Consider the following 72,089-nt stretch of genomic DNA (forward strand, 5'->3'; position numbering starts at 1 on the left):
GTTGTTACCTAAGAAATTATTTCTGATTTCATTTTTTCCAGGTCCTCTTTCATTGGCATTTCAGTGAGTGAAGGTCATTGAGTATCACATTGTTCCACATAGTTGCCCTTTGAGGTTGCCTTAGGTCTTCTGGAAGTCTTGTTTTGAGACTTGTTTACATGTCTTCTCATTTCAACAGATGCAGCCTTCTGTGCCTTTGTTGAGGCAAACTTTAGGTCAATCAGTGGCCTTCAATTCTCAGCAAGCCACTGAGCAGCCTTTTTTTGTTGCTCACCACTACTCCTATCCCTGGGTTTTTGAGAGGTGCCCTTCTGGATCTCTGTGCTGTCCTGTTGTCCAGGTGGGGTCCTGGCTGGGGCCTGTCCACCCTTGGGATGGTGTCTTGGCTTGCCTCTGACCAGGGCCTCCCTCCATATTTAGCTGTTGTCTGGGAGAATCTTTGTAAATAGGGAGGGAAGAAGTGGCTGAAGGCTTGGAAGGGGAATAGGAAAAGAAGAACTAAGATATATCATGTACAGGTACAAAATCCCTAGTTGAATGTGATGAGTATGTATGACAAATATGTTCTAATAAAAATAAAGCAAAAAAAGAATATTGAGTAATTCAAGATTATTGGTACTTCTTCAATGGACATCTTTTCACTTCTCATAAGAAAAAGAAATCCAAATTCTAATAAACGCATGACCATAGGGAGGATTATCATTCACTCCAAGGTTTCAGAAGTGGAGATTGCATAGATTCTGGGATTAACATTGCATTCAGTCTCATACAAGGGCCTTTTCCCAGATTTGTTCTCCTCAGTTACCATGTGGTTGCAGCAGATGCAGCCATTGTATCTGGGCATGGTGCATTGACAGTTAACTTCTCTGTGGAATAAAGAATATGACTGTGTCAGCCCAGCATGGTGGTGCCCACCTATAATTCCAACACTTGGGAGGCTGAGGCTGGAGGATTGCTATGATTTCAAGGCCAGCCAGGGCTACATAGTGAGTTTGAGGCCAGCCTGGACTACATGCTGACTTAAAAAACCAGTATCTATATCTATATCTATATCATCTATATCTATATCTATCTATCTATCTATCTATCTATCTATATCTATCTACACACACACACACACACACACACACACACACACACACACACGTGTGTGTGTGTTGTAACTTAAATAGTGGCCACCAGAATGCCACTTTTATGTCCTTAAACTTTTCTCTTTTTAATATAAACCTATTTTATGAGAAAGTGGATTTTACCTAAGTCAAAAAAAGATTTCTGCATAAAATAATCATTTTCCTGATGATGTGGTCAGGTCTTCAGTTTACTTTCACATAGTCTTATAAGAAGACAGAAGTAGAGAAAAATGAGAATATTGTAACCAGTTTTTGATTGTCCATATTGTACGTATTTGTCTCAAAACACTTATTCTATAGAACCTTAATAATTTTACTCATGCCTTTTCCCTTTATTACACCAAACTGTTTCTTTTTAATATTTTTGTTCCTATCTGTCTGTAGTACATGATGTTTACTTTCCTTTTGTGGAGTAGGTGCAGGTACAGAAAACATCTCAATTCTTTTTTCACCCCCTTCCCCTTCTCTCCCTCCCCCTCCCTCCATCTCTTGATCCTCTTCACCTTTGAGAAAGAACTATCTCCCTACATCCTATTGTTTATCTTTTAATTTGCACTTTATTCATACTTTGGGTTTTTCATATAAGAAGAGCCAATGTGTTATTTAAGCTTGTGTGTCTGATTTATTTAACTCAATATTATGGTCTCAATATGCATCAGTTTTCCTACAAAATGACTTAAGTTTATCTTTCTCTATGGCAGATTAATACTCCAATGTGTATAAATGTGCATTTTATTTATTCTTTCATGCGTTGACAGACACATAGGCTGCTTCCACAACTGTGTGATTATTAATTGTGCCACTATAAACATGAGTCTACATGGATTGACCCAGACATTCCCCTGCTAGATATCTTTCTTTTTTTTTCTTTTATTGGTACATTTTAGGTATACAATTCATTTACATTTATCATTGGGTGTTTGTACCTGTACATGACGTATCTTGGTTCTTATCTTTTTCCCCCCATTACCTGTGCACCTTTCACCCCCTTCACCCTTCCCTATTTACATAGATTTCATTTCCATTATTTTTTTTTCTTTTCTCATAGTTTTTCCTTTCCCTCTTTTCATTTCCCTTTCCCCTCCCTTCATTCCTTCATCTTTGGACCATTTTTCCTATTTCAAATTATCAATTATTCATCTCAATCATTTTAAACCTTGTTTACACTGTCAGTTTCTCACACTAGTGAAACTATTCAGTATTTACACATGTATGTCCTATTTATTTCACTTACGAGTATGGCCTCGATATGTATCCATTTAGCTATAAATAACTCTAGTTTTTCATTCTTTATGGCTGAATAGTACTCCATTTTGTTAAAAGAACGCATTTTCTTTATCCATTTTCCAGTTGATGGGCACTTGGGCTGCTTCCAAGCTTTAGCTATTACAAACTGTGCCATTATGAACATGGGTGCACATATATCACTGTGGTATGATATCTTTCTAAAAGGGATAAAGATATCCAATTGTTTCTTTTTGAGCCTGATAAATTCCAAGGTAACTGTCCATAGAACTCATTCTCTCTTGCCCAGTTTAGGACGAGCCTCAATTTCTCATTTCCTTTATTCAGTAAGCTATGTTGTCACCTCTCTTCTTTTATAACAAACCCTCAAAGGAGATAGCATTATTTCTTCCCTCCTAACATCTTTCTAAGGCCAATCCAATAAGGCTTTGGTCTGATTTTTCATCTAGCATGCTCACTGCTGCCCTCACCTACCACATCCCACATGGCTGAAGGGTCCACCGCGTGAGGAGATTAAGAAAGACAAATAGATATAAGGTGGAGCCAGGTGTGGCTTTTACTCCTGATGGGAGAAAAATACCCCAGGCAAATGCAGGTGTGGTTTATTTACAGTGAGAGAGATTAGGGAATTGTAAGGGGAGGTGAAAGCTGTTGGTCTGTAACTGGAGCCAAAGGTGTAGCTAAAGTCTGGATGACATTAAGCTTGATCATTTTCTGATGGATGGGAGGGAGGAAAAACAAGGTCTCTTGTTGGACAGGCCTTGCTCCACCATGCCTTCTTGTCACCTGTCCTCCTCCCATGAGACCCTGCCTCATCCAAGGGACAAAGCAAGTTAGGCCTGGCCATAGTGATCTACAGCAAGGCTCCCTGCACTCACAAATCACCAGCCAAGTGTCAAGTCCTGAATTTTATTTGACATCTTTTGCTGGTCATTGTCTGGAGCCATTCTACATGATTTTTTTGGAAAATAATTTCACAGTTAAATTATGATGAGAGCTGTCTGAGGCCTCAATAGTTCTGTAATGATGTGATGCTCAAAAGCAAGATTACATCCTCTGAAGATATCCTGGATCTTTGACAACCTAGTAGAAAGGTTTCACCTGGGGAGAGACAAATTTCTTATCAGTTTAACTCATCCCACCTACTATTGTAAGAAAATTTTGGTCATCTCACCAGCCTTATCAACCTAAAATCTTCCACAGCATAAGATTCTTTTGATCATAGCATTAACACCCCTACTCCCAGTCATCTGATACTTCCTCTGATTTTAAAATCCTTATCAATTTAGGATTATCACTTCCCTCTGAGTCATCTGATACTCCAGATGAACACAATAAATAGTGGCAAGCTCAGGATGAATCTATCTTTACTGCCCAGAACACCACTGATCAGGCCCAAACCTCAACTTTTTCTCTAAGTCTTGTTTCCTGTCTTTATACTTTAATTCACTTTGAGTTCAGAGGATACCAGGACTCACTGCAGGGTGCTGGTAACATGTCCTTTCATATTCTCTACAGATAATTGCTAAAGAAAACATTAGAAATCTACCCAACAAAGCAAAGTTTAGATCTCATTTCTTCCATTCAGGCTTTTCTGAAACTTTCAAGTATTTCATTTCCACAATCATTAGACTAGGGAAGTGGTGGCAAACCTATACCATATGTGTTGTTTGCTTTTATTGTAAGACAAAAGATGTTAACGTAGGAGATTTTTTTTAAACTAAAACCTCAGTATTCAGGTTCAATTGCAGTGTTGGCACTTTGCAAAAAAGAAGAAGGTTTTGGGTTGTAGCTTGGGCACTCATATCTAAAGGGTTGCCCATCTCTGGTTTAGGCAGTGCTCACATCTTCAAATCACTCACATATCTCTTAGGACTTCAAGTCTTCATTACTCAGAAAGAGGAAGTACTCTTCTGCTTATAAGCAGGAACTCATAGGGAATTTTTCTTCTGCTAATTCACTATGAGATGTTTTGTCATACCTGGAAAACTTTGTTTTCTTCACATTTACTGCTGTCTTTGGTTATACATTGAAAAATTGATTTTAATTTTAATTCCATTGATTTCTTTCTATGTTCCATCTAAATTTATGTACTTAAAAAGATAAAAGAATCTTAATCTTATTTAAAAAGCTTCTGGACTGCAAGAGAAACCACCAACAGAGCTAAGAGAATACTTACAATGTGGGAAAAAATTCTGATAAGCTGTTCCTCAGAAAAAGGACTACCACCTAGAATATATAAAGAATTTTAAAAATTAGCCTCCCAAATTTAAAGGCCCAATTAAAAATGTGCAACTGAAATGAGCAAACATTTTCAGACAAAGAAATAAGAGCAGGAAAAAATGTTCAACATAATTGGTCATGCAAGAGATCCAGTGAGATTCCACCTAGCTCCAGAAAGAATGGCTGCTATCAAGAAAACAACCAATAACAAATGCTGGTGAGGTTGTGGGGAGAAAGGAACCATTCTCTGTTGTTGGTAGGAATGCAGAGTGGGGCAACCACTGTGGAAATCAATATGGAGATACCTCAAAAAGCTAGAATTGGAGGTCTCATTTCACCCAGCTATTCCCCTTCTGAGTATCTTCCCAAAAGAATTAAAAGAATCATACCACAGTGATACATGTGCACCCATGTTCATAGCAGCACAGTTTGTAATAGCTAAAACTTGGAAACAGCCCAAATGCCCATAAACTGGAGACTGAATAAAGAAAATTTGCTTTTTAATAAAATGGAATGCTAATATTCCATAAAGACTGAGATATTAGAAACATTTATAGCTAAATGGATGCATATTTGGGTGCTATTATTAGGTGAAATGCATTGGACACATGTGTAAATACAGAATAGTTTCTCTTGTGTGAGAAACTGAAAGTGTAAATAAGGCCACTAATAGCATATTTGCACTTCTGATATAGCTGGAGACTCAATCCAAAGCTCCAAATTAAAAAAATACTACTTTTTCATCAAGAACCTATCACATTATCCATTCCACCATACCACCACCCTGTGTGAAGAGGAAAAAGAGCTGCCTCCAGGGCAAAGGAGATGAACCCGCTGGGCTGCCTTACCACTACTCCAAGGGCCACCATAACACTGCCCCAAGTGGTGAGGAGATGATATGTGTGCAGGGGCCAGCAGCACACATGTCCCCCCCATTGAAATGAGAAGACAAATAAACAAGCCTCAAAATTAGACTCCAGATCACCTAAAGCAGCCCCAAAGGGAAAAGAAATTGAACAAATGGATACTCAACTGTCTGGACTCCCTGAACTGGCAACAAAAGAGGATTTGGAAAATATAAAATCAGAAATAATTTCTCAGTTATCAGCAGAGATTATATGCATAGTGCAAGACATGATTAATAAATCTAGAAAGGACACAGATAAAAAAATAGAGGAGCTGAGGAACATGAGGGAATCTGAACATAGGAAACAAATGTGATCCATAAAACAGATACAAACAATTTTCTAGGAGATGAAAAACTCCATTGAAAGTTTACACACCAGAATGAGCCAATGTGAAGACAGAATTTTCAGATTTAATAGCTAAGATTGCAATTAGTGACCAGGAAAAGAAAAATTTCTTTAAAGTGGTAAGGGACCATGAGAAATCAATCTAGGAGCTGCTAGGCAATGCAAAGAAGAATAACATAAGACTGATCAGAGTCAAAGAAGAAACAGGAGAGAGTGCAGATGACATTAAAAAATTGTTCACAGAAGTAATGGCAGAAAACTTCCCAAACAGGGGGAAAGAATTTGACATGCAGATAAGTGAGGCATATAGGACTCCAAAGAGCCTTGATCAAAAAAAAAAAAAAATCTACACATAGGCATATAATTGTTAACACTCCAGAAACCCAACAGAAGAACAAAATTCTACAAGCAGTTAGAAAAAAGAAACAACTCACATACAAAGGAAAGCCCATCAGAATCATGGCAGACTTCTCAAGACAAACCCTCAAGGCAAGAAGAGCTTTGAGTGACATATTTCAAGCCATAAAGGAAAAGAGCGTCTAACTTGGATTTATGTACCCTGCAAAACTATGTTTCAAAATTGACTGAGAAATAAAATACTTTCATGACAACACCAGAGAAAATTCATGAATATCAAACCAGTATGCCAAAAATTTTAGATAATATCCTAGGAAAAGACAATGAGGATGACAACAACAGGAAGCCCAGCAGAATGAATCCATCGGGCATGACAAAAAATTAAAAGCAAAGTGGGAGAATCCAACAAAAAGAAACATTCTTAACAATGATAAGTCAATATGTATCAGTTATAACCATCAATGTTAAGGGTCTCCATTCACCAATCAAAAGAAGTGGACTGGCAGAATGGGTCAAGAAGCAAGATCCAACAATATGCTGCATACAAGAAACACACTTAATTAAAAAAGAAACTCATAGACAAAGTGAAAGGGTGGATCACAAAACTCCATGTGACAGGAACCTGAAAAAAAGCAAAAATAGCTATCCTCTTTGCAGATCAAGTGGATTTCAAACCAACACTGATTAAGAGAGACAAAGAAAGACACTACATCCTTGTAAAGGCAACAATCCAAGAGTAAGAGGTGACTATCATAAACATATATGCACCAAACAGTAGTGCAACCAACTATATAAAACAAATACTAATGGACATGAAACATCAAATAATCACTAATAAAATAGTAGTTGGGGGCCTCAATAACACACTCTCACAAATAGATAGATCAACTAGACAAAAAATAAGCAAGGAAATACTAGAACTCAATCAAATTCTTAAACAAATGAGCTTAACAGATGTTTACAGAGTGTTCCACCTCACAATATCAGAATATACATTCTTTTCAGCTGCACATGGGTTGTTCTCCAAAATAAACCACATTCTCTCATAGAACATCTTTAAGTAAGTGCAAAGGAATTGAAGTAACCCCCTCTATATTAACAGACCATAGTGAAAAACCAACAGCCAACGTTATACTAAATGGCAAAAAAAAAATGAAACCCTGCACACTAAAATAAAGAAGGAGACAAGGATGTCCACTATCACCACACCTGTTCTATGCAGTATTGGTAAGAGCTATGGCAATTAGACAAGGGAAAGAAATAAAAGGAATAAAGAGAGGAAATGAAGAAGTCAAATTGTCATTATTTGCAGATGACATGATACTCTATATAGAAGAGCCCAAGAACTCCACCAAAAGTCTTCTAGCCTTAATAACCAAATTCAGTAGAGTAGCTTGTTACAAGGATAACACACAAAAATGAATAGCTCTCCTCTACATGAACAACTGAGTCGCTGAGACAGAAATAGGGAAAACAATTCCTTCCACAATAGCATCCAAAAAACTGAAGTACCTAGGAATCAACCTAATGAAAGAAATCAAAGACCTCTTCTCTGAAAACTATAGCACTCTGAAAATAGAGATTGAAGATGATATCAAAAAATAGAAAGACATCCCTTGCTCCTCAGTAGGAAGGATCAATATAGTGGAAATGGCCATACTTCCAAAACTGCTATATAGATTCAATGCAACCCCAATTGAAATCTCAGAAGCATACTTCATGGACCTTAAGAAAACAATGGAAAAATTCCTTTGGAAGAAGAAGAGACCTAGAATAGCAAAAACAATTCTAGGCAACAGAGACATAGCAGCAGGTATCACAATCCTCAACTTGAAACTATACTACAAAGCTACTGTGATAAAAACAGCAGAGTACTGGCAAAGAAACAGACCTGAGGACCAGTGGAACAGATTAGAAGATTCAAAAACAACTCCAGACACACTTGGCCATCTCATCTTAGATAAAGTAGCCAAACACCCTCACTGGAGGAAAGATAGCCTCTTTAATAAATGGTGATGGAAAAATTGGGTTTCAACTTGTCAAAGATGAAAACTAGAACTATATCTCTCACTATGCACTAAACTAAAATTCAAATGGATTAAAGAACTAAATATTAAAACAGAAAGGCTGAACCAGCTGGAACAGAGGTTAGGTAGAACTCTTGAATATGTTGATGTAGGAAAAGATTTTATGAACAAAACGTCAGTTTCCTGTGAACTAGCACAAACAATGTACAAGTGAGATCTCTTCTTATTGAAAAGCTTCTGCACAGCAAGAGAAACCACAAGCAGTGTGAAGAGAGAACACACAATGTGGGAAAAATTTTTCACCTGCTCTTCCTCAGACAAAGGCCTACTATGTAGAATCTATAAAGAACTTAAAAAAATCAGACCTCCGAAATTTAAAGACCCAATCCAAAAATGGGCAACTGAAATAAACAGACATTTCTCAGACAAAGAAGTAGAAATAGCAAATAAACAGATGAAAAAATGTTCAACATCACCGGTCTTTGGAGAGATGGAAATGAAAACAGTGCTGTAATTCCATCTCACCCCAGAAAGAATAGCTGCTCTCAGGAAATCAACCAATAACAAATGCTGGAGGGGCTGTGGGGAATGACAAACCCTGCTCCACTGCTGGTGGGAGTGTAGAGTGGTGCAACCACTGTGGAAATTAGTATGGAGATACCTTCAAGAACTAGGACTGGAAGTCCCATATGAGCCAGTATTCCCCTGCTTGATATCGTCCCCAAAGTATTAAAAGAATCATAATGCAGTGATATATGTCCCCCTATCTTCATAGCACAATTTGTAATAGCTAAAACTTGGAAGTAGTGCAATTGCCCATCAACTGGTGCCTGGGTAAAAAGAAACTGTGGTTTTTTAATAAATGGAGTACTACTCAGCCATAAAGAAGAAGAGACTAAGGACATTTATATCTAAATGGATGCATATTCAGGCAATATTCTTAAGTGAAATAAATAGGACACATATGTGTAAATACCGAATAGTTTCTGTAGTGTGAGAAACTAAAAGTGTGAATAAAGACTAAAAGGTATAATAGATAATGTGAACTAAGAAGAAAAGGGGCAAATGGAAAGTGGGAGCAGTAGGGGAAAGGAAAGAAAAGAATGGAATAAATATGAGAAAATGGAAAAATGGAAGCAATGTCTTTGTAAATAGAGAGGGATGGAGGGGTTCAAGGGAGGGCAGGGGAAGAGGGAAAATTAAGAACCAAGAGAGGTTATGTAAAGTTGCAAATTCCCAATGATGCATGTCATTATATTGTATACCTAAAATGTACCAGTAAGAAAAAAAAATATCGGTGATATTGTAAGTGAATTCAAAACAAAATTACTATTGTAGAAACATAGTTCAATCTCACAGTCTCCTAATATTAAGACAAAAATGTACACTGAAAATATTGTGACAATTAGAAAAGTGTTCCAAAAGGGTAATTTGGCAATGATGGCCTTTTTATTTACTTATTACTGCACATTTGCAGTACATAATGATCATATGCATCATGGGGAATATGTACATGTTCATAACACATCTTAATTCTCTTTTTTATTTCTTCCCTTATTCTCCCTCTACCCTTCTTCTGCTTGTCATCTACAAAACCTATATTTCCATGTTTTCCTCAATTAGTTTTCTTTAAATCCCTTTTCTATTCTTTTCCTCACCCTTCCCTCCTCATCCCTTGTTCTCCTTTTAAAAATCCAGTCAGCAATATCAATGAAAATAGATTCACTATACTGACCCAAATATAGAGAATAAAAGTTAATGTTCAAGTTACATTAATGCACATATGCATTTCTAGCTGTTTTCAAAGTGCTTCACACTGATCTCTTGAGCCCAGCTTGCCAGCCCCTACTCTGCCCAGGGTTGGGAGATAATGTCAGCCCTATGGAAAAATAATGCATGCTTTCAGTGAATTAATGAAGAAGGCACTCTGTGCTACAACAGTTCAAACAGAGTGACATCCCATATTCAGAACAAAAGTGTGTTTTTATGTGGTGATATGAAGATCCCAGGTTAAGAGAGAAAAGGGGCCGCAAAGTGGAAGATTCCTTAAAGGGAACTGATGTAGCACAAAGCATTGACTGAGAGGACTGGTTATACTTTGAATGTATCAACAAGACAGAGAAAGTATGGCAGTAATCCACCAGGCAGGGCACTCTGATGCTCCTATGCAATAAAAGGAAGAGGAGGAAGAAGAGAGGGAGGTGATGTGCTCCACTACCACCAAAGTGGCAGGGACCACCACCTACTACAGGGAGAGCTAGCTCTTCACAGAGAGGGATTCCTTTGGAACTACCAAGAGGCTCTAGGGATGGCATAGGGGATCCTATACCACATCAGAGAGGCTCCCATGGAGCTAGGGCCAGGTCAATGGAGAAGAGAAGAGAAGGAAAAAGGGCAAAACCAACCTGATTCCAAGCATTGTCAGCTGAACAAAACACAGAACTTGGCTTCCCAACCCATTGCTCAGCACCTAATTTAGCAAGGTGATGAATATCCTGGTAACTATGGTTACAATAATAAAACCAGAAATTTTATCAGGATACCTATGGGTAACAGTGGATGTAAACAATTGAGGTTTTGAAAATGCTAGTGACAGAATATGATTGGCTCCAGATACACATTCTTCTAAAATACTTGCTTAAATGTTTCATCTTTAAGTAGTAATCTCCTGCCATTTGTCCTGGTTTGAAGAAATCACTACTGTGAATCTAACAATGTACTTTTGATTATTCTTCTTATCACAGATGCTGTTGGCCATTAATGGGCTTGCAGAGTTCCCTTATTCTGGAGCTTAGAATGCTTTCATCATGATAGCCTTCATTTGAGTTTCAGAACAAAGTATTAAGTCATGATTTTTGAGGAACCCATGGTTGAGACTTTTTTTTTTTTTTTAAGATTTCAGATATATTACACAGGAGTATGAAGCATGAAGAAAAATACAAGCTAGTGCTTCTTTTTAGGAGTTTTAAGAAACTAAAGCAAAGAAGTTTAAGTTTCCCTGTATTGAAAATAACCTGTAACACTATTGTGCATTTCTGGAAGTGGCTTGACTCTGATTTTAAATTGTTATAACTTCAGACCTTTTTGAAATCTGTCTTACAAAATTTCTTTAGCTTAAATGTGAAAGCCATAAAAATTTATTCTTTGGATTACATTTCCACCTTCTTGTTCATGTAAGATTTTGATAAAACCAAAAAAATTTTGAAAACATTGCCTATTTAAAAAGGAAATATCAATACACTTGTGAATGCAGTTTACTGAATGTCTGTTTATAATACAGTTGTTCTTCATTTAACAACCTGTTTTTGTTTATTCTTAAGGTCTTTTATTGGTACATTTTATGTATACAATACATTTACATTTATCATTAGGTGTTTGCACCTGTACATGAGGTATCTTGATTCTTATTTTTCCCCATTACCTGTGCACCCTTCCCCCCTCCATCCTTCCCTATTTACACAGACATCATTTCCATTTTTTAATCTTTTTGCATAATTTTTCCTTTCCTTTCTTTCCTTTCCCCTTCCCCTCCCTCCACCCCTACCTTTTTAGGCCTTTTCTTCCTATTTCAAATTATCAATTATTAATTTTAATCATTTTAACCCTTATTTACACTTTCAGTTTCTCACGCTAGAGAAACTATTTGGTACTTACACATCTGTGTCCTATTTATTTCACTTAACAGTATTGACTCAATGTGCATCCATTTAGTTACAAATGACTCTAGTTTCTCATTCTTCATGGCTGAGTAGTACTCCATTTTATAAAAGAACCCCACATCTTCTTTATCCAGTTTCCAGTTGGTGGGCACTTGGGCTGCTTCCAAGCTTTAGCTATTACAAACTGTACTGCTATAAACATGAGTGGACATATGTCACTGTGGTATGATTCTTTTAATTCTTTTCAGAAGATACCCAGCAGGGGAATAGCCAGGTCAAATGGGAGTGGTAATCCTAGTTCTTTGAGGTATCTCTGTACTGATTTCCACAGTGGTTGCACCAGCCTGCACTCCCACCAGCAATGGAGAAGGGTTCCTTTCTCTTCACATCCCCACCAGCATTTGTTATTGGTTGATTTATTGATAGCAGCTATTCTTCCAGGGGTGAGGTGGAATCTCAGTGTAACAACCCATGTTTTAAGAACTCTTCAGACTTGCAGCCTGTCATTGAGACTTGCAACTTGCCTTTTTTGTTCAGTTCTGGACATCTTGTTTGTAGAATCTCAATATCTTTTTTAAAGTATACATTATTTGTACAGAACTATGATTTTTGCTGATTGTAATGTAAAGTACTGTATTGTAGTTTTTTTAATGCATTACAGCACTGCATGTAAGAGTTATGCAACTAAAAGCAAAGTCATTGAGTTGGAGTTTCCTTTGACCATTTCTTTGTTCTGAATATTGTCATGTACATACTTAGACATTCCTCATTTAGCAACCAATTTCATGAACAGAACGTGGCAATTAAAAGCAGAATGTCTGTATCACAAACTATATTTATAATTATATATTGTATACATACACATAAGCTGTATTTCCACACCTGAAATTCAATTAAGCTCCCTGATGTGATTTAATAGATACATAAAGCTAGAATGGTAGATTGAGCCTGGTTAGAAAAGTTCAATCTGTTATATGTATGTGAAAAGGTATATGAAATGCAGGTGAGCAGAATCCATTGAGAGAACTCGATGGGGTAGACCTGAACTCAGGTGTCAGGAAAGCAACCACCCTGAGTTCCTCTTCTCTCCAGAGTTGGGCTTTAAGAACATGCACTCAGGGGATCAGAATAGCAGCAATATTTCTGTTCTAATAAGGAGCTTTGGATATTGACCCCCTTGGGAAATAGAGACTGTGGGAGTCAGCCAGAGAAACCTCACTCAAAAGCCCCATCTAGTCAGGAAGCAATAGTTGCTGGTCCTCTCAAAGATGATCTTTTGATCCAGATTCCACTAGCTCAGCTGGTGCAACTGGCCTTCCTGAGACCAGATCTTCTGCTGTCCATATCCCAGTGAGATGCTCAGCATTATTCTTGCTGAAACTGACCAGGTAACCAGATTTCCTCAGTCAATAATTTGACCATGAGCACAGGTGATTTGCTTCAATTTCACCCAGGGGAAGCAGTGAGAACAGCATGTGCAAAAGATGATGAGAAATAGGTCTCCCATGAGCCTGTCATGTTCACATATTTCTAGTTTTCTCTTTTAGTTTTACAATACTCACCCAGCTCTCTTTATGTTGGAAACCTGCTATCATTGCTTCACAATGACAGCAACCAGTTACCCCCTGAACAGAAATCTGCCCTTTCTTAAATAAAATGCCTCTCATGAAATAGTGCAACATTTACGTGAATCTTTTGGTGGTGATAGGAGAATTTTGTTCAATGGATTAGTTTTCTGGAGATACTGTAATAACATATTATATAATGTGTTAACTAATAACAGAAATTAATTTCCTCACAATCCTAGGGGCCAGAAATTGACAGGTCACATTGTATGCTGGGTTGGTTCCTCCTGAGGTCTCTGTCTTTGATTGACAGATGGCTATTCTCACTTAGCATTTTCTCCTGGTTTTCACTTTGTGTCTGTGGCCTAACTTCCTCTTTCTTAGAAGAACCCCTGTCATGTTGAGCTAGGGCTCACTCTAAGGACCACAATTTAAATTAATTATCTTTCCAAAGAACGAACTTTAATGCAGTCACTTTATGCAGTATTAGGTGTCAGATTTCAACCTATTAATTTTGAAACAGACAGAATTCATCCAATAAAAATAATTTTGTCTCTTATTTAATGTTCAATTTCTTAATACATGACTATATAGAAAAGTTTATTCTACCCATGTAGGGGACTGTGAGGACTCTGGGGAAGGCTCTGGAGTCACAGAAAGCCTCATTCTGCAGTTTCCCAATACCCAAGTTATGATTTCTAAAATTACCAAATATTTTAAAAAGAAGAAGAAGCAACAGTGTAATTAACAGCAACAACAACACATGACCACACACATGACCACATGCCAACTCTTTCCAAAGCTAAGAAATGTAACATCTTCCTATATCCAATTCAGGTCTTTTTAAATGGACTGATAAAATATGAACCATACAGAATTCATCTATTTGGTATTTTATTCTATTCATTTCCTTCTTTACCAAAAGTTCTGCCATCTTGGATTCACTGGGGCTCCCCATGCATTGCTCTGAATTGTATATGTAGGAATAAATAAGCAGTAACTATAACATCCATCAGTCAGGGAAAGCTGAAATAATGTTGTGAAAATACAGTAGAACACTCTGCTATTTAAAACTCATGAAGGAGAACTAAAAATATCAATATTAACAAAAATGAAATCATCTTTATATGACAATTATAAATAATGTATACTGTAGGATTCTTGTTATTAAAAAAGTTAAAGGGTGACATATCTGCAGATTTTGTTATGTGAAAAATATAATGAAACAAAATATACAGCTTGGGAGAATATTTACGTCGCACCAGTTAATAATTTCTCTGAGGAAGGAAAAAATCAATTTGTGCAAGTTTGTAATGCTAGGTGCCTTACTTAGCCTCTATCAAGTCATAAATAAAAATACATAAGCACAGTACAGCAAGCATCATCAAAGATGTGAGTTGTTTACATTAGGGGAGCCAATCTCATGTTGTTCTCTGTACTTTGTGTTCTGCATCCAACATCCCTAATGTGAAAATGCATAACTGTGCAGGTTTAAAAGTACTTAAAATGGTCTCATGGCATAGTCTTTTTCATATAACATTTTTAGTGTATATATTAATAGATTTTTGTGGTTCAAGCATCTCATTTATTTAATTAAGTTTCATTATTATATATAATATATTGTCACATTTCCTGGTCAAATGAATATTAATATAATTGATGTATGTTTCTTTTTCTATTTTTCTCTGTAACAGATTCCCAGAGGTAGCTGCAGTACGGAAATTATATGCATTTATAAATTTACAGGCATTTTCTCCTTTGTTCCTATAATTAAGCTGCTGTACCCTATCATTTCCTTCTGAGACCTGAAAAGCACATGTGCTATTGCTCATGGGAGATACATATATATATATATAGATAGATAGATAGATAGATAGATAGATAGATAGGTAGATATAGATATATCACGCTTCAGTGATTTATATAAACTGCATACGTGATTTACAATTCACCATACTAATAAATGTCTGGAAACTAATGGCCACGACTTTGAGCACCTTTTGTAATTGTAGAGGCCAGAGGTACCTAGTATTAATCTCATTGTGTCACAATACATTTAGTATTAAAATATGTATACATGTTTTTTTCCTATATATATATATATATTAAGAGAGTTCCACATAACCATCATTCTGCTGGCTGCTTTTTCTTTATTCATTTCTCATCATGGAAATATTTCTATGTGTTTTCATCCAAAATTTCTTTGCGCAAAGAAGCTGTATATTTGCACAAATAGAATTGTACATATTTAAGATGTGCAATGTGATGCTTGAAGAAGTTTAAATTGTGAAGTTACTATCACACACAGCTGATTAAAACATCCACTAGGCAGGTCTCATTAGGTAAATGAGGACAAACTTACTCCTAATCCATTTGAAGGTTGTTCTCCAATGCGAAAGTAGGGCTTGAGCTTGGAATAATTTCAGAGTATGCAAGTCTAATATGCCACCAAATGATCATTGCTATCATAGCTGCTTTTCTCTCTTTCTCAAGAAATGAAGAACTCTGCTTTCCAGGAACACTTCTGCTAGGAAGCCTGATTTTCTAATTTAGGTTATCTTGTAGTTTTCCATTTTCCAGGCACTAATAAATTGTTTTTGTGTCCCATCATTTTCTGAGGAGACTTCAATTTCACACTTTCTTTTGCTAAACTATTTGGTATATATTTATTTATCTATGCTACTTATCTAATTAATGGAAGAAGTTCTTTTAGTATGAGCGTGAACCATTCATATTGTTGCCCAGATTCCCTTAGAATCAGGTGCTAAAACAGATTGCATGGCTCCCAAGGATGATTCTTATGAGCTGAAGTTGATCTGCACTGTTCTCTGATCTCTGCTCCCAATCACTTTGATATTTGCCTTCTATCTGTAACAATTATTTTCATAGGTAGAAGTGACTATACATAAAAATCAAGGGAAAAGTTTAAGCTATGCTGAGGTAGAATCTTTTTAAAATATCAAGGAAAAAAATGAGACACTCATGGTCATTTATTAATGTTAATTCTAGTCTATCAAATTTTCCAAGATATACAAATCAACTGCCAGATCATCAGAGCTTGGACTCAGTCTTTTCCAAAGAACATTTTGTGTTTATGATGTATTTCCATAATTCCAAGGGCTGGTACAATGGATAACATTAATAATGGTTCCACCGCTCCTAGGGCAGAGGTGAGCCAATCCCAGGGCCCAGAAGGAGACTCCCCACCACCATTCCACGGCTCACTCCTAGGGCAGAGGAGGCGAGCTGCGTGGGCACCAGCAGCACTCCCCCCCCGCCATGGAAATGAGAAAACACGTAAACAAGCCTCAAAAACAGACTTCCAGATCACTTACAGCAACCTCAAAGGGAAACGAGAAGAACCAATCTGATACTCAACCACCTGGACTCCCTGAACTGGCAACAAAAGAGGATCTGGAGAAAATGAAATCAGAAATAATTTCTCACATAACAGCAAAGATTGTGCCCGTAGTGCAAGACATGATTAATAAATCTAGAGAAGACACAGATAAAAAAATAGAGGATCTGAGGAATATGATGGAACACCAACGTAGGAAACAAATGGAATCCATAAAACAGATGCAAATGGATTTCCAGGAGATTAAAAACTCCATTGAAAGTCTACACAGCAGAATGAGCCAATGTGAGGACAGAATTTCAGATACAGAAGATAAGATTGTAATTAGTGACCAGGAAAAGAAAAATTTCTTTAAAATTGTAAGGGACCACAAGAAAGCAGTCCAGCAGCTGCTAGATGATGAAAAGAAGAATAACATAAGACTGATTGGAGTGAATGAAGAAACAGGAGAGAGTGCAGATGACATAAAAAAACTGTTCAGAGAGGAGATGGCAGAAAACTTCCCAAGGAGGGGAAAAGAACTTGACATACAGACAAGTGAGGGATATAGGACTCCAACTAACCTTGATCAACATTCATAATGGGACAAGACCTTCCACTAATTCTGCAGCATGCCAATGTTGAAAAGCAGTCTTCTAGAAATAAATTAGATAAGTTCACTCTCAGTTTTCTTTTTGATTGAGGGCATGGGATATTTCTGAGGAATATCCATACTTTATTCTCTGTTACAGTACCACCCATTACAACAAAGTATGAAAATGTGTTGTTCAATCAAGGCAACAGAAGTTAGAGGAGGTTTGAGACAAGAGGAATGAAAAGACAATGTAAGAAGAGATTTGAGTATTTATATGGCTCTACATAAATGAGAAGAAAAGCATTATTCTCAGGTATTTTTCTACTAAAAATCTTCCTGAGAGATATAATGGCATCATGTGCATTGATACATACATACCATATTTATACCATGGCAATACACAATAACTAAATATGGAAATGACTTGTGTGCTCATTAGCAGATGAATGGATAAGGAAAATGTATTGTATATACACACCAGAGTATTACTTGGCCATAAAGATAATATTGATTTAATTTTAGAAAAATGGATAGCCCTTGAGAACATGCTACTAAATGAAGTAAGTCATTCACATGATTTCTTTCATATGAGAAACCAAAAACATAAGAACTTTAAAGCACAACATGAAAGAGAGGTTGTATGAAAACATAGAAGTCAAATTTGTGGAGTTGATAAATAGATCTAGGGAAGAGGAGAGAAAAATGGCAGAGGAAAGGAAAGTAAAAATGATCAGACTTTAATATGTATATGTAACGGTTCCCCAAGATGAATTTAATTATTATGTATCATCACCATATACCAACAATGAATAATTGAATATATAACTAAGTAAATAACAACTGACCAAAAAGAAAAGAAAACCTATTCTGCTCATCACTAGACTTGTCAAAAGTAAATCCACAATGGTAGCAATTTTCTTCTCTCTCTCCATGTTTCCAGGTGTTGCACCTGTTTCTTGTAAATAACCACTGGTTTCATTTTATTATCACTGCATCTTTTCCCCCACATCAATAGAGAACATGGAAGCTATAAACCAAACAGCTGTCTCAGAATTTCTTCTCCTTGGACTGACAGATTACTCAGAGCTGCAACCCCTCATCTTCAGCCTGTTCCCGTCCATGTACCTGGTCACAGTGCTTGGGATCCTGCTTATCATCCTGGCCATCACCTCCGACTCCACCTCCACACCCTCATGTACTTCTTCCTCTCCAACCTGTCTTTTACTGACATCTGTGTAAGCACAACTATAATTCCAAAGATGCTCATGAACATCAAAACACAGAGTCAGGCCATCACTTACAAAGGGTGCCTCATCCAGGTCAGTTTTGTCTTAGCTTTGGCCTTTCTGGAAAATTTTCTCCTTGCAATGATGGCCTATGACTGCTATGTGGCCATTTGCCACCCATTGAGGTACACAATCATCACGAGTCCCCACCTCTGTATCTTCCTTGTTGTGTTCTCTCTGTTAGCATGCTAGATGCACTGTTCTACAGTCTGATGGTGCTCCAGTTGTTCTTCACCAGAATCCTGGAAATCCCACACTTTTTCTGTGAACTTGCTCAGATCATCAAGCTCGCCTGTTCTGATACATTCCTTGATACCATCCTGATCTATGTCTCAGCTTTCATATTTGCTGGTGTTCCACTTTGTGGAATCATTTTCTCTTATTTTGCATTGTGTCTTCTGTGTTGAGGATCCCATCCCCTGGAGGAAAGTATAAAGCCTTTTCCACATGTGACTCTCATGTGTCTATTATCTCCTTGTTCTATGGGACAGGTTTTGGGGTTTACATTAGCACTGTGATAACTGACTCATCTAAAAATATCACAGTGGCTTCAGTGATGTATTCTGTAGTCCCTCAAATGTTGAATCCCTTTATTTACAGTTTGAGAAATAGGGACATGAAGGGAGCCTTGAGGAAACTCATCCATGGAACAACTTCTCTTTCATGTGGTTTCATTCACTTTTGACTTGGGTGTCTAGAGTAAGTTTTACAGTTTAGATATAAAGTGTCCCACAAAAGTCTCACATGTTTGGATGGTGAAGGGATCATACTCTTCATTGGATTTATCCATTGATCTCTTTAGTAGCTAACTGTGCTGTTAGAAGGTGGGATCTGCTTGTAAGAGAGTTACTGGGGTATGACAAGGAAGGGTGCATTCTTGTACCTGTTTACTCCCTTCTGCTCTGGTTTGTGACCACCATGACATGAAGACCTTTCTCCTACCCCACCCTTTCTGTGCTGTTTCTGCCTCTGAGCCAAAAGATGGACAAAACCCACTGAAGCCATGAGTCAAAAAAAATAAGTAAACTTTTCCTTCTTCAATTCCAGGAGTTGGTATTTTGTCCTAGCAATAAGAAAGTAACTCATACATTAGGTAACATTGATAGAATTTCTGATGTGTCACAATGTCTCTTCCATCATCAAGATCTAAAATTATCAGATGCTTAAGGAGAAAAGTACAGTTTATCTTGGTTTGTAACTTTTTTGTTTTGGTCTGTGATATTTGACAAATGGCTTCCATTCTCTAAAACCAATTTCTTTGTTCTGGTATAGAATCAGATGCTAGGCTTGCAATTTTAATGAATCTGGGAGTTCTATCCCACTAAAATCCATCCTCATTCTTTTCTAAAATTTATGTTTTAGACAAGATTTTGCTGAGCCACCCAATCTGTCCTTGACCTTCTTAACCTCCTGCATCAACTTCCAAGTAGGAGGGATTTCAGGCTTTGCTATCACACTTGTATGCTCATTTTAAAATTATAGTACTTGGCTTTATTTTTTTGGTTGTTGCTTGTTTTGGGGTTTTTTTTTGCACTGAGTTTAGTTACTTATAAATTCTATGCAATCTTAGTGCCATTTGTATGGCTCAGCTTCAGCAAAAGGAAAGCAGTGGAAGATGAACAGGTAAGAAAAGTTAAGTGATGCCACTGTTATACCAGGATGATATCCTACCTCACTGCATGATAGGGGCCATGTCATTTATACTCTAGTGCAGCCACACAGTGCACAGAGAGCTAAACTTTGAACCTGTGCATTTTTATAACCCTGAGATAGTTTACTAAGTTCATGTATTTGTTAAAATTTAAATTTGAGAAATCTGTGCTTTGTTTCTGGCTCAATAACTCTGTCATACTTCACAAATTCAATCATCATTTTGGGTTTTTCAAGAATTCATTTATCTTCAGTGTTATCTCTTTATATTGCATGGTGAAAGAAAAGTCCTTTCTAATGTTGATTAAAATTGTCATAGCTAATATTTGCTATATTAGTAAAATTGTTTCAATATTCTCTTTTCTCCCCCTGGAAACATAATACAGTATCTCATTAGAGCGGAATGATTGGCACTTGGGCTGTAAGTTTCCTCCTTTGGTAATTCCAAAGAGTTTTTTAAGTGATCGAATGAATTTACTTTCTCTAAATGGATCTGCTGTCCATATTACCACAAAGCATACTTATTTGCTATAACAATCTAAAGGGGGGAAATATTTTAATTGCTTCATATATGTGACAGGAAGTTGAGAGAATTTTTTACACATATTAGACCACTAATATTTCCCCTATTGTGAAAAATTATTCTGATGTATTTTCTGAAACTTTTTTAGTACATATGTGTTGTATGTGTTTAGTTTTCTGTGAAGCATTTGTACATGTATAGAACACATCTAATTTCTTTTCAAATTCCCTTACCATAACCCTCTCTGCTCCCTTCCTCCATCTCTTGATCTCTTTCCCCTTTGAGAAATATCTATCTCCTTATTTCCTATCATCTATCATTTATTTTGCTCTTTATTTATACTCTGATTTTATCATATAAGAGAAACCATGCAATATGTAATTTGAGTGTTTGATTTGCTTCACTTAATATATAATCTCAAAGTGCATCTATTTCCCTATAAATAACTCAGGTTTATTTTTGCTTATTTTAGCATTCCTTAGTGTGTAAATACCACGTGTCTTCTTTTTCAAAATTAATACATTTTTACAGTACATAGTGATCACATTCATCATAGGGAATTTGTACATGTACATACCATCTTAATTCTTCCTGTTTGTTTGTTTTCTTGTTCTCTTTGCTTCCAACCCTTCTTCCCTTCTCCATTTGCAGAGCTCTGTTTTCATTTTTGCTTCTAACCTTTTTTAAAATCCCCTTTCCTTCTCTTCCTTCTTTCACCTCCCCTATCTCTTGTTCTCTTTACTATTGAAAAAGTTCTTCCTACTTCCTAATGTCTATCCTTTAATTTGTTCCATATTTATGCTTTGAGTTTCTCACACAAGGGAAATAATGTTGTCTGATTTTACTTGAAATTATCACTTCAAGGTTCATTCACTTCCCTAAAAATGCCTCAAGTTTATCCTTCTTTATGGCAGATAAGTACTCCATTCTAGCTAAATACCATCTTTTTATATATTCATCTGTGGATGGGCATATGGACCTTGTGAAGTGATAATTTAAAGAATGGGAAAACATTTGCCAGCTATTACTCTGATAGAAAACTAATATCTAGAATATATAAAGAACTCAAAAAATCAGACACTCCCAAATACAAAGAACCAATCACAAAATGAGTATCTGAAATAAATAAATGCTCCTCTGATGAAGAAGTACAAATATCCAATAAATACATGAAAAAATGTTCAACATTGCTGGCCATTTGAGAAATGCAAATTTAAAAAGGATGAAAAATGGAGAAAGAAGAACAAAGTTCTGTTATCTGCAGAAAAGTGGATGGAACTGGAGAACATTGGATTAAGCATAACATGTGAGATGAAAAAATATAAGTAATATATGGTTTTTCTCATATATGGAAGTTAAAAACTGTACCTGAATGTAGAAAAGTGGATTACTGGAGATTGGGGAGGAGAGGATAGATAAAAGGAGTCTAAATTTGCTCAATGCATGCTGTGTGCATGTGGGAAAATATCATACCAGTCCCATTAATATGTGCCACTGATATACATCAGTTATAAATAAAATAAATCAACCCTCTGATCTTCACATATCATTACGGGTACAATCTTACATTTGTGGTCCTTTTACAACGAGATTATACAAAAGAAAGTGCACAATTGGCTTCTTCTGATTTCCTTGTCTGGGGTCAATCTAGCAAGCACTTACTCCAGAACAGCCATGAAGTGCTCCTGAAGAGTTGTCAAGCTCCTCTACCACATTTAGTCCAGGGATTAACTCTCCATCCTCCTCTTACCTACATATCCTCAACATTGACTCATTTCCTTACTTTCAAAACTCTATCTCCCCTTACCTTTCAATACTTATATTTCACTCTAAATTGATGCCTACTATGTGCCAGTATCATTTACTATGTCTGCACCATCTTCTCACCCTGCAAGCATGATGGTGACTTCCAGGCTTTATCCTCGGTCCTCCTCTTCTCTGCCTTTCCTCATTCCTTTATGACAGCACTTGGAAACCTATCTTTAGTGGCCACTCACATTCTAAGAACTCATTAAGATTTTTTCCAAAGAGAAACTCCCCCTTGAATTCCCAATGTTGATTTCCAACTGCACACATAACCTCTGGAATAACATACCACTGTGTGTACCTAACACATTTTTATTCTTTCATCCATTAGTGGGTATCTAGATTGATTTAAAATCTTAACTCTTATCAATAATACCACAATAAACATGGTGTCTGATAGACATCTCAAATACAATTTTTCTGTTTTAAAAGTTCTATCAATCCCCAAATGCTCTAATGCACACAATCATTTCTGTCACAGTTATTGGTACTGTAACTCCATTATTTGAGGTGCTGAGCAGTTTCTCTCATTGTTCATCATCTCTAAATTCTGTCTTTCTCTTATACTGGTGCCATTCAGAGAAGGTGATTATCTATACCAACACTTATATTGAGAATTTAGTTAAGTACCATCATCTCCACCTTTACCACAACAATACATTCCTTCACCCACTCAGTTTTCTTGAAATAGCACCATAACTAGACTGTCCTGTAGCTGTCATCAGTGGTCTTTTGTACCTTTCCTGTCCCACCATCTCTGATCTCTCCATTAATATTATCCATGCTGCCCGTTCCATCACAAGTCTACTGGGCTCCTTATGTTCTGATAACTCATTTTGGTCAATCTATGCATTGTGGTTTGAATGTTTGTCCTTTCCAAACCTTCTGTTGAAATGTTATTGTCATTTTAACAGTATTAAGAGATGGGGCCTTTAAAGGTGATTCAACAATAAGGTCTCTGCCATCAGGATTGGATAGATAGTGACAGCAAAAGACCTTTCACGAGGGAATTTGCTCCTTTCTGCTCTTATTTTGTATTCATTTTTTTCTATTTCTGGGGGCTTGGACTCTAACTTTCCTCCTTTTAAAAATTAATCTTTTATTAGGACATTTTAGGTAGACAATATACAGGAATTCATCATTGGAAATTATTACCTTTACATAACTATAAGATAGATTATTCAAAGGTGCACATTTTTTATATTTTTTGCATGTGAGAAAGGGCATTGCTCCCTTCTGGAGAGAATAAGCACTCAGGATGGAATGCCATTTTGGAAGAGGTGACTAGACAACTTATTAGACAGTAAACCAGCTATTGCCTTGACAGTGGACTTCCCATTTTCCAGTACTGTGAACTGATGAATTTATTTCTTTGTAAATGAGCAATTCTGTTATAAATATACAGAATAGTTAAAGACACTGTTTCAGAATTATTTTTATTCCTGGGTGTTACAATTTTGATTTACAGATGTTATTTGAATTGGAATGAGATTTCCTGTTTTCTTTTCATCTATAAGCTCTCTATTTCTCACCTAGAAAATTCCGAGGTATGTTCACCAATCACTACTTTGTTCTCAGTCCTGAGTTCATTTTCCTGAATTCTATGCTTATAATTTTCATAACATCACAATTGCCACCAAGAAGCCATCAGGAAGCTTGTGTCGTTTGCTTCTCGGTGGCTTTTCTGAAATCTTCAGCTGTTCTATGTCCACATTAATAGGACCAAGAAATATGTACAATTTCTGTTCAGTTACATTTTTCAAGTATTGGAATATATAATTTTGTTTTTTTACTTCAAGCACCTAATCTTTTCTAAGAAATAAACCTTATTACTTGGAGAGAGTAACTTTTTCATTATCAACCTAAATCCATAAAGAGTCTTGACTTTCTCTCAATTTTCTTTTATATTTGAGTTCATTTTTTGACATTTGGAAGATACTATATTGTTTTATAAGACCACATTGGCTTTTCTTATTTTCTCTCTTATGTTATGTGCTTGAAATTAATAATGGTAAGGTAGTGTATGCAGGCATATCAATGTCTTTTTTTCGGGCTCCCAGAGCAGAGGAGGAGGCTTCCAGGTAACTGTAGCATCACTCCCAGCACAGAGGAGGTGAGCTGCGTGGGTACCAGCAGCACCACCCACTTTGTCAAAATGAGAAGACATACAGACAAGCCTCAAAACCAGACTTCCAAATCACCTACTCTAATCCCAAAGGGAACAGAGATGGAAAAATCTGATACTCAACCACCTGGACTCCCTGAACTGGCAACAAAAGAGGATTTGGAAAAAATGAAATCAGAAATTATTTCTAAGATAAGAGCAGAGATTGTAGCCACAGTGCAAGCCATAATTAATAAATCTAGAGAGGACACAGATAAAAAAATAGAGGAGCTGAGGAACATGATAGAATCCCAACCCAGGAAACAAATGGAATCCATAAAACAGATGAAAACAGATTTCCAGGAGATTAAAAACTCCATTGAAAGTTTATGTAGCAGAATGCCCAAATGTGAGCACAGAATTTCAGATTTAGAAGATAAGATTTCAATTAGTGACTGGGAAAAGAAAAATTTCTTTAAAATTGTAATGGACCATTAGACATCAATCCAGGAGCTGCTAGTCGATGCAAAGAAGAATAACATAAGACTGATTGGAGTCAATGAAGAAGCAGGAGAGAGTGCAGATGACATGAAAAAAAAGAACTGTTCACAGAAGTGATGGCAGAAAACTTTCCAAGCAGAGGAACAGAACTTGACATACAGATAAGTGAGGCATATAGGATTCCATCTAGCCTTGATCAAAAAAAAAAATCTACAATAGGGATATAATAGTTAAGTTTCCAGAAACCCAACAGAAGAACAAAATTCTACAAGCAGTTAGAGAAAAGAAACTATTCACTACAAAGGAAAGCCCACCAGAATCATGGCAGAATTCTTAACACAAACCCTCAAGGCAAGAAGAGCTCAGAGTCATGTATTCCAAGCACAAAAGGAAAAGCCTCAAGCCCGGACTGATATACCCTGCAAAATTATCTTTCACAATTGACAGAGAAATGAAATACTTTCCTGACAAAGAGCACATTAGAAACTTCATGAATACGAAAACAGCACTCCAAATATTTTAGACAATATCCTAGGAAAAGACAATGAGGAGGACAACCACAGGAAGCCGAGCAGAACGAATCCAATAGGCATGACAAAAAATTAAACACAAAGGAGAATGCAACAAAATAAAATGTTGATCCCCAGTACCAAAAAAAAGAAAAAAGAAAACGTTATGACAATGATGAATCAATACATATCATTAATCACCATCAATGTTAATGGTTTCTGTTCACCAATCAAATGAAATAGATTGGCAGAATGGGTCAAGAAACAAGATCCAACAATATGCTGCATAAAAGAAACACATTAATTCAAAAAGAAACTCATAGACTGAAAGTGAAAAGGTGGAAAACAGTACTCCATTAAACAGGAAACTGAAAAACAACAGGAGTAGCTATCCACTTTGTAGATCAAGTGGATTTCAAACCAACACTGATTAAGAAAGATAAAGAAGGACACTACATCCTTGTAAATGGTACAATCCAAGAGGAAGAGATGACAATCATAAATATCTATGCACCAAACACTAGTGCACCCAACTATATAAAACAAATAACAGACATGAAAAATCATATAAGCACTAATGTAATCATAGTGGGGGTCCTCAACACCCCACTGTCACAAATACATAGGAGTCAACCTAACAAAAGAAATCAAAGACCCCCTCCCTGAAAACTACAGCACTCTGAAAAGAGAGATTGAAGATGATATTAGAAAACAGAAAGACATTGTTGCTCCTGGGTAAAAAGGATCAACATAGTGAAAACAGCCATACTTCCAAAACTGCTATATAATTTCAATGCAATCCCAATTGAAATTTCAGCAACCTACTTCATGGACCTTGCAAAAACAATCCAAAAATTCCTTTGTAACAAGAGGAGACCTAGAATAGCAAAAGCAATTCTAAGCAACAGAGACATAGCAGCAGGTATCACATCCCTCACCTTGAAAGCTACTGTGATCAAAACACTGTGGTTTTGGCAAAGAAACAGACCTGAAGACAAGTGGAACAGATTAGAAGATGCAGAAACAAATTCAGACAAACTCGGCCATCTCATCTTCGACAAAGGAGCCAAACACCCTCACTGGAGTAAAGATAGCCTTGTTAATAAATGGTGCTGGAAAAATTCGATTTAAATCTGCCAAAAATTAAAATTAGACCTATATCTCTCACCATTCACTAAAGTCAAAATGGTCTAAGATCTACATATTCAAACAGAAATGCTGAACGAGCTGGAAGAGAGTTTAGGTACTTAATGAGAGATTAAAGAGAGGTTAGGTAGTTAAAGAGAGGTTAGGTAATGAAGACACTGGTGTTGTAAAAGATTTTATGAACAAAACCTCAATTTCCCATGAACTAGCAGAAACAATCAACAAGTGAGATCTCTTCTTACTAAAAAGGTTTGTCACAGCAAAAGAACCACCAATAAAATGAAAAGACAACCCAAAATGTGAGAAAAAAATTTTCACCTGCTGTTCCTCAGACAAATGTCTATTATCGAGAATCTATAAAGAACTTAAAAAAATCAGATCCCCCCCCAATTTAAAGACCCGATCCAAAAATGGGCATCTGAAATGAACAGACATTTCTCACACAAAGAAGTAAAAATACCAAATAAGCATAGGAAAAAATGTTCAACTTCACTGGTCGTTGGAGAGATGCAAATGAAAACAATGCTGAGATTCCACTTCACCCTGCTGCTATCATGAAATCAAACAATCAAAAATGCTGGTGGGCCTGTGGGGAAAGAGGAACACTGCTCCACTGCTCACAGGAGTGTAGACTGGTGCAACAACTGTGGAAATCTGCATGGTATTACCTCAAAGAACTGGAAGTCCCATTTGACCCACCTATTCCCCTGCTGGGAATCTTCCCCAAAGAATTAAAAGAAGCATATTACAAAAATGCATGTGCACCCATGTTCATAACAGCACAGTTTTTAATAGCTAAAACTTGGAAAGAGCCTAAATGCCCATCAGTTTTAGATGGGATAAATAAAATGTGGGTTTTTTTAAAAAAGCAGAGTACTACTCAGACATAAAAAATGAGAAATTAGGCATAGTTATAGCTAAATAGATGCACATTGAGGTGATATTCTTAAGTGAAATAAATGGGACACACGTGTAATTACTGAGTATTTTCTCCAATGTGAGTAACTGAAAGTGCAAATAAGGAGTAAAAGATATAGTAGATAATGTGAAATGGTAAGAAAAGGGACAAAGGGGAAGTGGAAGTGGGAGGGGTAGGGGAAAGAAAGAAGGGAACAGAATATATATGAGAAAATGAAAAAACGGAAAAAAAGTCTTTGTAAACAGGGAGGGATAGTGGGGTTGAAGGGAGGGCAGGGGAATGGAGAAAGAATAAGAAACTAGAGAGATTATGTAAAGGTGCAAATTTCCAAAGATGAATGTCATTATATTGTATACTTAAAAAGTACCAATGATATTAACTTAAAAAATAAGTTGCAATGTCTTTTTTTCTCATATCGTATCATATATTATACTGAAAACACTGCTGATTCAAAACAAGTTCCTGATAAATTGGGCTACAGAGATTGAAAATCACATGATAATATCAGATTCTTTAAAGATAAACTTTTTGTAATTAAATACTTTAGTCATGGATACTCTCTTCACCTACTGATGTTTGACATCTCACTATGTCTACTGAGAGTATGAATAAACCTGAGTATTACTGCTTTGCTAGTTACATTGCAATTTCTTACAACTTTTTAAAAATCTCCAAGCAATAATTGCAGCTTGTGGTCCCCTTTCGTGAAGAAAAACCTATCTTGGACCATTGATAATATAATTTGGGAAGGTAGTTTTGAAACTCTGAATATTATCTCACTATAAAGCACAGTAGGAATTGATACAGATTATATATTAGAATCCATTGAATTAAGTATACAGCATGAAAAATAAGACTCAGGAAGCATTCTGTCACACTTAGAATCAAACTGCTATGCTCTCTGGAGTTTTATAATATCTCACTTGTATTTATGATTATATTTTGTTTATCAAAACATAAAATTTGTGCTTCTACACTTAAAACTAGAATCGGGCTTCAGAGATACCATTTCGTGTATCTGAAAGAGAGAAAACTAGAATTCAGTTACAGAAGGATGGTAGACACATTTGTGAAACATATGTCAAATGCATGTAAGTAGAAATAAGTGGTAAGAAGAGAGTGAACAGCATATCTTTTCAGAGAATTGGACCCTAATATCCTGAAGTCTGGCCTTATAGAGTCTTGGTCTACAAGGATTTATAATGCCCTGGGTTCTCAAAGACAGGAACAATGTACACCTACCATGGAACATTGGATGACGAACCCCTAGGGATACAGGAACCACAAATACTCTGTCTGGGGGCACATTTTCAGCAGTGCCTCTCAGTCAGGAAGTAACAGCAGAGGATCCTCTAAGCTCAGCTCTCTGATGCAGAGTGTGGTGCCTCACTCAGTGCCTCTGCCTTCCTGAGGGCAGATCTTCTACCTACACCCTTCACCCGGGCGGAAATGACAATGAGGCCAGCCAGGAACCCAGTATCTTGTTCAATGTTCTGGAAATGAGACAGGTGTTTACTCCAGTTTCATCTAAGTAAACATGCAGAAAATACATCCAGTAGGTGATCAATAACCAGTCACTCGTATGGCTCTTGCCTGTCCTCATTGCTACATATCTTTTTCTATATTTTTCAAATTACCCAGTCTACTGCTCCCTCTACTAGTCCTCTCTGTCTAGATAATGGCTGTAACCATTTTCCTCTTGAGCATACATCCTTCTTTTCTTGAATTAGATGACTATAATTCTAAGGGATTTTCTTGAACCTTTCTGGTAGTGGAGGAAATATTTGAGGGGTGCTGCTCAGTGTTAACTTATCTTTCTATCAACTACCCATTAATCTTCAGACTGAAGATCTTTGTTTTCATCTGTTTGCTGGTAGTGAGGATGCTGGGGAAGGAAGCGTAGACCCAGACAGTGAGAGTAGACAATGTGCCTCATCTGTCTGTTTTCTTGGGAAAACCACAAAAAATTTTAAGTTGTAACAACAGCGCAAACAATGTAATGATGATTTCAAAGTACCATTATTCACCCTATGAAGAAATAACAAATATTCATGTTCTACCATATCCCATTTGTGTATTTTCTACAGTAAATGAAAAACATACTTTTCTCCACTCCTTCCTTTCTCAGAAATATGTAATGTCCTTGTATAAGCTCTCAATGGTTTCATATTTTACATGTATTCATCACTCTATGAAGTATTTAAAAAATGCTATCAAATCAATCATATAGAAAATGGAGAAAGAAATTGTGATACAATGATATAGTAAAACACTTTGCTGGCTAAAGTTATGGCAGGACTGAAACAAATCACATCCTCTGGTGTCTTGTAGGCGCTTGAGATGCTTTCTTAAATTATATGTAAAAATGTTTAAGTGTTTTTCAGTTTTGTTTTGGTTGAGTTCTACTGTATTTGAATATTATTGTAGTTTTTTTCTCCTTGCATTGTTCTTCTTTGGTTTTAATTTTTGTATGTGTGTGTTTGATAATAAAGTTATTTTTTAAAAATTTATTTTAAAAATTAAGAATGCTGATACCAAAATTACATCCATAGCAAGTTTCTCTAAATATAAAACATTTTTTCCATTTAGTTTATTGGTACAATTTAGGTATATAATACAGTTAAATTCATCATTGGGATCTTGTACCTTTATGTGATGTATCTTGGTTCTTAATTTTTCCCCATTCCCCTGCCCTCCCTTCACCCCTTTCACTCTTCCCTATTTAAAAAGACTTTGTTTCCATGTTTTTCCTTTTCTCATAGTTTTCTTTTCCCTTCTTTCCTTTCCCCTACCCCCCACTTCCCCTACTCCTTTAGACATTTTCTTCCTATTTCACAATATCAATTATACATTTTGACTCTTATTTACACTTTTAGTTTTTCATACCAGGGAAACTATTCAGTATTTTCACATTTGTGTCCTATTTATTTCACTTAAGAGTATAGCCTCAATGTGCATCCACTTAGCTACAAATATCTCCAGTTTCTCATTCTTTATGGCTGAGTAGTGCTCCATTTTATTAAAAAAACCACATCTTCATTATCCAGTCTCCAGTTGATGGGCTAAAAAAAAATTTAAATGAAATTTCTTCCTGAAAAATAATATAAGCTACAGTAAAACTGCATGGAAAGTGGATATCAAATAAGTTTACTGATTCCTCAAGAGAATGAAAAGAAGCAAGCTTGTACAAATACATGGTTTCACATACATTTAAAATGTATTGCAAAAGTAATGCCCAAAGTGAGGTTGGTGAAGCATATGAACTTGGTAATGTTCACTGATGGTACTCAGCCCTTGTTCTTTTTTCCAATAGCATTTATTATGCTTGAATAATGCAGAAAATGAACTTTCAGGAGGGAATTTGTGCCTTGCTGCTTTTTTTTTTTGCATGTGAGCCTCTATGTATAGGGTTTATAATATTTTTTAAAATTTCAAAAAGTGACTTTGTATTGTACATTTTATTCTCTCATAAGATTCCTTTGAATGAATCCTATACCTAATTTAATTACTTATTTAAACCATTTTGAGTATGTCCATCCCAGTGAATGTTGATGTCATTGAAATTTCTTTCCATTCATCTCATGAAACATGATCAATGTTCCCATGAGTACAAGAAATTCACCACAACTAAAATTTGCACTTACAAATTTGTCTTTCTTTTCTCATTTTGCCTCATGCATTTTTTCTGTCCTAGACTGGAAATGATAGAGTATATTAATCATGGCAAAACTAAATTCCCACAAGGCAATGTCACCGTGAGGATTCTATACACAGAGTATTGTATAGGCTGCTTGAGGCCTGTTCAGTCTCATCATTGCAAGAGCCAAATAAAAATCTACGATAATCCTAGTTATAAAAACAAGGACACTGTGTCTAAAACACAGTTGAAGATTTTGTGTTTGTACAAAGCAAGTACTGAAACCTGGATTTCGTTGAGTGATTATATTTCAGTGTCTCCTAGACAATGGAGATAGAGCAGAGACATTCCTGTTAGTTCACCTTATGTCAGTGTTATCTTGTGTTTATCTGTTCTCTGAGGACCAGCACATTCTTTCTATTTTCATATGAATTTTATGAGCCTATGCATTTTATTTTTCCCTTTACCTTTATTATTTTTCTTTTACTCATATCCCACCTACAAATTAAGATAATAAATTCTCTAAGAATGAGACATGTCTTGTGATTTTATTTTTTGCATTTCTGTTTATTTGGAGGTAAAACATATTTCTTAAAGAATAAAATCTCATTTATTTGTTTTATGATAATCACTTGGCACCATGTGTGAGTGAATTTCTGCTAAAGAAAAAGTCATTCAGACTGAGTACAGGAAAGAAAGGAGAGGAGAGAAAATGGGGAAAGAGAAGCAGAGGGAAAGACTTCACTTTTATCTGGGCCTCACAATGTAGAACAGAGATTTTTCCACCCCATAATTCTCCAAGGTTATCCCATGTGAGAGATTTTTTTAAGTCATAGGTTATTGATCCTCATCCCTTGAATACATTGTCAGTTGGATTGGACTGGGGTCCAAGTCTCAGCACTTCTAGCAACTTCCCAAATGATACTGCTACAGCCCAAGTATCTTAGATCTCATTGTCTTGTTTTCCATCCGATTCCTCACTTGCATAGAACCCATAAACTAAACAGCTGCTTTAGAATTCCTTCCCCTGAGACTGACAAGTGATCCAGAGCTTCAGGCCCTCATCTTCAACCTCTTCCTCTCCATGTATCTGGTCACTGTCCATGGAAACCTGCTCATCATCCTATCCATCAGCTCTGACTCCCACCTTCACTCACCCATGTACTACTTCCTCTCCAATCTGTCACTTACTGACATTTGTTTAAGCACAAGTATACTCCCAAAGATTCTGGTGAACATTCAATCCCAGAGTCAGTGCATCACTTACACAGTCTGTCTCTCCCAGGTCTTCTTGGTCATGGCATTTCTTGTCTTGGAAATGTGTCTCCTTGTAGTAATGGCCTATGACAGCTACATGGCCATTTGTCACCCGCTAATGGATACAGTCATCATGAACCCCTGCCTCTGTGTCTGTCTGTCCCTAGTCTCTTTATCCATTAGCATTTTGGATTTCCTGTTTCACACACTGTTGCTGCTGCAGCTGTCCTTCTGCACAGAACTGAAGGTCCCCCACTTTTTCTGTGAACTTCCTCAGGTCATTTAGCCTGCTTGTGCTGATACCTTGATTAATAACATTTTGGATTATTTGTCATTTGTTATTTTGTGTGGTGGTTCCTTCTTTGGAATTATTTTTTCTTATACTCAGATTGCCCCTTCTCTTTTGAGAATGTCATCATCTGGCAGAAAATACAAAGCTTTTTCCACTTCTGGGTATCATCTGTTATAGTTTTCTTATTTTATGGGGCAGGTTTGGGGGAGGTACCTTGGCTCTGCTGTTACTGACTCGTCCAGGGTATCTGCAGTGGCTTCATTGATGTACTCTGTTGTACCTCAAGTGATGAATCCATTTATCTACTGCCTGAGGAACAAGGATATGAAGAAAGCTGTGAGAAAAATAATGGGGAGGATGGCATTTTTGGGTGATCAACATCAATTTAAACCAGTTTTCTAGAATGCATCCAAATGACTAGGAATCTCACTTTAAAAATTTTAATGTATTGGGCTGGGCATTTAGTTCAGTGGTTTCGTCGCCTGCTGCACAAGCGCTAGGACCCAAGTTCGATCCCCAGCATCAAAAAGACAATCAAACAAACAAAAAATTTTATTGTATCTTTATCAGGAGACCCATTTTCTTTGGTAAAAGTCTTTGCTTTTTTAAGGTGGTGATAAGTGTAAGAAAATGAAAACAGCATAGGAGTATAGGAAATGTGTTGCATTTAAAGATCATCAGTTTCCCACAAGCAGGTAAGGGCCACTTTTAAGGCAGAATCATCTCTGCAGCTGTGGAAGTGAGAACAATGGATGTCTCACAACAGAATTAAGAGTGTCCAGGAAGACCATCCATTATTGGGCCAAGCAGACATAGTCTGGTCCAAGGAAAAGCGTTCAGCACCATAATGCAGGACATCTCTCCTTTTCACCCCGGGTATTTTCCTAGAACAGAACTTCTGGAACTAATGTTCCCAGAACTCCTGAGGAGAGAGGGCTCCAGAGACCTCTGTTCCCACTGCAGAGTCACTGATCTCACCAGAGATCTTTGGTTTAGCAATTTTTGATAAAATAGCTACAGGGTAACTCACTTGTGATTCTGCTGCCATGCAAAGTCTGAAAAGCATGACAATATTCAAAGAAAATATTTGAAATCTGGAATGTTAAAGTCCTTGTGTCAAATTGTTTTGTATAGATACTATGCATTAAGTTATTATGAAATGTACCTATACGATTAAAATTGTAGTAAAATATTAATGTTTAAATTGTAGTAATATATAATGAAAACATATATAGATACATACTCACCACTTGACTAAGAATCTCCCACTCACATCTACTTCTCTCTTGCCTCTGTAATTAGATTTGTTGCATTCCATTTTTATTATATTAGTAATCTTATTCAAATATGTTGAATCTTATGAAATTTACTGTAGTTGGTTATATTTGTGTAATACCACCACTATTTTTACAGAATTCCATTGGATATTTTTATCAGCCTTGCATGTATCTATACAAAATTTGCTAGACATGTATTAAGCTGATTATTCTTTTCATCTTTTTAAAATTTAATTGTAATTCATGATTTCTGTTTACAATTGTTACTTGCATCATTGTCCTTTTGAAAGACAAACGTAATTTTAGAGGAGATAGCGATTCATTCAATTTTATAGCCATACATTTTTATACTCCATATGTTAAAATCACAATATAGTTGTTTTTTCTGCCATTGGCATGATGTTCAGTAATTAGTTGGTATTTGGAGGTTTGTTTTTGTTTTATGATGCTATGTTTAGAACCTAAGGCCTCACTGTTAGGCAAACACTCTGCCACTGAGCTACATTTGCAGTTTGTGCTTTCTTGTGTTATGAATAAAAGTATTTCAATAATGCCTTATGTGTCTCCTGGTGGAAACCAGCAGGAGTTATACACTTGAAGTGGAGTTATTGGGTATACAGGGGGCACCTATACTCCTTTGGGTAGTTTCAAAGAGTTTTCCTAAGGACTTAAATGATTTACACTTACAGAATGTTCTGGTGATCAAAATAATTACCAGCATACATTTTTCACTTACTGTAAAAATAAGTGTGTATAAAATGTTACTGAATTATATTTACATTTCTCTAACTTGATTTTGAGTGTCTTTTCACATATAATGGACAATATAAGTTTCATCTTTTGTGAAATACCTTGTGATGTAACTATTGAATTTTTATGTTTTTATTTAACAGGAATAAATTTTCAGTTTTATTCATTAAGTACCTGTTCATTAGGTGTTTGGCTTTTGTTACTTTTCATTTGCTTTGTGTTTTGCTGAATACCATTGTTTAATATTAACATATTTGAATTTGTCAATATTTTATTGATTATTTTTAGCCCAGATAGGTCTCCTTACCTCAAAATAAAGGGCTTATAGTTGTATCTTTTGTCTTTGTGGCATAAACTCATCTGAACTTAATTTTTGCTTTGATATATGACAAGCCAAATATATTATATATTTCTGTACTTTTTATAAAATAATAAATTTGTTCAGTGTAATTTCACTCTTCCAATGAATAAACTGTTCATTTATCTGTTAATCTTCACATGGTTTCTCACTTTTTAAAAGAGGTCCCATGTGTTGATATCCATGCTATTTATTCCATCTTCATTATTGTGACATAAAAGTCAAAACAAAGTTTGTTGCCATAACAAAACAAGACCCAAAGCTTACTTGGTTATGTATCAAATGTACATTTTATCATAGACTCTTTGTAACAGCATGCAATACTGTAAAAATATTGTTAAGCAGGTTCCATAATTTCAACTGATGATCTATAATGTGAGGAAATTAATAATTATGACACATATAAATTACATGAACTGAAGCATGAAGATATAAAAACACTGATTAGGCTAATAAAAACCTGAAATAAAGGCAATATCAAAAAGTATACCAACTCTCAGAACCCTGAACCCATTGGCTACACACTGAACTTTACCAAATCTTCAGTAAGACAAAGGCCAGTTCTCCTCACATTATTTCATGAAATTGAAAGTAGAAAACTATCAAAATCATTCCTCGAAGTAGCATTATCCTGTTACCAAAAGTTGTCAATAACTCGACAAGAAAGAAAGACAGACCAATTTCCTTCTCCAAATGTCATTATGATTGACCTGCCAAGGAATTATGGAAAACATGCACCTTCATAATAGTCCAAGTTGTGACAAGTGGACAACATCTTTCAATCTCTGAATTAATCTAAGTTTGGTTGTGACTTTGGGAAGAGTATATGACCTTGAGTACGGCACCTGTCTCTGTCTGGGTCAGTCCCAGAAAGAGGGTAATAGCAAAGGTCTGTCTGACAGATGCATTCTCAACAGTTGGAGTGATAATTTCATCCTCCCTGATGGGACACTCAGGTGACCATCACAGTCATTCATCTTATTAGAGATATTCTCCATTTAAAGACCAAGTTTTGTCCCTGTTACTACATTAAATGAGGAATTGTATACATCATGTATATTACAAGATTCAGGAAAAAAAATGGCCAAAGGAAACTCCAACTTGATGACTTTGCTTTTATTTGCATAACTCTTATATGTAGTACTGAAATGCATCACAGAACATAAAACTACAGTACCTTACTATGTACTACAATCAGGAAAAATTACAGTATTGTAGAAACAAAGTATCTTTCCATAAAACATTATTGAGGTTCTTTGCCCAAGATGTGCAAAACTGTAAAAAAAAGATGTGCCATGGTTGGAATAGCATTAAATAGATAGGCCATTAAATAAGGAATGTCATTTCTCTTTTCTGAAGGAGTTCTTCTTGAATATAAGGATTTTTAACAATATGTATATTTTTCTCTTTTCAGTATCTGGAATATGCACAGATCCATTGTGCTTTCATTTAGTTACTGTGTAATGAGTGAATGACCAAATAAATAAATTAATAAATACCTGCTGGAACAACAATTCTTTCTGTCGCTGCTGAAAATACAATATCACATTACCTTTCATACATATCTCTCCTGTTGATTGCTCCTACTTCTACACATGGATGAATGCAAATCTCAGTCAACAGCAGCTACTAATAAAAATATCATAGGCTGAATAGGCTGAAAAACAAGTGTTTATTTCTCAAAGCTGTAGATGTTGCCAAGCCCAAGATTGAGATGCCAGAGATTGAGACCCATGTGATGTCCATCTTTTTTGGTGTGCACATGCCATTCCACTTTGTTCTATCTTTCCATAACAGAGAGAGGAGACTTTGGTTTCTCTTTCTTTCCTTAAAAGGCCAATACTTTCATAACAGTTTTCACATGGGTGACTTCATAAAAGTATAATTTCCTCAGTGATTCCCACCTACAAACACCATCACATTTTGGGAAAATTATAAAATAACAGGAAAACAGTTAACCTGTTGTAAAATATAATTTGGTGATTGTGAATTTTTTTAAATGTGAGTTTTTTATTAAAGAAATCTTAATTTCAGCCAGTTGCTATGCTTCACTGATTAAGAGATGTGGCAGAAGAATAGACAAGAATAGACACAATGACCATATTGTTTAGAGGTCCAGAAAAGACACCATTTGCACACACGAATGTTTTATATTAACTGTTGAGTGGATTTTACACTGAATGAATAGACCAATTAAAAAAGATGCAAAGAAATAAAAATGAACTTAGATTTTCATATCAAAAGAAAATATAAAGTTCAGTTGGTTTCACCATCAATCACAAAAAAGCAAGACTAAAGCTCTTTTATTAACACAAGTATCTCCTTCAATATCAAGACTTATTAAATACAGACTATGAGAGGAAATATTGACAAATTAAACCATATTAAAACTAACCATGTAGGTGTGTCTTTTGATTATTGTAAAGCACATTAAAATGAGACGTGATCCTTACTAATTTAGCAATACATAGAAAATACAAAGAAATTTCTATTTCAATTACATAAATAACTAATATGAACTAATTTTTTTTGCAATATTGGGGATTGAATCCAGAAATTGTGTACTGAGTTACATTCTTGGTTCTTTTTTATTTTTTATCTTGAGACACGTTCTCTCTAATTTGTTAATTTGCCCAGGTTGGGATATAACATTTGAACCTCCTTTCTGAGCCTCCCAGAGTGCTGGGATCTCAGGCATGAACCACCACACTGAATTCAATTCATTTTTTTGAAATAGATAAGCTGTTGAATTGAAATACCATATGATGGGCCATTTATTCTCCTACTGATAAAAGAAGAAAATCAATGGCCCATCACAAGTAAAAAGACTCAACTATCTCAATAACAGAGATTTAAGGAAATGTTATCTTACAACAAATGTTAGAGCAATAGAAAATGATTCAGGATGATGTGGAAAACCAGGAATACCTAATAGAAGTGTAAATTAGTTCACCCAATTAGGAAATGTCTTTGGAACTGCTCCAAAGTTAAAAGTTACACTGGTATAGCCAACAGTTTCACCCCAACTATGAAATAAAATTTTATTTCCTTCAGAAAATGTGGAGGATATTCAAACTATGTTTATTTATTTGCAATAACAGAAAAAATAACTAACATAGTTCCACCAATATTAGACATGCTCTTTATTTTTAATGTCATACATAATATAAACATATAGAGTTTTGGAAATAAATTAACAACTTCTGAACACAACGACAGAGTTGATTCTGAACACAATATTACAAGTAATAAAAATATATGGAATCCCTGAACTTACTTTGAAATTTAACAGGATCAAACAGAGAAAAATTTATTTAATAAATTGCACAGGGACATGTACAACCTTGAATAAAATAAATTACAGTTATATGAAAATTATACCTTGGTCCTGCTACTCCCAGTCCAGAGGAAGGGGCTTTGGGCCACCATCTGTCCTGCACTCATGGCCCAGAGGTAGGGGCTACTGAGCCACTGTTCCACTGCTTCCGGCTTAGAGGAAGGGGCTTCTGAGACACTGTCCCACTTCCCTCAGCTCAGAGGAGGTGAGCCATGCAGGCACCAACAGCACCCCCACAGGTCAAAATAAGAAGACACATAAATAATTCTCAAAACTAGACTTCCAGATCACCTACAGCAACACCAAAGGGAAATGAGATGGAACACTCTGATACTCAATGACCTAGACCTCCTGAACAGGCAACAAAAGAGGATTTGGGAAAAATGAAATCAGAAATAATTTCTCAGATAACAACAGAGATTGTGCTCCTAGTGCAAGACATGATTAATAAATCAAGAGAGGAGCTGAGGAACATGATGGTATCGCAACATAGGAAACAAATGGAACCCATAAAAGAGATGCAAATAGATTTCCAGGAGATGAAAAACTCCATTGAAAATCTACACAGCAGAATTGAGGACAGAATTTCAGATATAGAAGATAAGATTGCAGTTAGTGATCAGGAAAAGAAAAATTGCTTCAAAATTGTAAGGGACCAGGAGAAATCAATCCAGCAGCTGCTAGACGATGCAAAGAAGAATAACATCAGACTGACTGGAGGCAAAAAAGAAACAGGAGAGAGTGCAGATGACATTAAAAAAATATTTCACAGAAGTAATGGCAGAAAACTTCCCAAGCAGGGGAAAAGAACTTGACATACAGATAAGTAAGGCATATAGGACTCCAAATAGCCTTGATCAAAAAAAATCTACACAAAGACATATATTTGTTAAGATTCCAGAAACTCAACAGAAGAACAAAGTTCTACAAGCAGTTAGAGAAAAGAAACAAATCACATACAAAGGCAAGCCCATCAGAATCACAGGAGACTTCTCAACACAAACCCTCAAGGCAAGAAGAGTTTGGAGTGACGTATTCCAAACCTTAAAAGAAAACAGCCTCCAACCCAGATTGATGTACACTGCAAAACTATCTTTCAAAATGGATGGAGAAATAAGATACTTTCATGACAAAGAGCACCTTAGGAACTTCATGAATACCAAACAAGCACACCAAAATTTTTACACATATCCTAGGAACAGACAATGAGGATCACAACCCCAAGAAGCAAAGCAGAATGAACCCATATGGTGTGACAAGAAATTAAATGCAAAGGGGGAGAACTCAACAAAAAGAAAAGTCATGATAATGATAAGGCAATACGGTTCAGTTATAACCATCAATGTTAATGGTCTCAATTCACCAATCAAAAGAAATAGACTGGCAGAATGGGTCAAGAAGCAAAATCCAACAATATGCTGTATACAAGAAACACACTTAATTCAAAAGGAAACTCATAGACTGAAAGTTAAAGGGTGGAAAACAATACTCCATAAGACGGGAACCCCCAAAAAATCAGGAGTAGCCATCATCTTTGCAGATCAATTAGATTTCAAACCAACACTGATTAAGGGAGATGAAGAAGGACACTACATCCTTGCAAAGGGAAGAATCCAAGAGGAAGAAATGATAATCATAAATATCTATGCACCAAACACTAGTGCACACAACTATATAAAACAAATACTAAGGACATGAAAAGTCATATTGCACTAATACAATTGCAGTGAGAGATCTCAATACCCCACTACCACAAATAGATAGATCAACTAGACAAAAAATAAGTAATGAAACAATAGAACTCAATCGAACTCCTGAACAAATGAACTTAACAGATGTTTCCAGATTGTTCCACCCCACAAAATCAGAATACACATTCTTCTCAGGTCCACATGGGTCATTCTCCAAAATAGACCACATACTCACACAGAATAAATTTAAGAAAGTGAAAAGAATTGAAGTTATCCCTTCTATATTACCAGACCATAGTGTGATGAAATTGGAGATTCATAGCAAAAGAAACTGAAAAAATTTCATAAGCACGTGGAAATTGAACAACACACTTCTGAATAACCAAAGGGTAACAGAGGAAATTAAAGAAGATATCAGACAGTTCCTTCAATTAAATGACAATGACAATACAACATATCGGAATCTATGAGGGAAATTCATAGAAGTGAATACGCATATTAGGAAAACAGAATAAGCCCAATTGAACAACCGGGTGCTGATCCTCAAGCTTCTAGAAAAAGAAGAGCTGGATAAACCCAAAGATCATACAAGGGAGCAAATTATAAAGGTCAGAGGAGAAATCAATGCAGTGGAGACTAAGAGAAGGATACAAAAATCACTGAAGCCAAGAGTTGGTTCTTTGAAAGAATCAACAAAATTGACAAACCCTTAGCCAACCTCATCAGAAAAAGGAAAGAAAAGGCCCAAATCCATGCAATTAGGAATGAAAAGGGTGAAATTACAACAGATCCAGCAGAAATCCAGAAGATCATCAATACCTACTTCCAGAACCTATATGCCAATAAGATGGACAACACAGAAGAAATGGACAGATTCCTAGATACATATGAATTACCAAAGTTGAACGTAGAAGACCTAAAAATTCTGAACAAATCAATATCAACCAATGAAATTGAAAATGTTATTAAAAACTTACCAACTAAGAAAAGTCCCGGTCCTGATGGCTTCACTGCTGAACTCTACAAGACATTTAGAGAGGCTGCCACTCCTGTTTAAACACTTCAATGAAATTGAAAGGGAAGAAATACTCCCAAATTCATTCTTAGAATCAAGCATCACCTTGATCACCAAAGCAGAGAAAGACCCAACCAAAAAGAAGAACTATAGGCCTATCTCACTGATAAACATAGATGCAAAAATCCTTAATAAGATACTGGCAAATAGAATGCAGAAGATCATCAAGAAGATCATACACCCTGATCAAGTGGAATTCATCCCAGGGATGCAGGGATGGTTCCACATGCACAAATCAATCAGTGCAATGCACTATATCAATAGAGCCAAGGACAAAAACCATATGATTATCTCCATAGATGCAGAAAAAGCATTTGATAAAATCCAACATGCATTTATGGTAAAAACCCTACAAAACATTGGACTAGATGGCCTCTACCTCAAACTGATAAAAGCCATCTATAAAAAACCATTAGCCAATATCATACTAAATGGTCAAAATCTGAAATCCACCACACTAAAATCAGGAACAAGACAGGAATGTCCACTATTACCGTTCTTGTTCAGTATATATTTGGAAACTTTAGCCATGGCAATTAGAAAAGAGAAAGAAATAAAAAGAATGAAGATAGGAAATAAAGAAGTAAAATTGTCATAATTTGCAGATGACATGATACTCTATATAGAAGACCCCAAGAACTCCACCAAAAGTCTTCTAGACTTAATAACCAAATTCAGTCAAGTAGCTGGATACAAAGTCAACACACAAAAATCAATAGCTTTCCTCTACACGAAGAACAGACTCACAGAGAGAGAAATAGGGCAAATAATTCCTTTCACAATAGCATCCAAAATACTGAAATACCTAGGAATCAATGTAATGAAAGAAATCAAAGAACTCTGCTCTGAAAACTATGGCACTCTGAAAAGAGAGATTGAAGATGATATCAGAAAATGGACAGACATCCCCTGCTCCTGGGTAGGAAGGATCAATATAGTGAAAATGGCAATACTTCCAAAACTGCTATATGGATTCAATGCAATTCCAGTTGAGATCCCAACAGCATACTTCACAGACCTTGAGAAAACAATCCAAACATTAATTTGGAACAAGAAAAGACTTAGAAGAGCAAAGGCAATTCTAGGTAACAGAGACATGGCTGGGGGTATCACAATCCCCAACTTGCACCTATACTACAAAGCCACTGTGATAAAAAACAGCATGGTAGTGGCAAAGAAACAGACTTAAGGACCAGTGGAACAGATTAGAAGATGCAGAAACAATGCCAGACACACTCAGCCATCTCATCTTCGATAAAGGAGCCAAACACCCTCACTGGAGGAAAGATAGCCTCTTTAATAAATGGTGCTGGAAAAACTGGGTTTCAACTTTCCAAAGATTAAAACTAGATCTGTATCTCTCTCCATGAACTAAACTAACATTGAAATGCATTAAAATATTAAATAGAAATGCATCTAAGTATTAAATAGAAATGCTGAACTGGATGGAACAGAGGTTTGGTAGAACTCTTGAAGACTTTGGTGGAGGAAAAGATTTTATGAACAAAACTTCAGTTGCCCATGAACTAGCACAAAAAATCAACAAGTGGGATCTGTTCTTATTAAAAAGCTTCTGAATAGCAAGGGAAATCATGAGCAGTGTGAAGAGACAACCCACAATGTGGGAAAAAATCTTCACATGCTCTTCCTCAGACAAAGGTTTACTATCTCGAGTCTATAAAGAATTTTAAAAGATCAGACCCCCCAAATTTAAAGAACCAATCCAAAAATGGGCATCTGAAATGAACAGACAAATAAGTAGAAATATCAAATAAATACATGAAAAAATGTTCAACATCACTGGTCATTTGAGACATGCAAATGAAAACAACACTGAGATTCCACCCTACACTGGAAAGAATGGCTGCTATCATGAAATCAACCAATAACAATTGCTGGAGTGGCTGTGGGGAAAGAGGAACACTGCTCCACTCCTGGTGGGAGTGTAGACTGGTGCAACCACTGTGGAAATCAGTGTGGAGATACCGCAAAGAAATAGGACTGGAAGTCCCATTTGACCCAGTTATCCCCCTGCTGGGTATCTTCCCCAAAGAATTAAAAGAATCATACCACAGTGATATATGTGTACCCATGTTCATAGCAGCACAGTGTGTAATAGGTAAAACTTGGAAACAGCCCAAATCCCATCAGCTGGAGACTGGATAAAGAAAATATGTTTTTTTTAAATAAAATGGAGTATTACTCAGCCATAAAATATGAGAAATTAGAGATATTTATTGGTAAATGGATGCACATTGAGGTGACACTCTTAAGTGAAATAAATAGGACACACATGCATAAACACCACATAGTTTCTCTAGTATGAGAAACTGAAAGTTTAAATAAGGACTAAAAGGTATAATAGATAATGTGAAATAGGAAGAAAAGGGGCAAAGGGGAATGGGAAGTGGGAGCGGTAGGGGAAAGGAAAGATGGAAATGAAATTAATATGAGAAAATGGAAAAATGGAAACAAAATCTTTGTAAATAGGGAGGGATGGAGGGGATGAAGGGAGGGCTGGGCAAGGGTGAAAAATAAGAACCAAGAGAGATTATGTAAAGGTGCAAATATCCAATGATGAATGTCATTATATTGCATATCCAATATGTTCCAATGATTAGAATGAATAATTTATAATGTAAAATAGAAAGAAAAGGTCCAAAGGGTGAGGGTTCATGGGAGGGTCACGGGAAAGGAAAGAAAAGAAAGGAAAAATTAAGAGAAATGGAAAAAATGGAAACAAAGTCTTTGTAAATAGGGAAGTGTGGAGGGGGTGAAGGGAGGGCTAGGAATGGGGAAAAAATAAGAATCAAGATGCATTATTAAAGGTACAATTCCCAATGAGAAATGTAATCATGTTGTGTACCTAAAATGTGCCAGTAAAAGAATTTAATAAAAAAAAAAGAACAAGACAAAAAATGACCTCTGCAAGCAAAAAAAAAAAAAAAAAAAAAAAAAAAAAAATATATATATATATATATATATATATATATATATATATATATACACACACACACATACATACCTTTATGTGGAAAAATAACCAAATACTGGTAATTTAATAAGTGTCAATCCAATTCCTATGGGCATGGTTACAATTTTTTCTTCTTCACGATGTTTTCTCTCCTTTTGTTTGTCTTATAAGAAGCACGTAGGGCCCACCCAGATAAAGGAATAAAATCACTTCCTCTAAATGCTCCCCTTTACAAAATGCTTACCATTGTCCAGTTTATCAAATAAGATACTCATAACTCTGTAGGACAACATCAGAACATACACTGAGAACCAACATTTAAGATGATACAAAGATGTAGTCTGGTTGACCCATGGAAAGTTTCCTCATCAATACACCCAGAGAAGGACACACATTTTTTATGTCTGTTGTGTCATGTCAGAGTGTGACATCTGATACATGCATTTGCTGCAATTATTTGGTGTCCTGGATAAGATCGAGTCCAAGGATGAGGCCATTTCAGGCAGGACTGGATGAGCCCTACTCTATTCCAGCACATTCCCTGACTCTTGGGTCCTTGTCATGAAAGATATGTCTCTTATTAGTCTGAGTTTATTAAAGTTAAGATATCTTTTCTTCTTAGCACTTAAGATGCCATTCCTGATGAACTTCACAACTATCTCAAATGACTTTTGTCATCTAATTAGGCCAATCATATAGGTAATCAAATTGAGTATGCTTGATAGTATTTTAAACTGGAATGATACAGTATTCCAGAATCAGGTCTCATTTTCACAGGGCATAAAGTTCATTTCTTTGACCCACAGTAGGATTATGTGTACAATATAATTCTAAAGACTCCAGCCATACCATCCAGAGCGACTTTTAAAATGATGACTTCATTGAAATATAGTGGCCTATGCCCACCTGCTGCTTGAACTTGTCTTAGTAAGAGCTTGGACACACACACACACACACACACACACACACACACACATAATTGCCAAAACCAGCATCATTGCTCATGCTTTCTTGCATGAGGTCCAAGGAAAAATTTATACTTAGAACTGTGATTATGTTTATAATATCAGAGAATTGGACAAAGGCAAAATCAGGATTGAATCCAAGATAAAATACATTGGGCCATTGCATTACTTAGTGATTTTAGGCAGGGACACTCTGATTCACCCAGAATCTTTTAATTTTAACCTACCATATACAAGTACAAAGCAAATAAAATATCAGAGAAGAGAGGCTATCCTAGCAAGAAGTTTCCATAAAGCTGCCTTCACGTCCCTGTTCCTCAGGCTGTAGATAAAAGGATTCACCATTTGAGGGACCATGGAATGCATCACTGACACCATTGCAACCTGTCCCATTGAGTCAGTTACTGCAGAGCTAATGTACAACCCAAAACCTGTCCCATATAACAAGGTAACATGAGAGATGAGAGCCACAGGTAGAAAAAGCCTTATACTTTCCTTCTGGTGTTCGCATTCTCAAGACAGATGACACAATGTGAATATAAGACAACATGATTCCAAAGGCAGGAACACCACCCAAGATGCAAACTGCCATATATATATTACTATGTTATCTATTAAAGTGTCAGAGCAAGTGAGCCTGATGACCTGGGCACATTCACAGAAGAAGTGGGGGATTCTCAGCTCTTGGCAGAAGGACAGCCTCAACATCGTCACTCTGTGGAGCAGTCCATTTATGATGCTAATGAACAAGGGAAGAGAATCAGTGAAACACATGCGGATATTCAGGATGACTGCATACCTAAGAGGATGGCAGATGCCCACATATCAGTCATAGGCCATTGCTGCAAGGAGACAAGTCTCCATACCACTAAAAACCAAGACTAAACAGATCTGAGCAAGGTAGCCTGTGTGGGTGATGCTCTGATCCTGTGTTTGGATGCTCACCAGCATATTTGGAATTGTGGTGGTCCTTAAACAGATGTCATTAAGGGACAGGCTGTAGAGGAAGAAGTACGTGGGGGTGTGGAGGTAAGGGTCAGAGCTGACAGCCAGGATGATGACCAGGTTTCCAAGGATAGTGACTAGGTACATGGAAAGGAACAGGCTGAAGATGAGGGGCTGCAGTTCTGGATCATGTGTCAGTCCAAGGATAAAAAATTCTGAAATAGCTGTTTGGTTTTTAGCTTCCATTATTTCATGATCTATTTTTGAAGTGGTGAAAAAAACAATAAATTATAAAACAGCAATGACTGTATAATGTAGGACTACATTAGAAAAAAACATCCCATGGACAAGTGGCTCTTTGTAGTTTTGCTTCCACAACAGTGATAATTTTATTTTCTGTTGTTAAGCCAGCCTTACTGTAGCATCTGTTTATGATATCCCTAAGAACTAATCCACACATAAAACCCCTACTTGGCACCACCAAAAATGTAGGTAAATAAATAAATAGATGAAATAAATAAATTAAATAAATTAAATTAGATACATAAAATTAAGTTCAAAGTCATTGAGTCTGAGAAGGGACAGCTTTCTGCTCTGAAGATGGGACTTGTTCTTGAGCAGAGTGAGACCATCAGAATGACATCTAGGTGAACATCAGTGCAAACAGAAGATGAGTGAGAAAAAGTACAGTGAATATTTAAATTTTTTGAAAAAGAGTGTTTAAGTAAAGGATGAACAGTCATTAATTGGCCTCAAAATATTCTCCCATGCTTTAAATGCACTTTTCTGAAGAAGTTCGAACACTCTACTTCTATGTCTTTACCGGCTGCACAGATGTTCTGAGATGATTTCACTTTCACAGTCATTTCAACTTTGAGGGAAAGCAAAATGTTTCTCAGTGTCAAATCTGGTGAATAAGGTAGATGAAAAGTAAAATAATATTTCTATAAGACTGTCTCTTCCTCTGGGTTGGCACTCATATAAATATTCCCTGTATTGTTTTAGCACACCTCATAAAGACATTCATGAAGGAAGAACTTCATAACTGCTTTACAAAGTGTCAAGAATGATGAGATAAATAGGTTTGAAAAGAGGTGAAATTCTTAGGGGGGAATGGTAGCAAAGTGACTTTTTTAGAATTAAATTTAAATTTTGAAACTACAGTAAGTTCCACCACATCTTGTACATGAAATGTATCAAGTTAGAGGCAACTGATAGCAAGGTCGTGGAGGAGTTTCTTTTCATTGACTTATGTATGTCCTCACCTCCTTTTTCACCAAATTGCATACAGCAACTACCACCATTTCCAAAGTATTGACAAGGGATTTCATATTAACTGCTTTGCTTCAAGAGGAACGATGTTGAACAACTTACCTGAATGTTGAAGATAGATTATAGGGCATCAGCAAAAACAGAAATAATTGAGTTAAGGGGGCACTGGTCAAGTAGGATCATCTCAGGAAGGAGGCTATATACATGGTTGTGGACTGGAGCAGAGAAGCTCTGCCATGTTTTTTGTGGCCGACTTCCTTGCTCTCTTTATCTTTTCAGCACTCAATGTCCAAAGGGCCTCATTAGACCAGATGTTTCACTCTTCTGACCCTAGGAGGACAGATCCTTAAAGACCAAGACTCTTTGAGGTGAAGAGGTCAGAATGGGTGATTTCCTGACCCTAGAAGCTACGTGTGCCCAGTAGCTTCTCCCCATTATTTCTGCTGAATTCTGTTTCAGGGACTTTCCATGCAAAATGCACATCACTTGTATAAGAAGTTTTAGTGTTGCTTTTTAGTTATAAATTAAGGGTTCTCTTTATTTTATGAGATCTAAAAGCCAGGTTCCTATTAGATGTCAAAAGTGTGTGGGTATAAATAAGCACAATATTCACTAAATATTAGAAAAATATAATATGCGGGGGTCTCTTCATTTATACATTATGGATGGCAATTCTTAATTTTTATTCTTTATCATTGGTACAACAGATCTGCTTTTAGTAATTACTACTGGTAACAAAAAATATAAAGAAGTCACTTTTAGAACATGATAAATATATATTTAATTTTTCTCAGAATATTTACTCCACATAAGGAGACTGGGAATTGGATTTTTTCTTTGTTTCTAATTCATATATTAATTCAATTGAAAAATCCCCAAAAGACTCTATTCTCAGTTTTGTCCATATGTTAAGCACATCTGGTCAGATTTCAACCATTATTTCATAAGTTGGAATCCTGATCTGCCTTAGTGCTCTTTCTAACATCCTTTGTATTTACAGACTTCAATGTTTGCACATGTTTATTAAATTCATTTAAAATATATTTGCTGTTTTGCATGCATTTCTGTTGCACAAGATATATTACTTGAAGTTCATGACAGCATGGCCTTGTCCTCTCTTTCTATGTCATCCTAATCTAATTCACTTTTAAAAATAGAAATAATATGGTCTGGGGATTTAGCTCAGTGGCACCACACCTTCCTCTCAAGCCCAAGGTCCTGAGTTTGATCCCTGGTACAAAATTAAAAAAATAAAAATAACAGATGAAGGGTACAAACATTCACAGGCCTTGTAAAACAAATTTAAGAATTCCATTCATGTAAATAAAAGTAATATTAAAAATAAGATACAGTTTTTCAGGAAGCCAACAAATAGTTCAAACACAACTGCTAAGTGAACAGAATCCCAATGAGCCTGTGTTTTTTCTCTGTAAGCAAGACAGCACTTCTTTCTAAATGAGAAGATCTCAGTGACCTATGAGGAGATAGAGTAGCTGCCAAGGGCAGAGATACAGCATTTTGGTTAGAGAGATGTGAGTGAACTCAAGACTTGAGCACAGCCTAGATCAGGGGTGATGAACCTTGTCACATGTATCACAGCAGGCTGTTTGCTACCACCAAAAGCTCTAAAAGGTTCACCATCACTGGCCTAGACCCATGACTGTGGATTGCAAGCACTTATAAGTTTCAGAAAATGCTAAAAGGAAAAAGGTAACCAAGATCTCTGTGCTTAGTGGATACTTTTGTACCGTTCTCCATATCACGAAGCTGCAGAAACTGAACTGAATTCAAGAGCAGAGCCATGACTGGAGCTGGACGGGGTAACTCTGCATCTGACAGATGAAAACTGAGCTCAGAGCTCTTTGCTATATATTATCACGTGCTATCATTTATATGTTACTCTATAATATTGCTAGTTCGATTGGCTTCCTGAAAACTTGGGAGATGAAAATTTGGGTGATTGAGGACAGAGTTATACTTTGAGGATTTTTGCCTATGAGGTGAAGAGAAAGAGCCTACAAACTGAGCAGAAAAAGGTGTCTAGAGAGACTTTAAAACTTTTCAATAGAAATTCATATCCATTATAAATGGAGATGTCTGACTGTGCTGTTGACTTCATAGTACCCATCCATGTGACCACTTAGAAGGAGTAGATTTGAAAAGCTGAAGGGTCACCAAGATTTCTTCACTTTGCTCCCAAAGACTGCATCTGAATTAACACACACAGGCACACTTTAATTTTCATGTACTGCAAGTCTCTGATAAAATGTCATATGTCTTAGTTGTAGGATCAAACGGGACCCACGCTCAAGATGAGAGGAGACTCCCAAACACTGAAGGGTTTTGAGGATTGCTAGGATGAGGCATTTTCAATAGGTGCCTGAAGATTAAGCCACTGTCTATTAAAGTGGTATGTTTCATCTTTTTTTCCAAAGCAGAGAAAAGAGAGGAAGAATGCATGAGTGGGGATTTGACAGTCCAGAAAAATAATACCATTTTCAGTGAGCCCTAAGACAAATCTTAGAAGGAAAAATACATAATCTTCAAGTACAACTGTGCACAAACTTGTGCAGCTGTATGGGGGAAATTAGGAAAGATTTCAAGGTCAATGAGCCAAGTATGCTGGATTCCTCAAGAGCTAGCATAATTAAGGAAGATCAATACTTAGTCAATACAAATGACTAAGCAGGGAACTCCTTTGTTGTGTGTGAAATTCTTGGTCTGTGAGATTACTGGGACAACTGATTGAGAAAATGAAGTATTAATTTTAAAATCTTACTGTTTCCAATATTGTATTGGCTGATCCCTTATCATCAGATGCCACAGTTACATCTTCTGACCTCCTCCTCTTTTTGCACATGTTCATCATGAAGCCCATTGACAAGTGGTCTCCCCCTCCTTCTGCATCAAACTTGAGCTCTTTTTCCCTAGATGTCTTTTGAATCACACCCATATTTATTTACAATATCAGGGCAGCACATTTAAACTCAAAAGTCAAGTATATCTAGAGATACGTATAGCTATATCTCACTAAATGGTGAGATTAAATAGCCCTTGTAGGTTCAAGATCTATTGAGAGTAGATCTTGACAGAAAACACTGACAAGGAAAACCATATTAAAACTAAGCACTTGTCAAGCACTGTGGAAATCAGTATGGAGATACCTCAAAGAACTAGGACTGGAAGTCCCATTAGATCCTGCTATTCCACTGCTGGGGATCTTCCCCAAAGAATTAAAAGAATCATACCACAGTGATATATGTGCGCCCATGTTCATAGCAGCATGGTTTGTAATAGCTAAAACTTGGAAACAGCCCAAATGCCCATCAACTGGACAGTGGATAAAGAAAATGTGTTTTTTTAATAAAACGGAGTACTACTCAGCCATCAAAAATGAGAAATTAGAGACATTTATAGCTCAGTGGATGCACATTGAGGCGATACTCTTAAGTGAAATAAATAGGACACACATGTATAAATACTGACTAGTTTCTCTGGTGTGAGAAACTGAAAGTGTAAATAAGGACTAAATGTATAATAGGTAATGTGAAATAGGAAGAAAAGGGGCAAAGGGGAAGGAAGTGGGAGGGCTAGGGGAAAGGATAGAAGGGAATGGGATTAATATGAGAAAGTGGAAAAATAGGAACAAAATCTTTGTAAATAGGGAGGAATGGAGGGGTTGAAGGGAGGGCTGGGCAAGGTTGAAAAATAAGAACCAAGAGAGACTAAGGGGCCAGGGATTTAGCTCAGTGGTTCCATTGCTTGCCTTGCAAGCACAAGGACCCAAGTTCGATCCCTGGTACCAAAAAAAAAAAAAAAGAGAGAGACTATGTAAAGGTGCAGATTTCCAATGATGAATGTCATTATACTGTATACCTAAAATGTACCAATGATTAGAATGAATAATCGGTAATGTAAAATAGGAAGAAAAGGTCCAAAGGGGTAGGGGTAGTGGGAGGCACAGGGGAAAGGAAAGAAGGGAAAGGAAAAATGATGAGAAAAATGAAAAAATGGAAATAAAGTCTTTGTAAATAGGGAAGGGTGGAGGGCATGAAGGGAGGGGTAGGAATGGGGAAAAAATAAGAACCAAGATGCATTATGTAAAGGTACAATTTCCAATGAGAAATGTAATTGTGTTGTATACCTACAATGTACCAATAAAAGAATTTAATTATATAAAAAAACTAAACACTTGTGCTCACATTTTAAACAACATAAAGTGCATGAAAAAAGGAGACAGTCATAAAGAATAAATTTATGAAACAATATTTTACACCCATTAGATTGCCAGGATAAATACACTATTTTGCAGATGATGTGGACCCGGGGAATTTGGCTCAGGAAGATAAGTTGTTTACCTTTTTATCAGCCTGTTAACTAGTTCTACTCTTTGCACAAGTTTTCTCAAACTTCAATTTCACTTTCTTCTCTCATCACTCCTTTGCCCAATGCCACAAATACGATCTCAAATTTCCTCTCCCCTAGCCCTTCACTCTAGATATAAAAACATCCACAAAGTTGGACCATTTTTCTTTCTTTCACTAGTTTTCATCTGTTTTTATCATTTTCTTTCTGATCAACTCCTTTCTTTTGCCATCCCTAACCATCTATATCCCAGGCTACCACAAATAATATAACACAGTTTTTTGAAGTTATTTAAGAAAGGATGAAATAATTAAAACTATCTCAAATTGTCTGATTGATATATAGCTGGCTCTGTAGAAGCTGGTGTAATCAGTAGTGGCTCTCTCTTCAGAATTAAGTGATGGGGTGATTCCTTACACTGAGTAAGTTGAAGGTGTGTATAAATATAAATAATGTAACAGGAAAGTGTGCTACTAATAAATTATTAAAGATTTTCTACTTCTAATTGATCCTCAATTGTTACTACAAAAAAAAAAAGAAATCATCAATGAGACCAACTGAGGAGAGAGAAGTCAGGAGGACCCTACACCCTGATCTGTTATTTTCTAGCCTCCCAAACTGTGAGAAAGTGAAAATCAGTTAATCATTAATGTGTAATATCATCCTCACTTATTAACTGTAGTTGACATTTCATAATATCAACTGAGGACGTGGTAATCCAGCATAATACTATTGGCAATGACATTGCAATTTCTCATTACTTTATAAGAAAATCAAAAGTCACAAATTCATCCCATCATCGCCTCATGTGAAGTAAAATATAATCTGGGACTATTTTAGTGAATTTGGAAAACATGGTTGTGAATCTATAAAATAGTAACCCACATATCTCTCTTTGTTATAGAATTGAGTAAAGATCTGAAATAGATTCTTCTAAACTAAAAGTATAGAATGAATATTAAGGCCCAGGAAACATCCTGTGACTCTTAGAAATGCTTAAGAGTTCTTGCATTTTACAAGATATATATAAAAATATTTTGCATACCTGCATGTAAAACCTAAGCTATCACACCGACTAGATTCAGGTTTCAGAAACATCATTATTTTTATCTGCATAATAAGGCTGGAATTGTGATAGAGAAGAGTGGTACCCACATGTGTGTGTCATGTATGAAATGTATATAATCAAACACTGTTGGGAAGAACTGGGTGAGTAACCAGGATTTACAGTTAAGGGATTGGGCCATCCTGAATTTTATCCTCCTAGAGACTTAATCTTTAAACAGTTTTAATGTGCTGAGTTCTTGATGAAAAAACAGTGTTAGTTTAATAAGGAGCTTTGGAAATTGAGTCTCCAGGCATGTAGGAAGTGCAAATATGCTATATGTGACCACCTTCCTTTGCAGTCCTCTCCAGCTGGGAAGCCACACCTGAGGATCCTCTCAGAGTTTATCTCTTTTGCCGAGGGTATGTACCCAGAACCCTTCCTCAGAGCACATCCTCTGCACAACGAACATCCAGGGGAGATGACAAGCTTCTTTCCACACTTATGACAGCCAAGTAACCCAAAGTCTTTTGGATAAATTTTTAAAATAAGGCAGGAATTTAGTGCAGTTTTGTCCAAGTAAAGCTGTGAGCAAAATACATGCAGAAGATGATCAATATCAAGTTGCCTCTATGATTTTTGTCTGCTCTCACTGCTAGATGTTATTTTGCTTCTTTGTAAAATTACTCAATGCAGGTCTCATTCTGCTGGACTTCTCCTTTATTTTTTCATTTATTGGCAGCAATCTTTTACCCTTCAGCATAAATTCTCCTCACACAAGATGAGTATGATCAAATTCTCAAGCATTATCTTGCACCTTCATTATGAGGGGGGGGAGGTGTAAAGGTTGTTGATCACTTTCACCTTATCTTTCTGTAACCTGTACACCCATCTTCAAGCTGAAAAGCTTTGTGGTCTTCTCCTTTTATGGCAGGGAGGCCCCTGCGAAAAGAAATGTACACCCAAGGCGTACTCAGCAGGTACATGTTGCACTGGCCTGTTCTCTGTTGTAAAATCACAGAATATTTAAAATTGTAACACCAGAATATATATTGTAATAAGAATTTTAAAATGCCATTATTCAGGATTTTTAAAAATTAAGAAATATTGATGTTCTGCTGTATCAGTTTTTTGTCTTTTTTAACTATACTGAATGGACCCACTTGTGTTACTCCACACTTCTCTTCCATTCTAAGAAGCAAGAACAATACCTTTGTATCACTAAAGCATGTTTTCATATTTTATATGTACCCACCTGTATATAAGATGTAATCCAAAATACAGTGAATGCTTTTAAGTTAAAAAATTATAGTAAAGGCATATTGCCACTAATCTCCCTCCAAATACTCTCCTTCACTTTGAACACACTCATCCCATCACTCATGCCACATTAGGAAGCAGTTTTTGAAGTCTGGTTATGTGAATGACTTTAATTGTATTGTTATGACTGACAATATCCTGATTTTAAAATGTTTACCTTTCATAGTCATTTTGACTTTGATTAGGAACCAGAAGTTTCACGGTATCATATCCAATACATGAGGCTGATGAAGATACACTGTAGTGTTTTCACAAACTACATTTCCCCTAGATGGGACTCATAGCAGCATTGAACTTATTATTTTTTTATGTCACATCTTGTAAAGCCACTCACAAAAGAGTACTTTCAGAACTGCTTCAAACACTGGAGAAAATGATGACGTAAGTCTTTTAGAAGTGAGGGGGAGTACTTTGAGGGGGATTAATATAACAACATCTCTTTTAATGTAATTTATTAAAGTAAACTGTATTTTTTATTCATTAATTTTTTGGTACATTTTATGTATACAATATGAAAAGGAAAGAAGGGAAAGGAATAAATATGTGAAAAGAAGAAAATGGAAACAAAGTCTTTGTAAATAGGGAGGGGTGGAGGGGCTGAAGAGAGGACAGGGGAATGGGGAAAAATAAGAAACAAGATATATTTGTAAAGGGACAAATTCCCAATGATGAATCTCAGCATATTGTAAACATTGTATATTTTGATCAACATCCTATGTCCTATAAGGGGAAACAGAATCTTATTAGTCAGATAGAAAACAGAGACAGAAGTCGTGAAGTAATAATATAATGAAAATCTTTGCTAGTTAAATTTTTTTTTTTTTTTTTTTGGTACCAGGGATCGAACTCAGGTCCTTGCACTTGCAAGGCAAGCGAGGGAACCACTGAGCTAAATCCCGGCCCAAAAGGATTTTTGTTTGTTTGTTTTGTACCAGGGATTGAACCTGGGACCTTGCACTTGAGAAGCAGGCTGTGGAACCACTGAACTAAATCCCTGGCCCGCTAGTTAAAATTAATACAGCAGAAATAAAATTATCAACAAAAATTTCAAATAGGAATGGGATCAAGAATTCATGGGTGGAAAATGGGAAGAGAGAGATGTGAAGAGATTGAAGGTGATTCATGTACATGTAACAACTCTGCACAATGAATGTAATCATTATATGTCACAAATATGGACTGAAATAATAAATTACTACTACTACTAATAATAAAAATGGGGGAAGGGGATCTAGAGACAGAGAGAAGGGGGACAGTGCAGAAGGAAGAGGGAATAAAAACATTCGACATACGTTGATGTACCAACTCCTTAAGAAGAATATAAACATTGTGTACAGCATGCAAGTATTGATAAATCAATCAATAGACAAAATATTAAAAAACATATTGTTAGAATGCAAGTAGCGAAATTACAGTGCAGTATAATGTTCTCAATATAGAGATTTTAACATTATAAAGTGATGAAATTTCTGCTTGAAGAATAATAGGAAAAACCAACAGCCAGTATCACACTAAATGATTGAGTACGTTGATTCTTCTTTGAAATTTGCATTTATCTAACTAAGGATGTGCTGTCTTTCTTTCATCTTGGTATATTTTGTTTCACACATCCTGTCCCTTCTATAACGAAGTGTGCCAGGTGTTATGGTCTTGTCCTTGGTAGAAAAAAGTGTAAATAAATATTCTTCAGCAGTCAGGGCCCGTCCAGGACCACACCCCACCCCCGGGATTCCTGCCTGCCTGTCAGCAGTGGGGCTAACTCCAAGAGCAAAGACCAGATCCAGAGAATAGTGGCAAGCAGAAAGACCAACGTTCTGAGCTCAGGAATACGGCAGAGATGAGCAGCAGAGAGAGGGCCTGTCGGGGGCTTGTGTCTAAGAATTGAAGCCCATTGGGAGAATGAAGATAGCCACTGTAGTAAAGATGCATTGAACTACAGTGTTTGGTGAGTTGAGATCAGCACCTCCTAATGGAACCCAAACTTGCTGTGGGGGAGGGGCAGCTCAAACTTGCAGCAGAACCCTACAGAGTTCAAACTCACAAGAGGTCAATGAGCTCAGTTCCGGCCTCACAACCAGAAACCAGCCTGAATCTCAGTGGACTACAACTAGGTCACTGACAAAAACTGACTCAGACCTGGACACTGCTTCCCAGATTATCTACCGGTGACAGCAAAGACACCTTGAAGACTATTTTTTCTTTTCGTTTTTCTTTCTCTCTCTTTTCTTTTCTCCTCTTTTCTTCCTCTTCTTTAGTTCTCTCCTTTTTTGATGTTTTGCTTTGTATTTCTTGTTATTTGTAAATAACAGTGTGAATACAGCTTCCAATTCTCCTGTTTCCATTAGTTTCTTCTATTTTGGAATTTGTTTCCTCGTTCTCTATTTTCCTCCTGTCTTCACCAGTTTCTCAAGTTTCTCAAAGTTTACATGATCTTCCTGTGTCCTGTACTTTCCCTCTCCTTCTAATTTTCTACCCCCACCCCCAGCTCCTTCTAAGTCTTATTCCTGGAAGGTAAATTCACTATACTGAAAGGCTTATTTATTGCATAAATATTTCTGATTGGTCCTAGATTTTGTTATATAACATCAAGTCAAGTTCATGCAGTAGAGGGTGACAGAAAAATAGTTGTCACAATTTGTCATTTTCAGAGCTGTGTTTGATGCTTTTAAAAAATTCTTTTATTGGTATATTTTAGGTACAAAACACATTTACATTTCTCATTGGGAACTTGCACATTTACATGATGCATCTTGGTTCTTATTTTTTCCCCATTCCTAGCCCTCCCTTCAGCCCTTCCACCCTTCCCTATTTACAAAGACTTTATTTCCATTTTTTCCATTTCTCATCATTTTTCCTTTCCCTTCTTTCCTTTCCCCTGACCCTCCCACTTCCCCTACCCCTTTGGATCTTTTCTTCCTATTTCCCATTATCAATTATTCATTCTAATCATTGGTACATTTTAGGTATACAATATAATGACATTCATCATTGGAAATTTGCACCTTTGCATAGTCTCTCTTGGTTCTTATTTTTCACCCTTTCCCTGGCCTCCTTTCAACCCCTCCATCCCTCCCTATTTACAAAGACTTTGTTTCCATTTTTCCATTTTCTCATATTAATTCTATTCCCTTCTTTCCTTTCCCCTACCCCTCCCACTTCCCCTTCCCCTTTGCCCCTTTTCTTCCTATTTCACGTTATCTATTGTAGCTTTTAATCCTTATTTAAACTTGCAGTTTCTCACACTAGAGAAACTATTCAGTATTTATACATGTGTGTCCTATTTATTTCACTTAAGAGTATCACCTCAATGTGCATCCATTTACCAATAAATATCTCTAATTTCTCATATTTTATGGCTGAGTAATACTCCATTTTATTTAAAAAAAAAACACATTTTCTTTATCCAGTCTCCAGTTGATGGGCATTTGGGCTTTTTCCAAGTTTTACTTATTACACATTGCACTGCTATGAACATGGGTGCACATGTATCACTGTGTTATGATTTTTTTTTAATACTTTGGGGAAGATAAGCAGGGGAATAGCTGGGTCATATAGGACTTTCAGTCCTAGTTCTTGAAGGTATCTCCATACTGACATCGACAGCGCTTGCATCAGTCTACACTCCCACCAGCAATGGAGCAAGGTTTCTCATACCCCACAGCCCCTCCAGCATTTGTTATTGGTTGATTTCCTGAGAGCAGCCATCCTTTCTGGGGTGAGGTAGCATCTCAGTGTTGTTTTCATTTGCATCTCTCAAATGACCAGTGATATTGACATTTTTTCATGTATTTATTTGTTATTTCTACTTCTTTGTATGAGAAATGTCTGTTCATTTCAGATTCCCATTTTCGGATTCGGTCTTTCAATTTGGGAAATCTGATCTTTTTAAGTTCTTTATAGATTTGAGATAGTAGACCTTTGACTGAGGAACAGCAGATGAAGATTTTTTCCCACATTGTGTGTTGTCTTTTCACACTACTGGTGGTTTCTCTTGCTGTGCAGAAGCTTTTTAATAAAAAGAGATCCTACTTGTTGATTGTTTGTGCTAGGTCATGAGCAGCTGAGGTTTTGTTCATAAAAATCTTTTCCTACACCAATGTCTTCAAGAGTTCTACCTAACCTCTGTTCCAGCCAGATGAGTGTTTCTATTTTAATATTTAGGTATTTAATTCATTTTGATTGAAGTTTATTGCATGCTGAGAGATATAAGTCTAGATTTAATCTTTGGCAAGTTAAAACCCAATTTTTCTAGCACCATTTATTAAAGAGGCTATCTTTCCTCCAGTGAGGGTGTTTGGCTCCTTTATCGAAGATGAGATAGCTGAGGGTGTCTGGCGTTGTTTCTGCATCTTTTAATCTGTTCCATTGGTCCTCAGGTCTGATTCTTTGCCAGTACCATGCTGTTTTTATTGCAGTACCTTTGTAGCATAGCTGCAAATTGAGGATTGTGATACCTCCTCCTGTGTCTCTGTTGACTAGAATTGCTTTTGATATTCTGGGTCTCTTCTTGTTCCAAATGAATTTTAGATTGTGTTCTCAAGGTCCGAGTAGTAAGCTGCTGGGACCTCAATTGGAATTGCATTAAATCTATATAGCAGTTTTGAAAGGATGACCATTTTCACTATATTGATCCTTCGTACCCAGGAGCAGGGGATGTCTGTCCATTTTCTGATACCATCTTCAATCTCTCTTTTCAGAGTGCTACAGTTTTCAGAGAAGTCTTTGATTTCTTTTGCTATGTTGATTCCTAGGTATTTCAGTTTTTTGGATGCTACTATGAAAGGAATTATTTGCCCTATTTCTCTCTTAGTAAGTCTGATGTTTGTGTAGAGGAAAGCTATTTATTTTTGTGTGTTGACCTTGTATCCAGCTACTTTACTGAATTTGGTTATTAAGTCTAGAAGACTTTTGGTGGAGTACTTGGGGTCTTCTACATAGAGTATCATGTCATCTGCAAATAATGACAATTTGATTTCTTCATTTCCTACCTTTATTCCTTTTATTTCTTTCTCTTGTCTAAATGCCATGGCTGATGTTTCCAAAACCATACTGAAGAAGAGTGGTGATAGTGGGCACCCTTGTCTTGTTCCTGATTTGAGTGTGAAGGATTTCAGTTTTTGATCAATTAGTATGATACTGGCTGTTGGTTTTTCATAGATGAGTTTTATTAGTTTGAGGTAGAGACCATCTATTCCAATTTTTTGTAGGATTTTTATCATAAATGCATGTTGGATTTTGTCAAATGCTTTTTCTGCATCTATGGAGATAATCATATGATTTTTGTCCTTGGCTCTATTGATACAGTGTATTACATTGATTGATTTGCTTATGTTGAACCATCCTTGCATCCCTGGGATGAATCCCACTTGATCAGGGTGTATGATCTTCTTGATGATCTTCTGCATTCTAATTGCCAGTATCTTACTAAGGATTTTTGCATCTATGTTCATTAGTGAGATAAGCCTATATTTCTCCTTTTCGGTTGGGTCTTTCTCTGATTTGGGTATCATGGTGATGCTTGCTTCTAGGAATGAATTTGGGAGTATTGCTTCTGTTTCAATTTCACTGAAGAGTTTAAACGGTAGTGGCAGTAGTTCCTCGCTAAATGTCTTGCACAATTCAGTAGTGAAGCCATGTGGGCTTGGGCTTTTCTTAGTTGATAAGTTTTTAATTACGTTTTCAGTTTCATTGGTTGATATTGGGTTGTTTAGAATTTTTAGGTCTTCTACATTCCACTTTGGTAATTCATATGTATCTAGGAATCTGTCCATTTCTTCTGTGTTTTCCATCTTACTGGCATATAGGTTCTGGAAGTAGGTATTGATGATCCTCTGGATTTCTGTAGGATCTGTTGTAATTTCACCCTTTTCATTCCTAATTGCATGGATTTGGGCCTTTTCTTTCCTTTTTCTGATGAGGTTGGCTAAGGGTTTGTCAATTTTATTGACTCTTTCAAAGAGCCAACTCTTGGCTTCATTGATTTTTTGTATCTTTCTCTTAGTCTCCATTGCATTAATTTCTCCTCTGATCTTTATAATTTCCTCACTTTTATGAGGTTTGGGTTTGTCCTGCTCTTCTTTTTCTGGAAACTTGAGTTTCAGCATCAGGTTGTTTAATTGGACTCATTCTGTTTTCCTAATATTTATATTCACGGGTTTGAATTTCCCTCATAAGACTGCTTTTATTGTGTCCCATAGATTCTGACATGTTGTATTGCCTTTGTCATTTAATTGAAGGAACTGTCTGAATTCTTCTTTAATTTCCTCTGTGGCTCATTGGTTCTTCCGAAGTGTGCTGTTCAATTTCCACGTGTTTATGAAATTTTTCCAGTTTCTCTTGCTGTGGATCTCCAATTTCATCGCACTATGGTCTGATAATATACACGGGATAACTTGAATTCCTTTGCACTTACATAAACATGTTCTATGCATGAGTATGTGGTGTATTTTGGAGAAGGACCCATGTGCAGCTGAGAAGAATGTGTATTCTGATTTTGTGGGGTAGAACACTCTGTAAACATCTGTTAAGTTCATTTGTTCAAGAGTTAGCTTGAGTTCTAGTATTTCATTACTTAATTTTTGTCTAGATGATCTATCTATTTGGAGAGTGGGGTATTGAGATCCCCCACTACAATTGTATTAGTGCATATATGACTTTTCATGTCCATTAGTATTTGTTTTATTTAGTTGGGCACACGAGTGTTTGGTTCAGAGATATTTATGATTGTCATCTCTTCCTGCTGGATTGCTCCCTTTAAAGGATATAGGGTCCTTCTTCATCTCTCTTAATCAGTGCTGGTTTGAAATCTACTTGATCTGCCAAGAGGATAGCTACCCCTGCTTTTTTGGGGGTTCCTGTCACATGGAGTATAGTTTTCCACCCTTTAACTTTCAGTCTGAGTTTCTATTTGAATTAAGTGTGTTCCTTGTATGCAGCATATTGTTGGATTTTGCTTCTTGACCCATTCTGCCAGTCTATTTCTTTTGATTGGTGAATTGAGACCATTAACATTGATGGTTATAACTGATATGTGTTGACTTATCATTGTCATGACTTTTTGTTTTTGTTGGATTCTTCCCCTTTACATTTAATATCTTGTCATGCCTGATGGGTTCATTCTGCTGTGCTTCCCGGGGTTTTGGTCCTCATTATCTCTTCCTAGGATATTGTGTAAAATTTTTTGGAGTGCTGGCTTGGTATTCCTGAAGTTCTTAAGGTTCTCTTTGTCAAGAAAGTATCTTATTTCTCCATCCATTTTGAAAGATAGTTTTGCAGGGTACATCAATCTGGGTTGGAGGCTGTTTTCTTTTAGGGCTTGGAATATGTCATTCCAAGCTCTTCTTGCCTTGATGGTTTGTGTTGAGAAGTCTGTTGTGATTCTGATGGGCTTTCCTTTGTATGTGATTTGTTTCTTTTCTCTAACTGCTTGTAGAACTTTGTTCTTCTTTTGAATTTCTGGAATCTTAACAAATATATGCCTATGTGTAAATTTTTTTTGATCAAGGCTATTTGGGGTCCTATATGCCTCACTTATCTGTATGTTAAGTTCTTTTCCCCTGTTTGGGAAGATTTCTGCCATTACCTCTGTGAACAAATATTTTATGTCATGTGCATTCTCCCTGTTTCTTCTATGACTCCATTCATTCTGATGTTATTATTCTTTGCATTGTCTAGCAGGTACTGAATTGATTTCTCCTGGTCCCTTACAATTTTGAAGCAATTTTTTTTCCTGGTCACTAATTGCAGTCTTATCTTCTGTATCTGAACTTCTGTCCTCACATTGGCACGTTCTGCTGTGTAGACTTTTAATGGAGTTTTTGATCTCCTATACATCTGTTTGCATCTGTTTTATGGATTCCATTTCTTTCCTATGTTGGGATTCCATCATGTTCCTCAGCTCCTCTCTAGGTTTATTAATTTTGTCTTGCACTATAGCTCAGCCTCTGCTATAATCTGAGAAATTATTTCTGATTTCATTTTTTTCAGATCCTCTTTTGTTGCCAGTTCAGAGATTCCAGGTTGTTGAGTATCAGATTATTCCATGTTATTTCCTTTTGGGGTTGTTGTAGATGATCTGGAAGTCTGGTGCTGAGACTTGTGTATGTGTCTTCTCATTTTGACCCAAGGGATTCTGCTGTTGCCCATCCAGCTCACCTCCTCTGAGCTGTGAGTGGTGGCACAGTGGCTCAGAAGCCCGTTCCTCTGGGCTGGGAGCAACAGGATGGATGGCAGCCCAGAAGCCTCTTCCTGTCTGCTGGGGGGACGGGAAGGAGCTTGGCCCAGAAGCCCCCACCTCTGGGCTGGGAGCTGCAGGACTGACAGCAGCCTGGAAGCCCCTTGCTCTGAGCTGGGAGCAGTGGTATGATGGCTCAGAAGCTCCTTACTCTCGGTCTGTGTGGCGGGAAGTAGGGTAGCCCAGAAGCCCCTACTTCTGGGCCAGGAGCAGTGGGATGGAAGAAGGCTCAGAAGCCCCTTCCTCTGGGTCAGAAGTGGTGAGGACAGCGGCCTGGAAGCCTTGATGCTATTGTTGATGCTGATTGTATTACTTTGGCCAAGGTGACATGATTGCTCTAGTCTGTTGTTTTTCCTGGTATACTGAGATTGGGATTCCCTATAGGACATTTCAGACTTAAAATCCAAAGACCAGCTATACCTGGAAGCCTCCTTTGAGAAGTAGTCATTTTTTATGGGTACTAAATCCTGGCAGTGTAGATATTCCCAATAAACAATATACAAGTATGAAGCCAGGAATTACACCAAAAACATAAATAACAACAATAAAAACGAGAAGACACAAAAACAACATGCAAACCCAGACTTCTATATCACCAAAATCAAATCCAGGAGCAAAAAGATGGAACAGTCCAGAAGTCAACTACCTGAACTAGTTAGATGAAAGGTAGTGAAAAGGCTCAGGGAAAAATGAGAATTTCTGAGATAACAAGAGAGGTGGTGACCAAAATGAAAGAAATGATTGACAATCTAGAACACATGAGTTAAAGAAAATTGAGGGGCTGAGGAAAATGATGCAATCCTTGAATACCCAACATAGGAAAGAATTGGAAAACATAAAACACATTAAAGCAGATATCCAAGACATTAAAAATTTGACTGAAAATTTTCACAGCAGCATAAATGAATGTGAGGACAGAAATTCAGACATAGGAGACAGAATGGTGGTGATCAAAAATGAAAAAAATAATTTCATAAAAATAGCCAGGTAAAATGAGAAATCAATCCAAAACTACTAGAAGTTGCAAAAAAGAATACCTTAACACTGATGAGAGTCAATGAAGGAGTAGGAGATACCACAGAAGAAATAAATAAATTTTCCATAGAAGTAGTTGCAGAAAACTTCCCAAGCAGGGGAAAAGAATTTGACATGAAGATAAGTGAAGCATATAGAACTCTAACTGTGATCAAAAATATCTACACCTTGGCATATAATAGTCAAGATTCCAGAAATCCAAAGAAAAAATATTAACAGCAGGTAGAAAGAAGAAACAAGTCACATTCAAAGGAAATCCCATTAGAATCACAGTAGACTTCTCAACACAAGCACTCAAGTCAAGGAGAGCTTGGAGTGGCAACTGACAGAAGGTTAACATCCAGGATATATAAAGAATACAAACAGTTAAATAGTAAAAAAAAATTTAAATGGGCTAAAGATATGCATAAACATTTCTCGAAGGAAGAGACAGGTGAACAACAGATATATTTAAAATACTCAATATCTTTAAATGCAAAACAAAGCCACAATTAAGATCTAGGCATAGTGGTATATTTCTATAGATCAAGCTTTTTGGGAGTCTGAGGCAAGGAGATTGCTTAAACTGCTGAGGTTGAGGTCAAATTACCTAACATATTTAGATATTGATTGAAGTAAAGAAAAAAATGCGTTCCTGGGGACTTAGCTCAGTGATAGTGCATTTGTCTAGCATATATGGAGGCCCTTGGACTGATTCCCGGCGCTAGAAAAAGTTATTTAAAAAAACGATCACAAGAAGATATCATATTACCTCACTGAGAATAGGGTAGAAATCTGCCCAATTCTCCTATGTTTTCCATCTTATTGGCATATAGGTTCTCAGAGAAAGTATTGATGAGCCTCTTTATTTCTACTAGGTCTGCTGTAATTTCACCATTTTCATTCCTAATTGGATGGATTTGGGTCTTTTCTTTCATTTTTCTGATAAGGTTGGCTAAGGGTTTGTCAATTTTGTTTATTCTTTCTAAGAACCAACTCTTGGCTTCATTGATTTTTAGGTATCATTCTCTTAGTCTTAATTGTATTGATTTCTGCTCTGCTCTTTAAAATTTCCACCCTTATATGAGCTTTTGGTTTGCCTTGGCTTCTCTCTCTAGAAGTTTAAGGTTCCGCATTAGATTTTTTATTTGAGCTCACTCAGTTTTCCTAATATGAATATTCAGTACCATGAATTCCCCTTCTAAGACTGCTTTCATTGTGTCCCATAGATTCCAAAATGTTTTATTGGCATTGCCATTTAATTTTAGAAACAGTCTGATTTCTTTTTAAATTTTCTCTGTGACCCATTGGTTATTCAGAAGTGTGTTGTTCAATTTCCATGTGTTTAGGAAATTCTTGTGGTTTCTTTTCTAGGGAAATCTAATTTCATTGCACTATGATCTGATAATATACAGGAAATGACTGCAATTTCTTTTCATTTTCTTAAACATGCTCTATTAGCAATTATGTGGTCTACTTAGACAATGACCCATGTGCAGCTGAAAAGAATGTGTATTCTCATTTTGTAGAGTGGAACACTCTGTAAACATCTCTTAAATCCATTTTTTCAAGAATTTGGTTCAGTTCTAGTATTTTGTTGTTTACTTTTGTCTAGTTGATCTATCTCTATTTGTGGCAGTGAGGTATTGAGGTCCCCCACTATTATTGTATTAGTGTTTGATTTTTCATGTCCATTAGTATTAATTTTATATATCTGGGTGCACTAGTATTTGTTGCATATATGTTTATGATTGTCATCTCTTCCTCTTGGATTCTTTCCTTACAAGGATGTAGTGGCCTTGTTTGTCTCACTTAGTGTTTGTTTGAAATCCAATTTATTAGCAAATAGGATATCTACTCCTACTTTTTTTTAGGTTCCTCTTGCATGGAGTATTGTTTTCCACCCTTTAACTTTCAGTCTATGGTTTCTGTGGGGTTTTTTTGTACTGGAGCTCGAACTCAGGACCTTGTGCTATCTAGGAGGGTGATGAAACCATTGAGTTAAATCCCTGACCACTATAAGTTTCTTGAATTAAGTGTGCTTCTTATATGCAGCATATTATTGAATCTTTCTTCTTGATCCATTTTGCCAGTCTATTTCTTTTGATTAATGAATTGAGACCATTAACATTAATGGTTATAACTGATATATATCCTTCTCATGACATTTACCTGTTGTTGGATTCTCCCCCTTTGCATTTAATTACTTGTCTTGCCAGATGGATTCATTCTGCTGGACTTCCTGAGGTTGTGATGCTCATTGTATTTTCCTAGGCTATTTTGAGAAACTTTTTGTAGTGGTAGTTTGGTATTCATTAAGTTCCTCATATGTTCATTTTTATAAAAGTATCTTATTTATCAATTGATTTTAAAGATAATTTTGCAGGGTACAACAATCTGGTTTGGAGGTTGTTTTGTTTTAGGGATTGAAATACTTCACTCTAGGCTTTTCTTGCCTTGTGGGTTTGTATTGAGAAGTCTGCTGTGTTTCTCATGGGCCTTCCTTTGTATGTGACTTGTATCTTTTCTCTAACTGCTTGTGGGATTTTGTTCTTCTATTGAGTTTCTGGAATCTTGACTATTATATGCCTAGGTATAGGGTTTTTTTTTATCATGGCTAGTTGGAATCCTATATCCCTCACTTATCTGTATGTCAAATTATTTTCCACTGCTTGTGAAGTTTTCTGCCATTCCTTTTGTGAAGATATTTTTTAATGCATTTGCACTATCTCCTGTTTTTTCATTGACTCTGATCACTCTTATGTTATTCTTTGCATCACGTATCACCTGCTGGATTGATTTCTAATGGTCCCTATTTTCAAGAAATTTTTCTCTTCCTGGTCACTAATTGCAATACTGTCTTCTATATCTCAAATTCTGTACTCACATGGGCTAATTCTGCTGTGTAAACTTTCAATGAGTTTTATAAACTCTTGGGTATCTCTTTGTATCTGTTTTATGGATTCCATTTGTTTCCTATGCTGGGATTCAATCCTGTTCCTCAGCTACTCTATTTTTTTATCTGTGTCAGCTCTAGAGTTATTAATCATGTAGTTCACTATGGACACAATCTCTGTTGTTATCTTAGAAATTATTTCTGATTTGGCTTTTTTCCAGATCCTCTTTCATTGCCAGTTCAGGGAGTCCAGGTGGTAAAGTATCAGATAGTTCCATCTCATTCCCCCTGGGGTTGACTTAGTTGATCTGGAAATCTGGTTTTGAGTTTTGTTTACCTGTCTTTTCCTTTCAACCAATGCAGTCTGCTGCACCTTTGTTGAGGTGACTCTTTGCTCACCCAGTGGGCTTCCATTGTCAGCAAGCCTCAGAGGCCTTCTCTCTGCTGCAGACCACTGCACCCATTCCTGGATTCAGAATGGTGGCCTTCTGGATTCCTGTACTGTGCTGTTTTCCTGGTGGGGCTTTGGTGGGGGCCTGCACACTCTTAGCAATGGTATCTGGGCATGCCTCTGTCTGGGGCCTGCCTACTTGCATAGCTGTCGACTGTGAGGTCTTTTTCTTGGGGGCTGTTCAACTGGGTCACTGATGACCATGTGGGCTTCTGGTTGGGGTCTGGCCACATTTGCCAATGGTATGTGGGCTAGCCTCTGGCTGTGACCAGCATGCCTCCCACCAGAGAATTTTTATTCAATTACTATAGAGGTCCCCACATGTCAAGATGTTTAAAAGCACTTGGTGGGGGAGGGGGAGTATAAAGCACAGACAAGCCTAGGAGATGCTGAATCACTATATTGAGAAAGAAGATTTCAAAAGTGGATTAAAACCTGACAATAAATCATAACCTCTCCAGGATCTGGAATCAAGACACCTGCAAAGCAATTAGCAGAGAGAAAGAGAAAAAGAGCCCTGGAATTCAAGAAAGAGCTGACAATATAGCTAGAAATCAGAGAAACTGCAGAAACTGAAGACAATGGAGACAAATAAATGAAGCACTCTGAAATGCTAAGCCCTAGATTTCAGGAAGGGGGACTTGTTTCTACAAACATAAGGTAAAGCCAGAGAGGATCAAAAGCCCCAGTGATAAACAAAGACTAGAACAATCAGGCCAAAAAATTCCCATGGTGTTGTAAGCCACAAATACATTGTGAGGTTTTACACTTAAAGGGAATACATTTTCAGGGCCAGCTAATCTTTGTGAAGACATCCACCTAAGTGTGTCCCTTTTGTTGAAGAAATATACTCAAGAGCCATTTTGCAAAGCAGTTTATGAATATTGAACCACTCTTGGAACCATAAGTCACAAAAAAACTACACGTCATGGTTTTGGCTGCAGTAATTGAGTAGGAGATAGCCACAAGAGATGTTCCAGAGAGAAGGAGGTGGAGTCACAGACGCCCCAAACCCCTTCACTCCCTGAGAGCCAAAAGAACAAAGCTATAGGGAAGCCAGCTCTGGGAGTTGAAGGAGCAGGCAGTAGGATTGAGTGGTGTGATCCAGGGGAAAAAGAATGACACTTGAGTAGCACCAAAGCAGTTATTTTCCCATTCTCCCAGAACTGATGGTGAGTTTTGTGTCTGTGGGGTATCCTGCCTGCCCTCCTCATTTTGGTACTCTCATGGCAATAACTATGGTTTGATCTGGAATTCCCCAAACCTAAAGAAAGTTATGTTCATATGTTAGGGTTTTAAAAGGTGACTGGATCATAGGACCCTATACACATCACTGTATTAATTCACTGAGGAGTTTAGAGCCCAATGTCCAGTTAGGAAATGGAGTCTGGTTGGAAGAGGTGGGTCACAGAGTTGTGTGCCCATGCCCTATTTTTACTCTCTGATTGCTAGTCACTATGACAACAACGTCTAGAAAAGAACTCCATGACATAGCTAAAATCCCCAAAAAAATTCAGCACAAAGAGAGACCACTGTAAGTTGTTAGAGAAAGTCATAAAGTAAGAAATACAGGCAAGCCTATCAGAGTAACTGCAAAATTCTCAACCCAAATCTTAAAGGTCAGGAAAGCTTGGAATGAAGTTTTTCAAGTGAGTGAAGTAAACAACTTTCAACATAGATTAATATGTCCTGCAACACTATCTTTCAAAATTGATGGAGAAATAAAGCTATTCCAAGACAAAGAGTGACTAGAGTAATTCACGACCACCAAATCAGCATTGCAGAAAATACTCAAAAGAATCCCAAGCAGAAACCAGCATTGTGAAAGGTCCTAAAGAAAGAATATATTTAATTGGGTGGATAGTTATAGGGGAAATACAAAGGAATCAGCAGCAGAAAAATAATGGAGTGATATGATTCAGTAAATTCCTGTCAGTAATAATTTTCAGTGGAAATGATCTATACTTCCCAATCAAAAGACCTAATGGGCAGATTAGATAAAAAAACAAAACTCAAGCATATTTTCCATTCAAGTTACAGAACTCATTTATAAGGAAACACATAGACTGAAAGTGCAAGATTGGAAAATGATTCTCCATGCAACAGGAGTGCAAAATCAAGCAGGAGTATGTATCTTACTTTCAGACAAAGTGAGCCTCAAATCAAAACTTATCAGAAGAGTCATAGTTTACTAAATACTGGTAAAGGAAACAATTCCATAGGAAGAGATAACTTTAAATGTATATGCACTAAATGGTAGCACACCCAGTCTTAGAAAACCAATACTTTTGGACAAAATAAGTCATAAAATCATTATCAAATGTTACTGGAGGATTTCAACACACCAGTCTCATGAATAGATAGGTTAACCAGAGCACCAAGAAAGAAATATCAGAGTTGCAACATTCCATTAAACAAATGCACTTAACAGGTATGTTCAAAGTGCTTCATCCACCAAACAACAGAATACACATTACTTTCAGCACCATAGGGAATCTTCTCCAAAATTGATGACATTTTAGGCCATAAAAATTGCTTAAATAAATACAAAAATTTGAAATAATCTTGCATACCATCAAATGAGACTATCATGAACTTGGAAATCAGTGGTAAGAGAAACCACAGAAACTATGGAAACACTTGGAGATTAAATAATACACTCTGGAGTAATCAATAGATCAGAGAAGAAATTATAGAAAAAATTAAAAATTCTCAGAATCTAATGAGAATGATAGCACAACACACTAAAACCTATGGGTCATCCCACTGAAACCCTGGGTAGTGCAGATACTAGCAGAGGTCCTGCTGGACCATGCCATGTGGGACACACCCCTATGGATCACTCTGTGAGAGCCAAGAGGTATCTGAATCCACACTCCAGATGTGTGTAGGGGCCATAAATGCCATTGTTATAAGCCCCAGAAGATAGAGTAGAAGTATACAACAGAGAAGGCCTTTGTGCAGTTCCTCAATGAAAATTGAAGCCCATTGGGAAGGTGAAGGAAATCTCTCCAATAAAGGCATGCTGGAGCACTGTTATTGGAAAATTGGTGGGATCAGCACCTACCAGAGAAACTTAGACTCACTTAGTGGGGAGGACAGCTGGAACCTACAATAGAACCTTGCAGAGTTCAATCCTGTAGGAGGTTAGGGACCTCAACTTGGCCTTGCAGCCAGAAATCAGCCTGAATTTCAGTACACTACAGCTGGCTTGCTGAGACTAATCATCCTAGACTTGCACACTGCTGTCCACATTGTCTACCAGGACAGAAGAGACATCCTTAGGGAGGCCTGGAGGCTCCTTTATACATATTTTTTCTTTTTTTTCTCTCTCTCCTTTCTTGTTCTGCATTTCTCTCTCTCTTTGTTCCTCTTCCTGTCCCATTTAGAATTGTTTCTCTCTGTGTATCCTATCGACTATCACTGAATACAGTTTCTAGCTTCCCCATTGTTATCAGTTTGTTCTGTTCTTGTCCCTGTTCTTTTGCTCTGTCTTTTCCTCTTGTCTTCAATAGTTTCCTACAATTTGCATGATATTCCCATGTCCTCTAGCCTCACCTCTAACATTTTCCTCTCCTATCTCTCTACCTCTCCCTCCCCAACCCCTTCTAAATCCTTATCCTGAAGGGTAAATTTGCTATAGTGAAGGGTTTATTTACTACAAATAAGTATTTTGTCATGGCCCTAGATTTTGATCTAGCTCACATGGTCAAAGGTGACAGATTACCTGCTACCACAGATTGTCATTTTCTAAACTGTGTTTGATGCTGTTGATACTGATTGTGTCAATGGACCAAAGGTGTTGCAATTGATCTAACCAGTTGTCCTACCTGGTATACTAAAAATGAGATCCCCTAAGAGTCATTAGAGACTCAAAGCCTAAAAAGACGAGCTATACCTGCAAGATATTTCTAACAAGCAATCATCTAACAAGGGCTCTAAATACAAGTACTAAAGATGCACACAAAAAGGAATATTGAAGTATCAGCCCAGGAATTAAACCAAAAACAGCACCAACAACAAAATTAGAAATGAGAAGACACCTTAACAAGTTGTAAACCTGGACTTTCAGCTCAAAAAAGGCAAATTCTGGGGAAAATGAGGTAGAAAATCTGATAATCAACCACCTGGAACCCTGAACTGATAGCACAGGAAGCAACAAAAGAGATGAATGAGGCTCTAGAAAAATTCAAAACAGAAATAATTTCCCAGATAACTGCAGAGATGGTGATCAGAATGAAAGACATGATTAGAGACTCTAGAACAGAAACAGATAAAAAAAAAATAGATGAGCTCAGGACCTTGCTGGAAGCCATGAATGCTCAGCACAGGAAAGAAATGGGTACCATGCAAGCCCAACATAGGAAAGAAATGGAATCCATAAAAAAGATATCCAGGAGGTTAAAAACTCAATTAAAAGTATTCACAGGAGATTGAGCCAATGAGAAGAAACAATATCACATATAGAAGACAGGATTGCAGTTAGTGACCATTAAAAGAGAGATTTCTTAAAAATAGTAACGGATCATGAGAAACTGATCCAGCAGCTGCTAGACGATGCAAAGAAGAATAACATAACACTGACAGGAGTCCATGCAAAAGCAGGAGAATTTACAAATGACATAAAAAACTGTACAGAAGTAATAGCAGAAAAATTCCCAAACAGAGGAAAACAATTGACATACAGATAACTGAGAAATATAGAACTCCAACTAGCCATGATCAAAAAAATCTACACCTAGACATATAACAGTCAAGATCCCAGAAACTCAACAGAAGAACAAAATCCTACAAGCATTTAGAGAAAAATAACAAATCACATACAAAGGAAAGCCCATCAGAATCATGGCAGACTTCTAAACAAAACCCCTCAAGTCAAGGAGAACATGGAGTAAAGTATTTCAAGGCCTAAAAGAAAATAACTTCCAAGTGAGAATGTTACATCCTACAAAATTATCTTCCAAAATTGATGAGGAAATTAGATACTTCCACAACAAAGAACAACTGAGAAACTTCATGAATACCAAATCAGTCACTCCAAACAATTCTAAACAATATCCTAGAAAAAGACAATGAGGGTCACAACTCCATGAGGCCCAA

The 72,089-nt window shown here is 36.7% G+C and overlaps 3 pseudogenes; 2 read left to right on the forward strand and 1 right to left on the reverse strand.

Annotated features, from left to right (window-relative positions):
• The first annotated feature begins 18,408 nt into the window (after window positions 1-18,408).
• Window positions 18,409-19,362, forward strand: LOC106008491 (olfactory receptor 7G2-like; annotated as a pseudogene).
• A 930-nt stretch (window positions 19,363-20,292) lies between these two features.
• On the forward strand, window positions 20,293-33,423 carry LOC147828502 (olfactory receptor 7G1-like; annotated as a pseudogene).
• Window positions 33,424-45,703: 12,280 nt separating this feature from the next.
• On the reverse strand, window positions 45,704-46,639 carry LOC147828503 (olfactory receptor 7G2-like; annotated as a pseudogene).
• Window positions 46,640-72,089: the final 25,450 nt, after the last annotated feature.

This window comes from Heterocephalus glaber, unplaced genomic scaffold (genome assembly GCF_053883595.1).
Source record: "Heterocephalus glaber isolate CG9 unplaced genomic scaffold, H.glaber_assembly_v1.0 deba00001060, whole genome shotgun sequence".
NCBI lineage: Eukaryota > Metazoa > Chordata > Mammalia > Rodentia > Bathyergidae > Heterocephalus > Heterocephalus glaber.